Below are 72089 nucleotides of genomic sequence, written 5' to 3' on the forward strand. Positions count from 1 at the left end.
TTTGTATTGTACTTGCAGAGCCCCTGTATGAAAAATAAATTCCATTGGCACGTGGACATCTGGTGTCATCCTTGTGCACGTGCAACACGTGCGTTCGGTCGCGGGCCCGGGGGGTGCGTGCATGCGTGCGTGTGTGGGTGCATTGGAAACCATTTCACGGGCCAGATTGGACGGTTCGGCAGGCCACATGTGGCCCGCGGGCCGCTAATTGCCAACCCCTGCAGTACAGAATGTACATGGCTTAGAAGGACATTTTATATGAAAAAATGGTTAAAACTTCCATATTTAGTTTAATAAATGTATTTAAGTCATAAATGTCATTTTATTGTTGTTTTTTTATCGATAGTAAATGGGGACGTAACTGCGTGCAAAGCAAAGTAGTCTGTAAAAAAGCAGCGTGGCACAAGTGGTACTCAAAATATTTCACCAAGCTTGGCAGGTCTGGGAATCTTCTGGCTTTATTATTGATACGTCCAAGTAAAAAAAGAGGTTTTCAACAGTCCATCCACGTCCAGCATGTCACTGGTACTGAGGCCATGCTGGACACCTTTCTTATAGTTCTGAGCTTAAAGTTAAGCCATTTAATTTAATTAACTAAATGGCACTCACTAAAATATGTGTGAAATTTAAGACATGATATCAATGTGTTGTGGAGGACATTTCATACTTAAAAATGCAACATCAGAATCAGAATGTCTTTATTGTCATTACATGAAACAAGAAAGTTAAATGTGCAGTCCACCAAAATGCATAAGTAGATAAATAAGATAATGTAAAATCACGCTCCACATGTGACATCAATACAAAAACATTTGTACAAAAAAAGAAAAAAAATCATATAATCATCCCATCCGATCCATCAAACACTCATGATTTATGTCCTGATGTCCTGAGTTAAGTGCGTAAGACTAATACAGAACTTATTAAACAAGGTCACTTACCCCATAAAATAACTTTCCTGGAAGGGAAACAAAGGGTTGGACCTTGTTCTCTGTGTGTAAAACGTGACCAGATCAGATCATTTTTATGATTCTATTTCTGTTAACATCAAGATAAGTCATTGACTGTTCCTCTGAAGTGTGTAATTGCTGAGGCCAAAATATCATAAACACCTCTTGGTAAGAAGCTCAAGGCCTTTGCAAGCGATTAGAATTTAGTTAAAGCCCAAACCTTTATAAAGATGTCAAGAAAAGGAAGAGTGTAGAGCACTTTCACATTCATGAAAAACAACACAAAGTGTTAAACAGTAAAATCAGTTATAAAAACAAAACTGTGCCTTCAACCAGGGTCGTGGACACACACACACACACACACACACACACACACACACACACACACACACACACACACACTTCCAGTTTGTTTCATCCAATAGAGAGACATGGCACTGAGCACCATGGGAAACACCACGTGTTGGGCCTCCCACACCGGGACAAGTCACAGGTCAAGACTGCTGGGGTACCGGCCCCCAACCCCCAACCCCGCTAGACCAAGGGAACCCCCACACCAAGGTGGGGGCCACCTTGGTGTGGGGTTCCCTTGGTCTACCCTTGGTCGTACTTGTTCGATGACAATAAACGTTGTACATGTATAATGACAATAAACACTTTCTATTCTATTCAGTATACTAGGGGTATGCAACTAAAATTCAGAAAGGTCCAGTCAGGGATATTTTGTGAAAGCAAAGGTCCGGAACATCATAATGTCTAACTGAATTAGTGTGATATATGCTGATGTAACCTAGTAGTTCTATGAATGTCTGCATGTCATCAATAGCTGACTATCAAATCAAATGAATTCATGCACTCCTCGACAACCTCCCCATCACTAAATGTTTTTTTGTGGTGCCCCAAAATCTAAGCAACTCTGAGGGAACATTAATTTGCACGTTGCTGGGCAGTGAGTAACTGTCAGGATCCTGGTGGACTGATCATACTGGGCTCCATTGCCACTCTACCGAAGACACGACTCAGGATAACATTTAACGTGACAGCAGCTCCAGGACGAAACAAAGAAAGACAAAGACAGCCGTGGTGTGACTGCGCTGGAAACGGGGCTCGAACAGGGCAAGACCTAAAATAAAAAGGGTTTGTTACAGCCTGCACACCTGTTGATTAACGTAAAGTTACACAACAACATACCGCTTCCTACTTCCGTTAGCGGGACAAATGCTCAGACCAGCACCGGACCATCGGGACCCACGCGCCCGACCTACAGCTGCTGCGGCATGCACTTGACGCGCTCCCCCCGGAGCCATCGCGACACTGCAGGGCATAACTTTCATCAGGACCAACACAATAGATTTCATAAAAGGGGAGTTAGCCTTTACCTGCTCTCATGGAACACCGCTATCAGCCAGCACCAAACCGGAAGTGCAAGAACCAGAGGACGACACAGACGTACGAGGGGTTTTTATAGCGCCCCCAGCCAATAGGCTGAGAACAACAATAAACACACCCATCCTGCCACATATACATCTAAAGAATGTTGATATTTCAATGTTGAATCCACAGTGAGTTTACAACACAACTTCAACCATTTGCTATCAACGTTGTTTTGATGTCCAAGGTTATTTTCCTATTACTTCATTTGAATCAATCACCAGCAGATGCTAACTCGAAATGCATAAAGACAGCATCCAAACTCCTGACAAGCCAAGGTACAGCAAAATTCACAGGTACAGGAAACTACGATCACAATCCAATTCTTTTTAAACAGATTTTATTGCAAAAACTTCACAGTACTCAAAATATCAGACCAGTGATGAATCTGCAGCTAACTCTTCCTCCACATCCGCTGTGCCAGCATGCTATGGTGCTGATTGCCCTCAAAAGGGACTGTGACCGGCCAGTCCGAGGTGGCTCCAGACTACCGTCGGTCCACAAAACAGGAATCAGGGTTCCCCGACACCCGCTGGACTAGCGATCAAGGGAAAAACACTTAATGAGCCCGATAGCAGCGTCTCCAGCGCCGTGGCTTTCACAGTAAAGCATTTGCATCTGACACACCTCCACTTCCGGGTTCGCTCAGTCAAGTTAATATACACTGGGGCTGTGTTCGAAACCGCATACTGCCTCCTACATCCTTCCATACTCATACTACCCATACTGCATCCTGCATACTCAGTATACTCAGTATACCTGCATACTCAGTCCATCAGACAGTATGCAAAGCGTGTACACTACAGCATACTACATAATGACCCACGATGCATTGCACTCCTCCCCAAGCCGAAATCGACCTGCTAAAGCTGATTTCACTTTAGCTCTAAACTCTTCAAATGTACAACTTGATCGAGATTTTTTTTTTAATTAGGCGACAAAGTGGTCGTTTAGAGTCCGAGTGTGTCATTTATTTGTCCGAATACCAACTGTTTCTGATTTTGTTCAGACGAATTTGGTGAAATGTAAGCCAGCTGCAGTGAGCGGCTCCAGCACGGAGGAGTCAGAGAAGCAGGAGAGAAGCAGAGCACACACGAACCCACGGGGGGCCCCCCCGGCACGGCGCCCAGCGCCGTGACCGCAACAGTGGGTTCCCCCGACCCAGCAGCCCAGTCTCCAGGCCCAGTCGGGCTTTGGCGGCGGGCGACCTCTGAGCACACCGCCGGCCGCCCCCGCCACTCCGACCGGCTCCCCGCCGACCCGCTCGGCAGCGGGACTGAGACGCGCGGTCTCACCCAGCGGTCCTACGGAGCGGGCCTGCCCCGGGCATCGCACTGAGTCGGTTGCGGAGGTCTGGCGGCAGACCCCCGGGCCCCCCGGTGCGGCGCACCACCCCAGTGGCGGGCCCGCCGGCGAGCGCAGAATTTCTCACACCCTCCGGGGCCGGACCCAGATTGCGGGGCCAGGGCCCGCCCCCCTACCCGAGCCCCCCCCCCAACACCTGCCAGCCGCCAGGCGGCGCAAGCTCTGTCTGGCGCAACTGCTGTCCGTCGCATTGCATCTTGGGTAATTTCAGTATGAGTAGTGAACACACGATGTCTACTCAACATTTCTGGCAAATGCAGTATGCATCCGGGAACTTCTCGCATACTCAAAACCGCATACTGCCAGAGTAGACGTACTGGATACTCAATAAGTTAGTATGAGTAGTAGGTAAGTATGTGGTTTCAAACACAGCCTATGGCAGCCAATAAGTGAACACAGACACAGAACTTCCTGTCTGTCGCCCTTCAAAATAAAACAAAAATAAAATACATCAAAACCCATTTCATACATAATACGTCATCTCATCTCTTTCAGATGGTAAACATTTTTAATCAAGGAACATAAAGTTTCCCTGACTTTCGAATGTTCAACCGCATGTAGACGTTGAAATTGGGTAATAATAAGATGTCCAAATACCGCACCTATTTTGGACGTCCAAAATAGGTCTATAATTGGTCTTGGACGGACGGACGCAATATAGACATGATCTGGACGTCCATACGACGTCCAGTGTTTAAGGGGCTCACTCTCCGGACTTTTTCATACAAGTCTTGTTTTAAGATTAAACTAGAATTTGGTACTCAGAGAGCGCAGACCTCCGCCACAGCTCAAATCAGTCACCAACAACAATAAGAACACCATATATAATCAAACAATGTGATCGGGATGTGATTGGAGCGGAGCGCTGCAGCGTGCGGTGCCTCTGTCTGTCGCCCTGTCGCCCTCTCTCCCTGTGTGAGTGGGTTTATCTGAAAAGGCAAACCGAAAAGCAACATAATTTATGTTATTTTACTTCATTTAAATTTGAAAATTGACCAGATTCTCTCGTATTTTCCGTTCCCGACTTCCTGTGTGGTGCGATCTGCTCTGTCCAGCTTTACAACTGGCGGTGCGCGGCTCGTGGAGAAAATAGAGAGGAGTGGAGCGGCCGCGCTCCACGGCGTGAGCCGCTACGCATGCGGCGCTGTCCCACACCTCTTGTATGAACCGTCACATTCATTAACAGGGGCGCCGTTCTGACAGTCGGTGCGCGGGGCTTCCCACTTCCGTGTCGGAAGCGGCGCGTCCTGTGTGAGCCAGGCGTTTGTCCCCCCCTGTCGGGGGGCCTACCCAACTATGTGAAAGACTCCCTATCTGTCAATGATAAAGAATCCTTTAAAAAATTCCTAGATTCAGACAGTGATCCGGATCTTCACCAAAATTTAATCAACTCTAAGTTAGCCCAAGACCCACCTTTTCACAAAGTTTCATTGCAATCTGTCCATTACTTTTTCCAGGATCTTGCTAACAAACCAACCAACAAACCAACAAACCGACATGATTACATAACCTCCTGGCGGAGGTAAACATACATTTTCGCCAAATGGCAAGCACGTTGCAGCTATCATCAAGAAAAATTGTCTCAAGTCTACAGGTGAAAAGTTGTTGATAGCGGCAGCAGAGCCTAGCATGGGTGGAGCGGGGTGGAGCGCGTAGGGGAGGGGGGTACGAAAAGGGCGTAGGAGCATGACAGTTACGCTGCAAATGTAGAGAGGTTGATTGACACGTTAGAAAACCAATAGATAACGAGGCTACCTCGTTATTGATTGGCTAAAGTAATGTTGGTTTTACAACGTCTGGAGTTGATTGATGTTTATGATTTTTTTTTATTACAATAAAAACAAGGCTGCTACAGCTTAATAACACCATTTTTTAGCTTTAATTCATTTTTGTTAGTAATAAAGATCTTCTATACAACCTTAAAGACTTTTTTTTAACTCCAGGTTAAGATTTATTATTATGAGTAACACAGAACAAAGATAGTAAAAAAGTGACAGAAAAAATATAAGAAAAGTAAATAAAAAAGCACATGATTGAACTGTATTGTGAGTAATTAATGACTCTAGAACAATCTGTCTAAACCAAAAATTTTTGAAGCTCCTCTGAATCTAAATTTGAAAATATGAAACACAACATTGCAACAGAAATTGCTGGTAATTAAAGGGATACTTCAACATTTCTGCAAATTGTCCCATTTAGCGCAATTCCTTAGTCATTTCGAACAGCATACTCACTTTTCTTGTGAGGGCAAGCTGTTGTCCACCAAAGTGTTTTGGGGTTGTTGGATTGTGTATTTGATGAGGTTGACAAGGGGAAGCAAAAATACCATTCACTTTCATTGTGTCCGTCCCGAAAACCTTCCCCGACTCACCTCTGAATAAACAGCAGCTCGCCCTCACAAAAAAAAATAAGTATGTTGTTCAAAATTACTAAGGAATTGCAATAAATGGGCCAATTTGCCAAAATGTTGAAGTATTCCTTTAAGAGGCACCTTTGTTGGATTGCACGCCCACAGAAATCTCTATATTTAATCCATTATGACCTAAAAGATCAATACACCTGTGAATTTTGACGACAAATAAGATATGAGGACAAATTAATGGACCATTTGTTGTTGAGATAGATCATCAGTTTCATATAAACTGCTCCAGTCTGTCAGAGGAAAACTGCTGGATTGTTGGATTGTTAATGTCATTCAAGAATTTGCAGTCATTTACATGTTTCCGGATTTCTTCACAGCAACACACACACATACACATTTAGCTTGTTTAAAGGTGCTGTAGGCAGGATTCCGCATCCAAATAATTCTGGCAGGAAATTTGCCAAACTCACCTTTCAGATAGTTTTATCCAAATTAGTAAAACTTGTTGCAATGTGTAAAAAATGCTGCAAACAGGGAAAACAATTTTAATGTTAAAGTCATAGAAATACATTTTTATATTCTATATAAGTTTTGTACTTTGATATTGATTTTTTGGTTATGATTGCAAAATAATCCCTGGAAAATGTAGAATCAATCAGAAATTCCAGGCATTTTCATTCAAAGAAATTATTTGATTACCTGTTCATGTACCACAGACTATGATTATTAAATTCAACATTGTACAACAAAAACAACAGTCCATTCATAAAAGAGTTCCAACTATTTCTGGAACGGTCAATACCCTGCAGTCAGTGATGGCTGATGGAGGCTTTGAAGCTTGAAATGAAATCAAGACTACTAAACTTCTTCCTTCAGACTGTCCGCCTGATGAACCTGGAACAACAGACTCAATACATAAACTGAGTTGAGTTGCACTTTGATTTATTTGATCCATCGACTTTACTCATTCTATGTGAACACACACTCACACACACACACACACACACACACACACACACACACACACACACACACACACACACGCGCAGTCTCGTATTTCTATCCTTGTGGGGACCGTCCATTGACTCCCATTCATGTCTAGCCCCTAACCCTAACCCTTACCCTAACCCTAACCCACACCACAACAAAGCCTAACCCTAAAGAAATGTTTTTGCACTTTTACTTTTTTCAGTAACAACAACATGGTCAAGAAAACACTGTTTCTCCTACTTAGGACCAGAAAAAGGTCTCCACAAGGCACGTCGTTCCACGTTTTGCTATCCTTGTGGGGACATTTGGCCCCGACAAGGATAGAAATACAAGAACACACACACACACACACACACACACACACACACACACACACACACTGGCTACTCCTCACTTGGAAGCTTCTCTACAGGAAGCTGAAGGAAACATCACAGAAGAATCTAATAAAAAGAGCATCAGAACTCTTGATGTAATGAGATAAATTATTTGATTTTGTGACAATAAATGGAAACAAGAGTGGGTCCATCGATAAGCAAAGCTGTTTATTATTTGTTTATTGCTGGATGATAAAAGCTAGGTAAAGTAGCTAGAAATATTTGTCTGAATTAGTGGTGTTCAAAGGGTGGGACTCCCTATGAGGAGACTGAGTGTCTCTAATGACCATAGATGTGAATGAGTGTGTTTGTTTGTCTCCTTTGTTTCCTCTGTGATGGACAGATGACCTGTTCAGGGTGAAACCTAAATTCACTGATTGTTATCTGGGATCGGCTCCGATGCCTCATGACTTTCAGTTGACTGAAGGGATATTGAGGATGGATAGAAACAGGAAACAACACATTAAGACTTTTTAACCCCGAATTAAGTTATTTTGTTTTTATTTTTTTTTTTATGAGTAACACAGAAAAATGTTGCTGAGAAAATATGGGACTTTAACTTTATATGCCAGCAAATTTAGAAGGAAAAAAGAAAACCTTCCATAACCTTTGATTTGAAATGTTAATAAAATTACCATTATGTCAGTTATAGGTATAATCATAAGTAAAAGTAATAAGTACAAACGTTAAAAAAAAAACCCACATGATTGTAGTATTGTGTGAATCCAGAATGATTGAAATGAATCAAGAGCTCATAAAGTTCCTCTGTGTCAAAATATGTAGTGCTGACAATACAAATACAAAACAGAATATTGCAATATAAATGGTTGGAAATGAAGAGGCATTTTAATTGGCTTACATATCTACAGAATTCTCCTTGTTTAATCCATCATGATAAAAGCTGTGTACCTGTGAATTCAAAAGTATCATATGAGGAAACATTTATGAACCATTTATCATTGAAAAAAAACAGTTTTATATAAACTGCTCCAGTCTGTCTGAGGAACACTGCTGGGTGGTTCCAGCCATCATACTGCAAAAAAAATTAGACACTGTAGTTTACATGGTGAAAATCAGATGACCGCTGAAGGTGGTGGGGTGATTTTGATTATCATAAATTATGGCATTCTGCCAAAGACGCACAAACAGCACGTCTCCAATCTCTAATTGCAATGTGACACCATTAGAAGTGCTCACAGCGCCAGAAGTCTGACCTTCCCATGCAATGAAAATACGAGGGGGGACCCAAAAGTTTCCGGACTGATTCTATTAATAAAAAAATACAATGAATTTCCAACTTTGGCCGCTAGATGTCGCTACAGGATAGCCTCATGCATAACTGTGCCAGGTTTGGTCTTCCCCCGTGATGCGGTCAGCTGACAATCATTGTGTATGTTGACAGAGTGACACCCCGCTCTTCGATTTTTCAAGATGGCGGATATCCACTGATATGAGCTCTGTCAAAACATTTTGTTTTTTATTGGGAAAACCAGCGGCAGAAACACTCACCATGTTGCAGACATTCTTTAAGAAGGATTCTTAGGGTGTCTGAGTGGTTTGGGCCCTTTAAGAGTGATCAGATTACATCACAAAGACCAGGCACGCAGAGGACAACAATCCACTTCCAGAACAGAGGAAAACGTCACAAAAACTGAAGAAGACATCATGGTAGATCCACGCAGGACTTTTGATGACATTACAGAACTGATGGGAGTATTGTAGAGATCCAGACAGATGATCCTCAGGCGGTTATTAGAAGCAGTGAGACGAAGGCACCCGGAAATGGCCGCATCATAGCAGACAGCAGACCACAGGACGCCCCGTTACGCACAGAAATAGCACCAAATGTTGTGCGTAAAGCATATTTTTGGACTAAAACCGTGACCAGCCAGCCTCCCCACCGCCATATTCCCCTGGTCTGGCCCCAGGCGACTGCTTTTTGTTGTCAAAGATGAAACTGGAGCGGCAGCGGAAAGGTAAGACAGGCATACAGGCGGGGGAGGGAAAATCGAAGTTCTATCTTTCCGGCACAGTTACGCACGGTCATGGCGACTCTTCTGAACAGTGAAAATCTCGGGTGCAGCGCTGTATTCAAGCCAAAGGAGAGTATTTTGAAGGTGACAGTTTCAAATAATTGCGAAGATTAAAAAATAAAAAGTTATAACTACAGTCCGGGAACTTTTGGGTCCACCCTCGTATGTTGGCCGTTCTTCACCAGAACAGCACTTGAACCATGTGATGGTCCATGAATATGTATCTCAAAGTGGTAGACTCCTCTTACTGGTGCGATGAAAAAACCTGCAACACACACATTTACACGTTACACAGTGTTTCCACCGGACACATTGAACACGACTGCATTCGCGCGACAACTGAAATCGCGCCGCTCTAGTAGCTCGAATTTATCGTTGCAAAAAACCCTCGCTGCTTCACTCCAACCCGTCACGTCCATGACGACCTCCACGCTGATAGGCTGTCCTGGCGCAAATTCGCTTGAAGTTCAATTAATTTCAACACGAGCGATGAAGCGGCAAGCAGAGAGCGAATTTTTGCTGGAAACGCTCGCCGCTTGTCGCTTTGTCGTTGCGCCGCCCGCCACTCAAGATTGAGTGACAATCACATAATTGCATTGACTTTGGATGTAATGTCATCATGCGAAAAATTTGTGTCACGTCCGGTGGAAACACGGGCTTATCATCAGGTGTGGTCTTTGAACATTTGGTGAAAATAATGAACAACTGTAAATCATGTTTAGGAAAAAAAAAAAAAAAACAACGTGAGCAAACGGAGTTTGCATCCCAATTGAAAGTGAGCGAGACAGCGGTGAAACGCGGTCCCTCCGTGCTCTGACAGCGGTACCCAGCATGTCACCGGATATATTTCCAGTCCAAGAAAAGACAACTGTTGCCTCAGAACAAGACAGCTTTTCTGATGGTTCACTGAAAAGCCTAGTGCAGGGGTCGGCAATTACATTTGGCGGCGGGCCACTTTTTTGGGGGGCACTTGAATTGCGGGCCAAGGGGTCTCCAGCTAGCGGACTGGAGAGCGCGGGGGGGGGGGGGGGGGGGGGGGGGGGGGGGGGGGCGTCCAGCAGACTGCATTCGCACAGACGCGTCACGCTGGTACAAATATGCCACACAAAACATCCTGCACATACATCACAGCTCCTCATCACCGTCTCCTGCACAGTGGGCAGGATTTTTCTGATGTTTGTCCCACAGTCCTGTGTGCACCCGGCTTTCTGTGTGTATGTGTGTGTGCGCGAGCAGCGAGCGCGTACTGATCGATGGTGCGGGTTTTGTTCTTTTTTGTTTTTATGACTGTTTTTACTGTTCAGCACTTTTATGAATATGATAAGTGCTTTTACAAATAAAGATTGAGATCGAGATGCTCTGCCTGCCACCGTCGCTGCTCTGTATCTGACATGAGGAAGTCAGCTCCTCCGGCTGCAGCGAGGCGGCGGCGTCGCCTCTGGCTGCCTGCTGCGCTCCGGAGGCGGTCAGAGCTCGGTGAGTTCCACCGTCTTCTGCAGGAGCTGCGCCTGGACAGCCGGTTCCAGCGCTACTTCAGGCTGACCCGGTTTCCACCAGAAGCGGTGAACAAGTGAGATCGCGCACGCTGCTCGCCTTGGCATCATGCCAACTGTTCTGCGTGGTCGGAGCCCTCTGCCCTCCGTCAGCACGTCCGTGAAGACCTCCACGCTCCAGGCTGTCCTGGCGCGAATTCACTATTTCAACCAACTCGAGCGACGAGCAATGGAGCGGCGGGCGGCAGCGAGTGGCAGTGCAAGTCGACGGGCGCGCTGATTTTTCCCTGGAGACGCTCGCCGCCGGCCGCTCGCCACGCACTCACTTGCGCTCTATGTTCACCAGACGAGGTGCCACTCCTCTTTATTTTTCAGTGACAAACCGGAAACCACAACTAAACAACACATCCTTCAAAGATTGTCTATTGCAACACAATGACAGATATCGCACTCCAACAGGGGTGCGTGCGTCCGTGCGCGCACGTGTTGGAATCCTCTCGCGGGCCGGATTGAACGGTTCGGCGGGCCACATTTGGCCCGCGGGCCGCTAATTGCCGACCCCTGGCCTAGTGGCTGAATGTGAGGCAGTCGCAGCAACTGCTGTGCCTCCGCCTGCTCTCTGGAGCTGGCCACAAGAGCCCAGTTGTCCAGATACGCCAAAACGCACACGCCTCTCTCCCTGAGGGGAGATAACGCCGCCTCTACACACTTGCTGAAAGTGCGTGGGGCGAGTGACAAACCGAACGGCAGAACCAGGTATTCGTAAGCCGTGCCTTCGAATGCAAATCTCAGGTACTGCCTGTGGTCGGGATGAATCGCGACGTGAAAGTATGCATCTGTTAAGTCCACAGATGCAAACCAGTCCCCTGGGCTGACAGCAGTAAGAAGCTGTCTGAGAGTTAAAATCCTGAACTTGTAAGTTCTTAAACGCCTGTTTAACACTCTCAAGTCCATAATAGAACAAAGCCCGCCCCCCTTTTTTGGAATCACAAAATACCGGCTGTACCAACCTTTGTTTTCCTCTGAGGCGGGGACAACTCGAATCGCTCCTTTGAGCAGGAGCCCACACCAGCCCACACCATGGTTATGAGACGGGGCCAGGTAGGCAGCCAGGGACTGCTCCATGGGCAGTGGGTTAACCAAACCCGCTTTCTCCACACCGTCCAAGTACAAGTACTGTCCATAGCCGGGCACTGTCATGCGAGTGGACAGTGGTTTGTCCCATGACGATGTTAGCTCAGCCACAAAGTCTGGTAACATCGGCAGGCTGTTCTTCACCACCGCCGGCTCGGAGGGTAGAAAAAACCCCCCCAAAACAATGACGGTTTCTGGGTCGTCGCAGTTAGCCGAAGCTGCAGCTACGGCTAACTGCTCCAACGCCAAGCCCTTGTCCTCCGACAGCTCGGAGGACTTGGGGTCGAACTCGGCGGCTTCCTCCACTTGCTCCATATGGTCCACCCAGCTAGCCGCGGGGACTTCGACCTGGAGCTCCTCGTCGCCGGAGCCAGATGAAGCTGGGTCCTTGGACTGGGAGAGGAGGGGAACATGCTGAGCTGCTGCAGAGCCCAGCACTTTTTCCAGGAACTTGACCGGTCTCTCGAGGGTCGACCTCCGAAGCTGGAGACAGAACTCACACGCTTCGGGGTCCGCCAACGCCCTCCTGGCATGGACGATACCCAGACAGACGGGACAAGCCTTGTGCTGGTCCTTCTCGTGCAGGGAGAAGCCGCCTCCCTGAGGACAGGGACGGACGGCAGACTTCTTCCCCTTCGGCTTTGCGCTCATGTCGAGATACAAAGCCTTTTAGCAGTCTGAAAATTACCACTCCGCAGGCAGTCACTCCTGCTACATCAGTAGCAGAGGCTAACTCCAACAGCAAGCTGTTAAGCTAATTCCAGCACCAGTGAAAACAAGCTAACTAGCAGTAGCCAGCTAGCTCATCAGTGAGGTGTTCTCACGCAGTGAAGAGCGTAAGAACTAAAGGATGACTGTGATAACTGGCGCTTATATGCGGAGGGCGGGCCATTCATGTCATCACAGATCATCTACCGTAAAGGTGTGAATAGAGGTGTCTTAAGCAGGCCGTAAGGAGGCGTGATATCCCATATAATATGTGTTGTACCGAGTGAATCGACTGAAAGGGAACAACATATTAATTTTTTTTTCTCTCCACGTTAAAATTTATTAACAGGAAAAAGACAGAATAATGTGTGTAATATGAGACATGCCAGTAAAGAAAAAAAAACCTTTAATAAAATTTGATTATTAATAGTAACAGACTTGCAATTGTCTCAGTGATATAAATAATCACAAAAAGTAAAAAAACAAAACAAAACAAAACAAAACCCATGATTGTACCATATTATGAATAATTAATTTTAAATAATTAATAATTAATTATGTATCCAGAACAATCCACATAAATTAACAGATCGTAAACTTCATCTGACTCAAAATGTGACACTAACAACACATATATAAAACATTGAATTGCAATATAAATTGCTGGGAATGAAAAGGTCCTTCTATTGGTTTGTATACCTGGAATCCTCTATATTTATTCCATTGTGACTAAATATAACATGATTAAACATTTGTGGATCTTTCGTGGTTGAAAAATATCATTAGTTTCATATAAACTGCTATCGTCTGTCTAAGCAACACTGCTGGGTGGTTCCAGCCATCACTGTGCAAAAAACACAAAACACTGTCTGTAGTTTACATGGTGAAAATCAGATGACCACTGAAGGTGCTGTGGTGATTTCCATTATCAAAAATTCTGCCACTCTGATAAAGACGCACAAACACAACATCTCCGACCTCCAATAACAATGTGACACCGTTGGAAGATTTCATAAGACCAGACGTCTGATGTTCATGTGCCATGAATACATTCTGTCCGTTCTTCACCAAGTGAGCGCCTGAAGGATGTGATGGATGTCCAAAACCAAAAATATGGATCTCAAAGTGGTAGACTCCTCTCACCGGAGCTGAGAAGAACCCTGCAAAACACAGATTTGGATGTTGACATTTTGTTGAACATTTGATGAAAAATATCATCAAATCATGTGAAAAAATATTGTGATATGTGTTCAATATGTAGTGTGAACATGAAAAAGAATAAATAGATTCCCCTCACATTCATCTAACTGACTACAGTTAAAGGGATACTTCAACATTCTGGCAAATTGGCCCATTTAGCGCGAGTATTTAGTCATTTCGAACAGCATACTTACTTTTTTTGTGAGGGTGAGCTGTTGTTTATTCAGAGGTGAGTCGGGGAAGGTTTTCGGGACGGACACAATGGAAGTGGATGGTATTTTGGTTCCCCCTCGTCAAACTCATCAAATACACAATCCAACAACCCCAAAACACTTTGGTGGGCAAATTATAATCCGCACATTCACTACGCTGTGGAACACCAACAAATAATATTGTAGCGTTACGACACTGAAGCAAATACTGGGAACTACTTTTTCTTTTGAAATCACTACGCCCAGACAAGTAGTTCCGTCTTAGCAATCTTCGCATAAACAACTCAATCTCGTAATTTTGCATTAATATTTCACAGCGTAGTGAATGTGCGGATTATAATTTGCCCACCAAAGTGTTTTGGGGTTGTTGGATTGTGTATTTGATGAGTTTGACGAGGAGGAACCAAAATACCATCCACTTCCATTGTGTCCATCCTGAAAACCTTCCCCGACTCAACTCTGAATAAACAACAGCTCGCCCTCACAAAAAAAGGAAGTATACTGTTCGAAATGACTAATGAATTGCGCTAAATGGGCCAATTTTCCAAAATGTTGAAGTATCGCTTTAAGCTGATTCTGGTTTCCAGTCACAGTGTAATCCATCTGGCCTTTCCTTCTGGAAAGATGAGGACTGACACTGAGTAACACAGATCACTTTCTACTAGATCTGTTTCAACAATGAGTCAAAAAAACAATTAATGATTTAAACATATAAACTTGGTTACCTGAATTAGGGTTATAGGCATTTCCAATATTTGTAACAACATATTTGAAGACCAGAGGTGTTTGAGTGTTAAATGGTCCGAGAGTTATTTCGCCTGAAGCCACCAGGGAGGCTGAAAACGCCACTTTGCTTGCTGTGAGAGAGAAAAACATCTTTCTGTTAAAGTATGAAACTAAAAGACAGACATATTGCAGTGAAGATGAGCTTGTTTCGACAATCACAAACCTTCCCCCTCTCTCCTTAGAGCCTCCACATGGTTTTCTGTGATGTTTGCTCTGGATTTAATACTTATATTTTTTTTCGATTGCTAAAACACGTTTTTCAAAAGTAACCCATTTTTTTTTTAAAACTGCACACACAAAACTCCAAACATCACACACAAATTGCTAAACCCTTTCATCCCGTTGCAAAACAACTCTGCCATCAAATGTCTTAACATGTTCACAAAATGGAACTTGTGTTTTCATTTGGTAAATACAGCCATATTTTCACATTAGACACACATACCGTTCATTGAATAAACACAACTAAGCTTTTGGCTGAACACTACGAGGCATGTACAGAACACCGTGGAGCAAAACTGAAAGCACAATTATAGAAATGGAACACAGTGAATTAATGACAATGGTCCCTTCTCTCATAGACAAACAAAACATCTCAAATTTTCAGATTAAACATTTCATTTTTAACCCCCCCCCCCAACCCCCCCTTCAAGCACAAGCATCATGGGGCATCATGCCTCCGGTTTCGGTCTGGACAGAGGGCCTCATCAACATCGCAGGCGACAGGCGATGTCCTCAAGGTCCAAGCACACACACACACACACACACACACACACACACACACACACACACACACACACACACACACACACACACACACACACACACACACACATACACACACACAAACTGAATGGGGGTGCTCATCTCGGGCTCGACTGGGGTGCAAAACAAGCCCGGGCCAGCTCTGCCTCAAAGGCCACACCTCCACAAGCCTCCTTCATTGATTGAAGCAGTGGGATGAAAGTTTAGAAATTTGCATATTTGTGTGTTGTGGATTGATGCTTTGAGATTTTATGTGAGTAGTGTGTGCAAACCTGAAAAATTGTGTGTTGTGTTTTGACAACAAGGTGATGTGAAACTGACATTAGAACGTAAAGAATGAAAGTTGGAGTTCTAATATGATAAGGAAATCTAAAGTAGTAACAAATTGAGTCAAGCGATTGGGGACAGAAGTAAAGGTTGTGAAAATTGTGCCTAATTTTTGCTTCTATTTCATCCTGTCAGCATAAAGCACTGAATGATCATCTTTGTGCACTCACAGGTCGAGAATGTATACAAACAAAGTCGCCTGTGACCTCCCGGTGACCTATGTGCACCTATATAAGTCACGTGACACCGGAAGCCAGTCCCTTTTTCTTTTCTCGCATCGCAGTGGTTCGAGATCAGGACTGGTGAGCGTATACTCGTACATCAGTGTTTTTCTACCACTTGTTGCTGGGAGCCATGTGACTTCGGTTGGAGTTGCAACATTGTTGCCCTTCAGAGGCTGCTCAAGCGGCTCAGCCGGCCGGCGTGTCTTCGCGCAGGTGCGGGCACCGACGGCTGGTTTCATTTTCATCTGGTTTCTTCTTCTTCCCAGAAGTGGTGAGTATTGTGTTTTCCAGCAGCTGTGTTCGACTTGCGTGGCTTAATTGTTGGCTCCAGTACAGCGCGTGTTCGTGTTTGTCTGTGACGCCAGTGTGTGGCTACTTGCCTTTCCTTTTTCACTTTCTCCATGAGCGGCCGTTTTTGTTTTGAGGGTGTACGGCAGTGCCCCGTGGGTCCCAAGTCACGAGTGGCGTCTTCTGCCCGACCTGATTCGGCGTGCTGCCTGTCGGCTCTGGTTGTGGGTGGCGTTCTCTGCCCGACCCGACTGGATTGCGGCTTCGGGTGGGACACCAGGATGGACACCCTAGCCTGTAGAGCCTGTCTGGCGCCTCTCCGGCAGGACGATGGTCATGACCTTTGCCCATCCTGTTTGGGCATTGAGCGTCTGCGCCAAGGACTTATGGAACAGGCTTGCCCTAACTGCTTTATTATGCCCTGAGCAGTGCGCATTTCCCGGCCTTGCCACTTTGGAGCCGCCGACTGATGCGCTGTCTGATTTCATGCCAATTGCTCAGCCGAAACGCCTGGCTATGGGGACCCTAGTGGGGGCTACCCGGAAGAGACGCAAAAAGGGTGAGTCCAACCCGACACTGGTTAATAGGGTGGAGGTTCTGTCTGCTCAGTTGGCGCAGATGAAAGCTTTCCTCCTTAATATTCAGCCGCGGTCAAGCGGTGGTGATGCAGGTGTTGAGTCGGCGCAGGACACTGTGTCCTTGTGTGACGAGGACACGGTGTCTGTGGCGGCATCTGATTCTCTGTTTTGAACGGATGCTGAGGAGCTGGAGTCTAGGGCCTCGGAGTCTGGGTCTCAAATCTCTGTTGGTCTCCAGGAGTGTGACGAGGCCCTTGGCCCCTTGGTGGTCTATGCTGCTCTTACCCACCTGCATCTGGACGTTCCGCAGGTCCTGGAAGTGTTGGATTGCGCTTTCTTCAGGCACCAGAGGGTGTGGCGGGCTTGTGCTGTCCCTCCGTCCTCGGAGTATGTCAAGAAGCTGCATGCCTGTTGGACTGATACCAAGGCGCTGTTGCAGTTTCGTCTGACGGCAAGGCTCTGGCATCCATGCAGGGTGCACCTCAATATGGCCTGGGCCACATGCCCCCTGTGGAGCCGGCCATTGCTTCTTTGATTGTGTCTCCTGAGGAGGCCCTTCGGTCTGACCCTCGCTGTCCTAACTCACAGTGTCGGCTGACTGACGAGCTCCTGTGTAGGGCCTATGACGAGGGTGCACGTATGGGACGGATGGGTAATTCCCTGTCCCATTTCATGTTGGGTCTCTTGGCCTCGCTGGAGTCCTCAGCGGTTGGGGACCAGACACTGGGTCTGCTGGATGCATCGCTGCAGACGTTCGCATTAATGTCGCGTGAGCTGGATCACCTTCTCTCCACGCTTACGCTTACACACGGACAGGTTTGGCTGGCTCAGTCCCCACTGTCGGAGGAATGTCGGAGGACCCTTAGAAGCGTTCCAGTTGTTCCTGGTGAACTTTTTGGTGCGGCTGCCACTGAGGCACTTAAACGCACTGCCCAGGCCACTCAGACGAGGCACTGGCTTGTGGGCCTCCATAGGCACCCTGCGCCGGCCCGTGGTGCCTCGACGGCACGTCAGGAATCTGCTAGGCGATCGGGGGTGTCACCTGCTGTGGGAGCCCCCCCCCCCCGACAGCGTGCTGCATTTGCCCAGGAGCCGCGGAGGTCTGAGAGGGTGCAGTCCTCACGGTCTCCTCGGCCTGCGCCATCCGGCCAGCATCCCCCCGGACCCTCCCAGCGTCGGCGGTCGCGTAGCTGAGGCCATGCAGCCGATGATGGGATTGTTTACCCGGGGGCAGATGGACTACTGGACCCGCAGCACTCTGGACACCTGGGTGCTGGCCACACTGTCCCGGGGTTACCACCTCCAATTCCACCGTCGGCCACCCGTACCCGGTCGGGTCGCATGGACGGTAATCCACGAACCCCGCAAGAGCACGGGCGCTGGATGCCGAAATCGCGACCTTACTGGACAAGGGCACTATTGTGCCCGTCGACCCCCGGCGGGATCCGGGGGGCTTTTACTCTCATTATTTTCTGGTGCCAAAGAAGACCGGCGATCTGTGCCCAGTTTTGGATTTGAGGGGTCTCAATGTTTTTCTGAAACAGCTTCCTTTTCGCATGCTGTGCACACAAGAGATGCTGCAGGTGTTTTCCCAAGGCGATTGGTTCACATACATCGACCTGACGGACGCATACTTTCATGTGCCGGTTGCGGCACAGCATCACCGGTTCCTGCGGTTTGCGTTCAGGGGTTCCCACTACCAGTTTCGCTTCCTTCCATCTCTCCCTGTCACCCAGGGTGTTTTCCTGTTGTGTAGCTGCTGCGCTGGCTCTGCTGCATGTGACCGGGCTGAAGATCCTCCCGTACATAGACGATTGGCTGATGTGCGCCTCTTCTGGGGCTCAGGCTGTACGAGACACCCAGGCTGTCTTAGATCATACCGCACGGCTGGGAGTGTGGGTGAACCTGGCCAAGAGCAATCTCATTCACGCGCAATGCACGGTGTTTCTGGGGGTGGAGTTGGATTCAGTAACCATGCTCGCTCGGCCCTCTGCCCCGAAAGTAGACGGTATCATGGACATGCTGGGTGTCTTCCACGCCGGCAGACTCCTGCCTTTCATCCTGTACCTGCGTCTTCTGGGGAAGCTCACTGCTGCCTCCACGGTCATTCTGTTGGTTCTGCTTTCCCTGCGGCCGATGCAAATTGGCTCAGCGGGTTTTGCCTGGATCCCTCCAGGTTTGTGCACAGGTACAGACGGATCTGCGTGTCGACCCCCTGCCTCAAATCCCTGTCCCAATGGAGGGACAGGGCGTGGACTGTGGCGGGTGTTCCACTGGGCTCCCTTCTGTCTCAGAGGGAGGTGGTCCACACCGACGCGTCTCTCACAGGGTGGGGCGTGAAGTGGCCGGGGCGTTCGGCTCAGGGGATGTGGGCCCCGACGTTGCGCCGGGACCACATCTGCGCGCTGGAGCTATTGGCAGTGCAGTTTGCGTTGGAACATTTTTTACCGGTACTGCGGCACAGACATGTGTTGGTGCATTCCGACAGCACCACTGTGGTTTACCATATCAACCACATGGGTGGGACGCATTCTCGGAGGTTGGTGTCACTGACGCGGCAGCTTCTGTCCTGGGCTGCCCCTCGGTTTCTCATCTTGAGGGCTGCACACATTCCGGGCATGCAGAACTTGGTGACAGATCTTCTGTCTCGCCAGCGGACCGGGGCTGGCGAGTAGTGGCTCCAGTGTGGGTGGTCGACCGCATTTGGGCATTGTTCGGCAGGGCTGTGGCAGATTTGTTCTCGGCCAGGGACAACGCCCATTTTCCCCTGTGGTTTTCCCTCGGGGACGGCGGTGGTCCACTGGGGCAGGATGCGCTGGCGCACAACTGGCCCCACTCTCCCCTGTATGCCTTCCCTCCCATTCCCCTGTTTCGTTCCAACTCTGATCAGGGTCCTTCACGGGGGTCACCGTCTCCTCCTGCTGGCTCTGTTTAGGCCGGGGAGGGGTTGGTTCCTGTTGCTGCACAGGCTCTGTTGCAGGTCTCCCGTTTCTCTGCCCTCCAGGTGGGATCTGCTGTCACAACTGGGGGGGGCGGTTGGTGCATCCCAGTCCGGAGCGCCTGCAGCTGTGGGTGTGGCCACTGCAGGGCCCGGAGTCTCCTTCTCCGTGTTTGTGGGGGCAGTAGGATGCACTGTTTCCAGTGCTTGTACCCCTGCTACACGGCGCTTGTACTCGAATCGGTGGAAACTGTTTGAGGCCTGGTGCCGGGGACGGGGACTTGAGGCCGTTCTTTGCCTGGTCGCCTCTATCTTGGACTTCCTACAGGGCCTGTTGGATCGGGGTCGCTCGTCATCCACCCTGAAGGTATATGTGGCGGCGATTTCCTGCTGGCATCAAGGGTTCCACGGTTGCTCGGTGGGCTCTGACAGGAATGTGTCTCTGTTTTTGAAGGGCGCCAGGCAGCTCCATCCCCCGGCACGTCCCATGGCGCCATCGTGGGACCTGACAGTGGTGTTGGAGGCCCTGCGGGCTGCTCCGTTTGAGCCATTGGGACAGGCGGATCTGAAATGGCTTTCTATTAAGACGGCCTTCCTTCTGGCCATGGCATCGGGTAAGCGTGTTGGGGAACTGCATGCGTGGTCTGTTCATGAGTCTTGCTTTAAGTGGAATGCTGAGGGCTCTGGTGTTACACTATGGCCTGATGCCACTTTCCTTCCCAAGGGGGCTACGGCCGGGGGCGAGATTCACCCCCTCGAGCTGGCACGATTGAGGTCACCAACAGCGGACGAGCCGTTGTGCCCAGTTCGTGCCTTGGATGTGTATATCCGGGCCACGGCTTCAATGCGCCGGTCTGATTGCCTATTTGTATGTTATGGCGGTCCTCGCAAGGGCCTGGCGCTGTCCAAACAGCGACTCGCTCAGTGGGGGGTGGACCCTATTCAACAGGCTTATGTTTCGCAGGGCCATCCCCCGCCGAATAGTGTGCGGTGTCATTTGACCAGGGGGCTTTCCACCTCGTGGGCTGTGATGGCGGGGGTTCCCCTCCACATCATCTGTGTGTCTGCCTCATGGATGTCGCCGTCTATGTTTTCCCAGTTCTACTGCGTGAATGTGGCGGTGCCTCATCCGCTTCAGGGGATCCTGGGGCGACAGTCGTCATCTTGAGGTGAGCACTTGTTCTGCGGGGGTTGCTTTCGATTCCTCGGGACTTTGTTGGTATGTGTCATCCAAGAAAAAAATGAATAGCGTTAGCATCACGTTACCTCGACCTGTCCTCCTCCTGCAGCCGCTGGAATAGCATTCTTTTTGAGGTTCATTCTCTGGATCTTCTGGCCTTCATTTCTTTCCTGAACTGGGAAGAAGTCCTCAGATGTGAAGTGGGCACTACACACCCGATAATCCAAATGTGGTAAAGTTGGAACTTTGATGCTGGGGTCCGTGTTGAGCGCTATTAGCCATAGCTTCAATAAATCCCGGTCACGAAGTGGGAGCCTGTGAGCTCAGTGACGTCCAGCTGGTCATTTCACTTTCACAGCCAGGATATATGCACACTGGAACCATTGTACCAAAGTTACAACCAGCTGAAAATAAACTCTGACTGCCTAAAAAAGCCGATCGAGATGCCGTGGTCTGAGCAGAGCAGAGACGCTACTTCCATGTAAACAAACAGAATGAATGTGCGCCACGGCGCAGTGTGATGACATCATCGCTTCAGAGTTCCCGGAGAGTTGCTCAATCTAGACGCTTTACAGACTTCCCAATAGCGCTAAGTGATGCTGACTTAATAAATTTACATGTATCTACCACCCCACAACAAACATAAGAGAAAAGAGCGTCTGTAACGGCTGCATGTCGGTGCCCCGCCCGCTGCCGTTATATGGATATGGGAGCATCTAATTATCTTCGAACCAACTGCAAATCACACGAAAGTCAAACGGGTGAGTAAATGTTGTTGTTACGAATGTGAAATAAGGTCCAGATTGTAAAAACGACTGTTCCCCTTTAATCTTTCTGCTCCTTTTTGTATGTATTATTTTCTTTTATGTATATTTTTTGTGTCCTCTTTTGAATGAAAATAAAAAAGAATAATTTGAAGGAAACAACTTTGCAGTGTCTAATTGTACACATATTTCAACCCAGTTGATTAAATACTGTAATTGGAAAAAATATACCTTGTTGTTGTGTCTTCAGTTTTTCCAGCTCAGCTTTTTGTAACTCCAGTTCTCTGTCCTTTGCTGTTTGTATCAAACAAAACAAAAACAAAACCCACACAGAGAAAACAATCCATGTTGTTAAACATCCCTCAGGCCAGTTTTTACTGCAGATTTCAAGAGAAATTTGGAGAAAACAACATCCAGTGTCTAATTGTACATATATTTCAACCCAGTAGATAAAAGACTTGAAATAATAAACATACCTTGCTGTTGTGTCTTCAGTTTTTCCAACTCAGCTGTTTGTAATTCCAGCTCAGCTTTTTGTAACTCCAGTTCTCTGTCCTTTACTGCTTGTACCAAACAAAACAAAAACAAAACCCACAAACAGAGAAAACAATCCATGTTGTTAAACGGTACATCAGAGGTTTGAGGTAGTGTCATTACTTCTCTCACTGTTTTACCTTCGTTCTCTCTATGTAGATCTCTTATTTCATACTTCAGTTCAGCCAGTGTTACACTCATCTCCCTCAGCACAGCATGGATGTCAGGTGTGCAGCTTTGTTGGTTCCTCAAAGTTTCTGCTGGTTCCTCTCCTTTTGATTCAGTTTGCAGCATAATTTCATTGTCAGACTCTGTAGTGAGCTGAGCTGCAGAGACAGAGCAAATCAGGAGCAACAAAGAAAGAAAGGTCTCCATCTCTTCTCTCAGAAATTGGTCTGTGTCGGTCAGACTGAAGGTCCTAGATGTCAGTGCAGCCTTAAATAGTGTCCTGGATGTCAGAAGCTGATCAGTAACTAGCAGGTGGTTGTATTTATCACATCATCTGGGAGATAAAACTTCTACTTTGGACTTGACATGAAATTAAAAAAAGTGTGTCACAGGAGACTTTGCATGAAAACATTTACATTCATACTTTATTACCAAGGAAGAAAATGCAAGACGTCTGGTGTTAACATGCTGTTTATTAGATCTACCTTTTTTTTCCAAACAAATGTTGTTGGTTTTCAACATATGCATGTAACATAATAAAAAAAAACAATCTGCCATCATCTAAGTCAAAAAAAGTGATCAAAGACAACCAGAAATAAACATAATACAACAGGATAATATATGATCTATTTTATGATCTACCACATGACAGTTGTAGGATCACCTGAAGGATTTTCGTTTGTGTCAACTGTGCAAGAATGACCTTTTAAAACACAAAATAAATAAAAGCCTGGTGGTCACCCTCTCAATGTCAAAGAATCAATCCTCTGGAGACAAGCCAACAGTGGGTGCGTTTACATGCAGTCAATAACCCTTTCTTAACCAGAATATTCGAAATAACCCGGTTGCGCACAGCCATGTAAACACGTGCAAAAACCTAAATATGCTCATATTCCGGTTTTTAAAAAACCTGAATATTACCCCTGGGTTACTCCTTTTCTAACCTGAATTTCTGGTCATATAAACGCGCATCGGAATATCCCGGTCGAAACGGACATGAAATACTGCTCTGCGCATGTTCTACCCGCAAGGAATCTCGGTCATTTGAGTCCAGGAACTACTTGTGACACAGTTTAACTGCTACTAAGAAAATAAAATGTGCCAAAACGATCGTTCACTTCTTCTCTTTTACTGAAAAAAAACGGTGCATCGCATTCTAACAACATGCAGAGAGAGCCTGCAGCGCCCTTCTTTTTCTGTGGTGTCTGCATGCGTCTGCAAAGCACACATTTCTTGATGATCTTTCTGGACAGGGAGTTGGCATGGGGAAGGCAACATTTTTGTCCCAGTCTTGAGAGCATGTGGTTTCTTCCTGAGTGTCCAACTTGATAATGGATATGTTGTAGGATAAGGTTTGATATGTGGGAAGCTTTTGGAAGGATAACTGAATTCTTCTGGCTGCACATTTGTTGATCTGACCTCCCACTCTCAAGATGCTCTGGTCAATCTTTGGATCCAGTTTGTAGATGGTGCTTCTTGAACTGAGCATTTTTCCATTTTGCAAACAGGCAAATTCATCATGGAAGTAGTGTCTTTGAAACAAATTCTCTGCTTCTTGCATATCTTCCACTGAAAGACTTTGAATTCCAGTCTTATCTTTGATCTTTTTTTTTCTTCATCTCTGGAGATACTTGAGAGGTTCTGCAGGTTTTTCTAAACTTACAGAGAAGTTGTAGCAGCTTTTTCACTTTCAGTATCCAGGATACAGCACGCAGAAGCCGGTTCCGTGATGAGTGATACTCGATTAGTGTACAGATCGGGTCTTGGTTTTCGACACTGACACTATTAACTGTGATGTCCTTTTTTATTTCAGGGTCATTTTCTCTTATACTATCTCCCAGAACCTGTGAAGTCATTAGTCATTTTGTTTTCTTCTTTCCCAAGTATTCAGGACCTTTTAGCCATTGTGATCTCTAGATGCAGCCCATGCGATGCATCATCTGCTGGATTGTCCCTTGAACTTACATATCTCCACTGACTTATACGAGAAAGGTCATGGATCACTGCAACTCTGTTGGATACAAATGTATGAAATCTTTTTGTCTGATTCCAAATGTATTTCAATACAGTTGTACTGTCTGCCCAGAAATTGAAACTTCAAGTGGTAGATTTAACTCCTTCTTCACCATCCAATCCATTTTGAAAGCTAATGTTGCTGCTGTCAGTTAAAGCCTTGGGACGGTGATTGCTTGAGAAGTGAGACTCTGGCTTTTCCAAATACAAAGGCAACGTGAGTGTTTCCTTGTTGATCCATGAGTCTGAGGTAGTTGGCTGTGCCGTAACCTGATTCACGAGCATCACAAAAGGGATGGAGCTCAGCCTTCATTGCTGAGTCGATGATTTCAGGCTTCATACATCTTGCTATCTGAAATCCACTCATTTGAGTTACCGCTCCAACCTATCTCTGCCACAACCTCACATATTCCTGAGGAATGATTTGATCTCATCCAAGATTCAACTTGCAAAGTTCTTTAAGAATTTGTTTTGCTTTGTGGATGAAGGGAGACAGAAAACCCTGTGGATCATAAATGGAGCTGACTGTGAACATTGGAAAGAAAGAGTCACCGTATCATTTGCATACTTAAGAAATTTAAATTTATAAAAATGCAACATCAGAATCAGAATGTCTTTATTGTCATGTAGCCGCATAGAGGTGTCTGCTCTATGTCCCTCATATGTAGCACCATATTCGCTGGCCACCTCATTAGCAATTAGAGCAATAATCATCCTTCCTTTGATCTAGGTGCTCCTGTGATCTGTTCCTGACGTCATTCCTGCCTTGTCTCCAGTGTGCTTTGTCTCCAAGCCTGCTAGTCTGGAGCCACTCATCCCAAGCTCCTCTGTATCACGGCAGCAGCTGTGTGGCTACTGTGGGCCAGCGGCTCCTCTATCTACTGGGTGGAACTAACCTCCAATTTTGAGCATTTGGCTGGGACAGCTGGCTGGGCACGCTCTTCATTTGGGGGTTGCCCCCCCCCCCCCCCAACCCCCCACACTCCCCCAGCATGAATGAATGAGTGAATGCGTGAGAGTGTGTGTGTGTAAAGGTGCGGGTTGCATTTTATTGTATCATTGGTGTGTTTATTTCTATTTCTTTTGTTCATTTGGTTTGTTTCACTTGTCAACACATACGTGTTTTTTCCTTTCCCCTTCAGCGGCTGGAGGTCAGTGGTGGCGTGCTGGTGTCCGGAAGGTGGCATTCTTCCTTGTTTGCTGTGTGCGGTGGTGGTTTGGTTCACTGGGTGTGGTTTGATTTGCTTTACTTTTGTTTAATGGATCGCTCCCCTCCGCATGAGCTCAAGCCCATCCACGAGGCCTTAGCAGAGAATCAATTCCCCCCTCCTTCCCTGGGTTCTGTGTGAGTTTTTAAAGTATGTATTAGGTACTTTTCAACACTTATTGTTGGAATAAAAACTGTTTTTAGTTGGAACCACATCTGTTTCAATGAGCAACGAACCTGTTTGCTTTCAGTTCAATTCCCTGGATGAAAGTCCCAGGGAGGCATTGTTGGGTCTTACACAACAATTGACACTTCTCTTCCCACAATAACTGAGCCAATATTCCTCCTCCTCTCTCTTCTTCCTCCTCCTCTTATATGAAACAAGAAAATTAAAAGTGCACTCCACCAAAATGGATAAGTACATAAATAAGATAATGTAAAATCACACTCAACATGTGACATCAATACAAAAACGCAAAAAAAAACCCAACATAAAATCATCCAATGAGATCCATGAAACACTAATGATTTAATGTGTTCTGAGTTCAGTGCGTAAGAGTAAATAAATACAGAAGTTATCAAACAAGGTCACTTACCCCATAAAATAACTTTCCTGGAAGAGAAACAAAGGGTTGGACCTTGTTCTCTGTGCGTAAAATGTGACTAGATAAGAACATTTTAATGATTTTATTTCTAGAATATCTAGATTAGTCATTGACCGTTCCTCTGAAGTGTGTCATTGATGAGGCCAAACTATAATAAACACTTCTTGATATGACGCTCAAGGCCTTTGCAAGCTATCAGAATTTAGTTGAAGCCCAAACCTTTATAAAAATGTCAAGAAAAGCTGTGATCAAAATCAAATCGAACTTAATTTGTAGAGCACTTTCATATTCATAAAAAAACACACAGTGCTAAACAGCAAAATCAGTTATAAAAATAAAATCGCACCTTCAATCAGGGTCATATGCATGCACACACACACACACACATGCGCGCGCACACACACACACACATGCGCGCGCGCGCACACACACACACACACAAACACACACACACACACACACACACACACACACACACCGAGGTGTACATGCACACACACACATACAAACACACACTTCCAGTTTGTTTCATACAGAAAGAAGACATGGCACTGAGCATCATGGGGAACACCACCATTTGGGCAGCCCACACCAGAAGAAGTCATAAGTCAGGACTGCTGGGATTCCGGTGCCCAACACCCCACTTTGCCAGACCAAGGGAAACCCCACACCCAGGTGGAGTAAATATAGCTCAGTGTCAAAAATCATGTGCTGCCTTGGGGAGCCCCACACCTAATTTCATGGGTTCCTGAGGAACATGTATCCATACTTACATAAAAACATCAATGTGCAATTCTACAATTCTACGATTTCATTTAGTAGATACTTTTGTCCAAAGTGACGTAAAGAATTCAGACGTAAGAAAGAAACCTTTAGTAAGTGCTTCAACTGCTTCAAGTGCGAATGGTCAAAGGAGTTGCCATCAAGTTGCAGAAGAAGTGCTAACTATGCCCCCACCATTTTTTGTTTTTTTTGTCAACTTAGTCAGTGCTAAGTAAGTGCTGGGTTTTGGACCACCTGACCTATTCTACCCCTAAGGTGGAGTCGGATTAAATGCCTAGGTGTTCTCTGAACAATTTAGTCTTCAATTATCTCTTGAAAGTAGAAAGGGACTCAGCAGAACGCACAGAGTTTGGTAGTTTGTTCCACCATTTGGGAACAACAGAGGAGAAAAGGCTGGAAGCACCAGGCGTCTCTCACATGCAGACAATGGCGGCGCCAGAGTATTTTTTCTGGTTCAACTAAAGTGGGGCTGACCCATATTGTGGCAGGGCTCCAAAAAATGCCAGAACTTAAATGTGAACGTATATTTAATAAAACAACACTCTCACACCATAGCTAGAAATAGGTACAGAGAGATGCTTTGCGTTAATAGTACAACAGGTGATTCGGAGTGAGAATACAGCATAGATAAGAGGTGATGAGACCATCAGAGGGCAATCAGAGGGTTCATAAGGTCAACTTTAACACACACAGATCACCCGATTCAACACCACACATTTTCTAGTTGACCTATAAAACCGTATACTGTGTTCCATAGAACACCCAAGAATCTAAACACAGCTCCAACAAATTAAGAATGCAGACTGCAAGAGCGCATCGAGGAGGCAAACCACACGCAGCAGTCAGGAAAATAATATACAATATTAAACTCACCAGGCTGATTTTCACAGAAGTACAATCCTTTGGTTTTTCTGACTGGAGGCCTAAAACCACAGGTGCACAGGTCCGCTGCTCTGTCCCGAATCTCACTCCACGACTCTTCTGCACGTTTGTCTGATAATGTCGGTATGACTGACCAAGACTAAGGCTATTATGGATGAAAGCATGCTGGATGAGTGGTTAACGCTCTTGGCTCACAGCAACAAGGTCATGGGTTTGACCCCCGGCCCGTGCGGGCCTTTCTGTGTGAAGTTTGCATGTTCCTCCGGGATCTCCGGTTTCCCCCATCAACTGATAACATGCACTCCATTCAATCCTCCAGTCAGCTGATCTGACCATTAGCCTGGCTCTCCATCTGGAGATGGGTCCCTGGGTGCTCACCGCAGCTGCCCACTGCTCCTACGGAATGCTTCAGCAGCATCGATGGATGGGAAAAATGCAGAGGACAAATTTTGTTGTACATTCACTGTATAATGACCAATAAAGTACCTTACCTAAGAGAGGGAGACTGGAGCTGGTCAGACATGAATTTTGTGACCCGGAAAAGCTCCTTGAAAAGTGCGAGAAGCAGGACAAACTGTTCATCAATAAGACGGACCGTCCGGCGACGTTTAAAAACAAATTTGTCCATGTTTTGATCAGCTTCCTACCGTGAACTTAATCATGAGTGACTATGAGCCGCCAACACAAATAACAGCCAGGTTAACTAAAGCGCACTCACATGAGTGATGTACTACGTAGCAGGACCCCATTCATCCCATGACCCTGTTGAGTGACAGCTCAGCTTTCATCACAGATGCCTGTCTGAATGCCGCGACATGTGCCGCAGTGGCGCTGTTGGATTTAAAACTATTATTTGTCCTTGGGTGGCTTATGCTAGGGCTAATACAATTCTTGGTGGGGCTTCAGTCAACCAATCCCCACCCTGACGCCGCTTATGTATGCAGAGCGAAGTGGGTGTGAAGGAGAGTAGACCTGGATCAGGGAATCCAGGGAGGCTAGAGTCGTTCTTGTAAATGTTTTGTAAGCCAGGAGGAGAGTTTTGAATTTGATTCTGGCTGCAACTGGAAGCCAGTAAAGGGAGATGAACAGGGGAGTGACATGAGCTCTTTTGGGCTGGTTGAAGACCAGACATGCTGCTGCATTCTGGATCATCTGTAGAGGTTTGACTGTACATGCAGGGAGACCTGCCAGAAGAGAGTTGCAGTAGCCAATGCGTGATATCACGAGAGCCTGAACCAGAAGTTGTGTGGCCTGTTGGGTCAGGAAGGGTTTGATCTTCCTGATGTTGAAGAGGTCATAGAAACTGAGGCCACATGAACCTTGAAGGTCAGCTGGTCATCAATCATGACACCCAGGTTTCTGGCTGAGTTTGTGGGCACAAGAAGGCTCGAGTGAAGTTGGACACTGATCTGAGGCTGGACGGATGGACAGATGTTTTTCCAGCTTGGAAAGACCATGAATTCAGTCTTAGACAGATGTAGCTGAAGGTGCCATTCCTTCATCCATGTGGAGATATCAGCCAGACATGCTGATGTCCGAGCTGAGACCGTCGTGTCGTCAGGTGGAACAGAGAGGAAGAGCTGAGTGTCGGCAGCATAACAGTGGTAGAAGAAGCCATGGGAGCGAATCACTGCACCAAGTGAGGTGGTGTACAGAGAGAAGAGTAAGGGACCAAGCACAGACCCCTGAGGGACCCCTGTTGATAGGCCATGTGACCTTGACATCTCCCCTCGCCATGACACACTGAAGGATCTGCCATTGAGGTAGGACTTGAACCACAACAGGACGGAACCTGAGATGCCGAGGTCAGAGAGTGTGGAGAAGAGGATTTGATGGTTCACGGTGTCAAAGGCAGCAGACAAGTCCAGTGGCAGTAGGACAGAGGGCTGACCAGCAGCTCTCGCTGGCCGCAGAGATTCTGTGACTGATAGGAGTGCAGTCTCGGTGGAGGGGTTGCAGCTGAAGCCTGACTGTAAAAAGTCCAGTAGGTTGTTGTTCTGGAGATGTTCAGAGACTTGGTTAGATACTGAGCGCTCCAGTATTTTCGACAACAATGACAGAAGTGAGACTGGCCTGTAGTTTTCAACCTGGGCTGGGTTCAGATGAGGCTTTTTGAGCAGTGGGGTGATGCAGGTTTGTTTAAAAGTAGCAGGAAAAATGCCGGTTTCCAGGGAGGAATTGACAATGTGCGTGACTGCAGGTTTGATTGTGTTCAAGATGGTCTGCAGGATGCTGATGGGTATTGGATCGAGAGGACATGTTGTAGGTTTTGAGCTCAGAAGAAGTCTGGAGACCTCATCTTTGGTCAGAGGAGCAAAAGAGCTGAGTGAAGGAGCAGTCGTGGGTTTGAGGTGACTGGACTGGTCAGGCTCAGAGAACTGGTTGCTCAGTGGACGTCTGAGCAGCTGGAGGAGAAGGCAAGGAGTTGAACACCATAAATAGTTTTCTGGAATCAGAAGCTGCACAGATCTTGCTCTGATAAAATGTTTTCTTTGCGGACTGCAAGCAGGAGGTAAAGGAAGCAATTTCTGTTTGTATGAGGACAAATCAGCGGGTTCTTGGGATTTACACCACTTTCTTTCTGCTGCCCTGAGTCCAGCTCTTTGTTCTCTAAGAACTTCTGAGAGGTTGTTTTTTCTTGGCTGGTTTCGACACCCGGGGGCAGGGTTTGTCCAAAGAGGACACCAGAGAGGAACAGAGTGTCTCTGTAACCTCATTAACAGGAAGTGATGAGAAGTGTGAATGGTCGGGCAGGACAGAGCTCACCTCCTCAGACAGCTGAGCTGCTGTGAGGGACTTCAGGTTTCTGCGGAAGGAGACCATCTGTGTTGGTGTCTGCAATGGTGGAAAGGCAGCTGCAAATTTTACCAAGAAATAATCTGACAGGTGTAGTGGAGTTACTGTCACCTCTGCTATGGAGCAGTTACGAGTCAGCACCAAGTCAAGGACTTTACCAGCTTTGTGGGTGGGAGGAGACGGAGCCAGTACAAGTGCAAAAAAAGAGATCTGTGCCAAAAAGTCCTGTGCTTGAGGTTTGTCAAGAATGTTCATGTCGCCCATAACAATCAGTGGTGTTCCATCATCAGGTGTATAAAAGGCTGGGTTGGGGAGTGTCCGGGTTGGTTCTCAGCAGGCGGAAGTAACGTGAGGCGTCAGCTGTCGTTCACCGGCGGTGTGAGTTTGTGGACTAGCCGACCTGCGGGTTGGACCAGACCGGCCATTGAGTCTGGTACTTGCCTTACCTCACAGACACGTACGTTGTTGTTGATGCCCGGATCCCAGTAAATGACAGAACGTGAGTGCCATTCATCCGCCGTGTGAGTTTGTTCCCGTGATCTGTGCGTCTGTGCAAGCCGTGCCGGCCTCCGCACCGCAGGAAGATGTTGTTTGTTCCCGTTCCTGTCGCTGTGAAGGTGCCGGGGCACTTGTTTAATACTTTGATACATGTTATTTCCTGAGCGAGAGACCGGTGGAGTGTCGGGTTCTGTGCCGTCGGGAGTGCTCGTTCTCCTCCCCCTGTGCAGTCCAGGCGGGCGGTGATAAACTCCTAATACGTTTCCTCGTTGTTCAGTGGTGTTGTTTCCGCCCCGGTGGGGCGGGAGCCTTTGTTTCCACACTGGCTCATGTCATGCAGGCAGCGGTGAGCTCCTTAGGTTTCTATTACGCGTGATTTATCTGTATTGTTTCCACCCTGCATATAGGTTAGAGCGCTCGTCTCCTTCACCTGTGTGTCCGGGCGGGCGGTGTTTATTCTTCAGCTCCACTTAGTTATTTTCCTTCGATGAGATGATTCTTTGTTCTGGTGCCTATTGGATAGTAGACTTAGATAATTTACGTTTATCCATGAGTATGACTATTTATAATTTATATTAATGTGAGTGGAATATAGAGGCTGAAGTTGATTTTTCTTTATTATTGTTTATTGCAGAACTGCTTGTGGATCAGGATTCATCAACTAATAAACACATCTGAAGAGCAATAAACCTCCCTCCGTGTGTTCTTACCGACACTCCTCTTGGATGCTGGATCCACTTAATGAACTGTGCCTATTCCAATTTACCTCATTTACATTGGTCCTTCGAGCCGGATTCAGCATTCCAGATGGATTCAGATGAGGAGCTCTTCCCGGATGTGCGACCCAAGCGGCAGAGACAACGGCCGGCCAGGTTCCAGGACTTCGAGGTGGACTACATGGGTCGTCGTCCTCCCAGGGGAAGACAGCAGGGGCCGCCTCTCTCTGAACCTCCGCCAAAGCAGCATGCGGCTCTCTCCCCTTACGTTCCAACCCCTCTGAGTCCCCGTTATGCCCTCCGTCCTCCTTCCGGTGGATCCCCCAGGGATGCTGCTCATCCGGAGACATATCAGCTAGCCCAGGACCACCTGCGAAGGAGAAGCGCATTGAAAGAGCCCGTACCTGACGCCCCCCCTGCCGATCCATGGAGTTCTTATGGAGGCCCCCCCTATCCCGATCCTCGAGTCCTCCATGAGGAGAACGCCAAGCTGCTCCAGTCTCAGCAGGCAGTTCGGGCCACATTAGAGGAACTGCATGAAGCTCGCACAGAAATGAGGGAGCTGCTCCATGTGGTCCGCGAACTCAGGAACGACATGGACCGGTCTGCCAGTTCAACCCCCAGCCATAGCAGTTCCAGACCTCGGGGGGCCAGTGCCGCCATGTCCCAGCAGAACCCCGTTCCACCACCGCCTGAGAAGGAGGATGAGGAGGACTGGCCCCCTCCCCCTCCACCACCCTGGCCTGAACCTGAAGATGACCTGCCAGCAAGTATGGGTGGTCTCAACCTGGGCCAGCGAATCTTCCAGCATAACCCCCCACCACATGCCTACGGATACTCGGCTCAAACACCCACTGTGTTTGCCTCACCACCACCACAGTTTGTGCCTCCTGCACCCACCAGTGGGATCATGCAGTATCCTCCAGTGCGGCCTCCTCAACCACCTTATAACCCTGCTAACATCTCCTCAGGCTTCAGACCTCCAGGACAGCAGCAGGCCTTTCCCCCTCCGATAGCCACCAGGGCTACACCTAGCCTCCCTGTACAGCTCCCTGGGGCTGAAAGAGTGTATAGAGGGCCTACACCAACGATTCCCAAGTTCACCCGGCCAGACCCAAGCGAGTTCACTCGACTCCGTATCGCCTTGGAGAATCTCCTACCCCCAGACTCCACAGAGCTCTTCAAATACCAGATACTCACAGATCATCTAAGGCTGGAGGAGGCCCAGCTCATCGCTGATGCCTATCTGCACTCCCCTAACCCGTACACGGATACCATGAGAGCTCTGTATGACAGATATGGCCAACCTCATCAGATCGCTCTGAGAAAAATAGCTGGTGTTCTGGAAGCTCCTGAGATCAGACGTGGGGATTCGGCAGGCTTCCAGCGGTTTTCACTTCAGGTTCAGTCCTTAGTGGGCTTACTCAAGACCCTGGGCCCCGCGGGAGAGGTTGAACTCAAGTGCGGTTCACATGTAGCGCGCCTTCTGACTAAGCTCCCAGCAGACCAGAGAGCTGACTTCCGCCGCCATCAGTTCAGGCAGCCTGGTGCCGTTCATACCCTGCGTGATCTATCGGAGTGGCTCAGCTACGAGTCCTGGTGCCTGAGCTTCGACAGCCAAGATGGCGCCAGACCGAACAGGGAGCAGCAGCTTCCTAAAATGAACCCTCGCACCAAGCAAACTGTGGCAGTCCTACATGGCCGAGAAAAACCTTCTGGGGCTGGGTATGCACCAGAACCTGGGAAGAAGAGACCAGTGGGGAATGCTCATTGTCCCTACTGTCAAGGCGATGACCACTACCTGAGTCAGTGCAATGAGGTAGCCAAGCTCAGCCAAGAGCAACTTAAAGGGTGGATCAAGGCCAACAAGCGATGCTGGTGCTGCGCACACAACCATCATGCGGCTCAATGTACCTTAAAGAAACCGTGCCACATCTGCCAGGGGAAACACCTCCTCGCTCTCCATGAGATAAACCTTAGGCCTGGGAGAAGTGACAAGGAGTCTGCCTCTAAGGAAGAGAGCTGTCTAACTAACTCCGCCTCAGGCTCCCTCTACCTCAACAGGCCCGAAACCAGTGATCGGGTCATGCTGAAGGTGGTCCCAGTATTTCTGCATTACCGGGGGAGAACCATAAGCTCCTTCGCCCTGCTGGATGATGGTTCGGAGAGGTCCATGCTGTTACCTGATGCAGCTGAGTCCCTCGGTATAACAGGTGTTCCGGAAGACCTCCCACTACGGACAGTCCGGCACACAATAGAAGGTGTGACCCGCGTCGACTGCCTTACTATTGTTGCAGAGAGGAACCGAAACTCCCATGCTAAGCACCTAACACCCTCCCCCGATTCTCCGGGGGCTGTGAATCAAGCCTCCCCCCGCTGGCCTTGCGATTCAAGTGATGCCAAAAAGAGTGGCCTGACGCCAAATATGGTTGCTGACCCCTCCTTTACAGGGACACACTATGATGACTAAATGGAGGGCATGTTGACAATAAGAGAGTTGGAGCTCATTGCTGAAAATGAACAGTGAAAAATACCATGAAATAAGCTGCTCAGTAACTACAGGAAGAGTTTGATTGCTGTGTTAACGAATGGAGGTTTTTCTATTGATTATTGAGAAGTGTCTGCATAATTCTGGGCAGGCCACTTATTTAAATGTAAATAAAAGAGAGATATTTTTTCCACATTGGGGTTTCTGGTACATCATCTCATTAAAGCTAGGGTTGGCAATCTTGGAAAACTAGCGTTACCATGTAGCATCTCCCCAGGGCTCTGCCTGGCTAGCTCCGCCCAGCTCCCACCCCATTGGAGGAGCTCCCGTTGGGAGCGGAGACGTTCACGGCGCGCGCGGCACTTCCGCGTCCAGTGCGTTCCTGGCGTAACCTGTCCTCAGCGCTTCGTTTCTTCGTTTTTCTTTATTTGCACTACACCAAGGTATGGCGCACTCAACGGTAAGTAATCCCCCAAACATTCTTCTCCGCCATTCTGCAACGACGCTCCGTCCTTCTACGCACGCACTGAGCCAGGGTCAGTGCACGCGTACATGTACGAGCAGGGGGCAGGTCGAGCGGTGAAGGGATTTGATTGGTTTAAAAAAAGGTGTCCCGTCAACACTATTGGTTGCTGTTTTTCGCCTTTTACTCCTGCTGTAGATAGCAGATATTTTCCAGACTACTTTAAAAACACGCTATGAATTGCTTCCCATCGGGTCATAAAGATCATTTTAACCAGTATTTAAAAAAAATTGTCTCATTCAAATCGCCAACCCTAACTTTAACTTTTGGAAGAATCCTTTATAATTTCTGGTCAAAACCTTTGTGGATGAATAAATGTAACTAAATTATCCTGGAATGTGAATAATTTTTGGTGTGTCTGCATCCACAGGACTTCATGTAAACAACTCAAAAAGATGTAGTTCATATGCCAGGCCTTTAGGTGGCATATGAACCACATCATATGGTGGTGTAACTCTGTAACTCTACCAGAAATACACCACAGCAGACGACACTGAGCACTGTGCTCCGTAAACAACCACAAAGCAAGAAGATGTCACCTTTTAAACAACAACAACATCAACAACAACAACAAAAAAGCCCCTCGAAGCCCCCCACATTTACCATGGGGAAGAGGTATGTGGACGACATCCTGCAGAAAATAAAAAAAGGACACACACAAGAATTAACAAAACATCTCAACACAATCGACACCACCAGAAAAATTCAGTTCACACATGAGGAAGAAGAGAACCATGCAATAAATTTTCTGGACATTAACATTTCCCACAAAGATGATGGCAGTAAAGTAATCCTTAAAACCAGTCTCTTTTTTGGAGAAAGGAACTGTATTCAGAATACACCAAATTAAAACTGTAACTGTGATGGAATACAGTTACTCTTATTTTGTTTTCTAAACATGATACGTAATGTAATCCGTTACTTCCCGACCCTGATTATGAATCATCTACACTGCTCATTCCTGTAGTATGACTGAAGGATTGATTGGGAATAGGTAACTGTTACCCCACACTTCAACACAATATGTGAAGTTTGTTAGTATGAGGGAACAGTATAATGTACTGCATTTCCATCAAGGTATGATCTTACTTTATTTCAAATTGAAAGGCTTTCAGTGGTCCTTGTTTTCATGTGTCTGGCGTGGGCTGTCTCTGATTATTTACCGTCAGTTGTTACGCCTAGAAATTTCTTCTCCTCAAAAGCAGTGTGGACGACAATCCCGAAATTTTGAGACCAGTGAGACCAGGCCATTCTGCTCACCTGTGCGTGCACGTCACTGTTTACAGCTCTCAGCATCGCTCAAACTTTCCATCGCAGGCTTCCCTAAAGGTTTCTACAATGTCAGACTTGAAAGCGGAGCTCACAGGGTAATTCAATATTCGTACACATGCGCAGCCAGCTGACCTAGCCAGGTGCAGCACATTGAATGCCTTCACCAGATTGATTGACCGGAAAGCCACAGAAGGAAAAACTCTCCATGCCACCTTTAACATAGTCAATTTGGACTCTGTTTATTGTTATCTGTGGTTCTGAGTTGTCTTCAACATTTCCAAACATCTTTGCTTTAGTCTTATAAGAAATAAAAAGGTGTGGCTTTGATGATAAGCACGGCCTTTCTTTTTTTTCTTTCAGAATTGTTTATTGTGGGATGATAAATACTAAAAGGCAAAATATCCAAATATATTTGTCTGAATCAGTGGTGTTCAAAGGGAGGGATTACCTATGAGGAGACTTAGTGTCTCTAAATGACCATAAATGTGACCGATTGTGTTTGTTTGTCTCTTTGTTTCCTCTGTGATGGACAGATGACCTGTTCAGGGTCAAACCTGACTTCACTGATTGTGATCTGTGATGATCTCCAATGCCTCATGACTTTCAGTTGAACACAGTGAAACTGAGGATGGATGAAAACAGGAAAACAATACATAAAGGCTTTTTTAACTCAAGATTAAAGGATAAGTATGGTTAATACAGTTTTCACATTGTTTATAGAATGAAGTACAATACACTCACCCAGAAGGCTTTTCTGATCCGAACAGTGCTGGGGAGGCTGTGGTTCAGTGGGGACAGCAGTTGTCTTGCAATTGAGAGGTTCTTAGTTCGATTCCTGTCTCTGCATGCCAAAGTGTCCTTGGGCAAAACACTGAACCCCAAATTGCCCCCAGTGGATGGACTGAGCGCCTTGCATGGCAGCCGCCTCCACTGGTGTGTGAATGTGTGTGTGAATGGGTGAATGTGATAATGCAGTGTAAAGTGCTTTGGCCTCTGTCAATGCAGTGTAAAAGTGCTATATAAGTGTAGACCATTTACCATTTCTGGAGAAATTTAGATCCAAAATGGAGCGGCGCACATCCGTATACTGTTAGCAGATGAGGCGCCGCAGCCAGAACGGCTTTAATCGTCCAAAAACTCATTAGTTTCACCAATATTTCATCATGGTTCGTTCACACCTCTCTTCCACGACAGCCCAGTGTCGTGAGATGTGTCATATATGCAGATATATGTTCGATTTGAATTTACTACTTGGCGTGCACGCGTATCTAGACACCTACATCTAGATATCTACGTCTATATGTCTGGGCGTTAATGTGACGTCAGCGGGAGCTACGGAAACCGCGGTGTTGTTGTGTGTGTTATTTCGACTGCCAATGCTAACGATGCAACTTGAGGCTACACACTGTGCTTTTGCGAAAGAGAAAATCATTCAAAGTTCTCGTCCACAACATCTTCATCCGACAGATATTCGCCCATTTTACACTTTACTGGAAAAAAAGCACTGTGTGTAGCCTCAGGTTGCCCCAGAAACAATGAGCCGTACTGCGCATGCGTGTAGCAGCCATAAACAAAGCTTTCAGGTCAGAGGTCAACAAAACAACCAAAACATTTATCTCTGCAATATGCTTGAAAGAAGTCCAGAGGCATTTGGCAGCGTGAGGATGTTTATTCCAAGAGTAGGTATCAGAAACATGTGTTAATTTTGACTAATTAATGAATCCAGAACAATCAGTCTCAATCAAAAATTCATGAAGTTCCTCTGAATCTAAATATGAAAATATGAAACAAAACATTGCAATAGAAACTGCTGATGATTAAGAGGCAAATTCATTGGGTTCCATATCTATAGAATTTTCAATATTTAATCAATTATGATTTAAAAAGCAAAGTACCTGTGAATTTTGACAACAAATAAGACATGAGGAAAAAATAATGGATGATTTCTAGTTGAAAAAGATCATCAGTTTCATATAAACTGCTCCAGTCTGTCTGAGAAACACTGCTGTTTGGTTCCAGCTATCATACGGCAAATAACATAAACCAATGTCTGTAGTTTACATGGTGAAAATCAGGTGACCACTGAAGGTGTTGTGGTGATTTACATTATCGTAAATTCTGGCATTCTTCCCAAGACGCACAAACACAACGTCTCTGACCTCTAATAACAACGTGACTCCGGTAGCAGAACTCCCATAACCAGAAGGCTGAAGTTCGTATGCCATGAAAACTTGCTGCCCGTTCTTCACAATATGAGCACCTGAAGCATGTGATGCATGTCCAAATGCACCAACATGTATCTCAAAGTGGTAGACTCCTCTCACTGGTGCTATGAAAAAACCTGCAAAACACAATTAGATGTTGACAACACGTGGGGTCTTTGAACATTTGGTGAAAATAATCAACAAGAAATGATAAATTCAGATAATATTTCTCATATGCAGTGTTACATAATTAAATCTATAACATTAAAAAGAAATGAAAAAGAATCAAACTCACATCTATCTAATTGACTACAGATAAGCTGATTCTGGTTTTCATTCACAGTGTAATTCTTCTGGCCTTTCTTTTCTGAAAGATGAGGACTGACACTGTGGAACATGGAGCATTTTCTGCTAGATCTGTTTCAACAATGACTTCAAAAAGTTAGTGTTGCACTGATGCCGATACTAGTATTGGGAGGGGCCCCGATATGACACTAAAGCGCTGGCATCAGTATCGGTGATTATGAACAAATAACGCATGGATTTCAAAAAAACTCTTGAGCTTTTCTACAATGAATAGAATAGAATATAATGTCTTTATTGTCGTTGTAACAAGTTTTTAGACATTTAACTGACAGAGAAATAAAAGTTCAGATATATATTTTCATACCGTATTTTTCAGGATATAAAACTTACTTAAAGGGGCTGTATCATGCTTTTTTAGCTAGTCCAAACCCTAGAAATGGCATTAACATGGTAATAGTTTATTTTTGGCGCTAAGGAAAAGTCATTTTGTGTGAAATAAAAGATTTTCTGGGGCTAATTCTGAAACCAGGAAGAGAAAACGCTCCGTTTCACTGAAAATCCCGCCTCTCCCCCTGTGGACTTTGACTGACAGCTACTTCAACCAATCAGCACTTCAAAACAAATACGCTGGCTCGCTTTAGCTCTTTAGCTCTAGCTTCTCCGCACGCAAAAACATCTTTTCCTGTGAGAAACTCACCAAGCGCAGACCCTTCAGACCCTTTAGACTCTAGCTCTTGCTTGACTGTTGCTTTCAGATGATGGTCAAAGTTTATCCTCGAAATCGGAGTTACAAAAAGCAGCAACGCTGATTGCCGAGGGCCTGCGGGAGGGGGGCTCAGGGGAGCCATCTTCACAGTGTGACGTGAATGTGGGAAAACAGAGCGTTTTCACGGGTGCGGGAGGGGCTGCCTCTCTGAGCAGCACAAACACTAGAAAAGCTTAAACACGCGGGCACAAAGGAAAAAAACGCTTTGGGGGTGTTTTAGGTGAGTACATAACTATATAACAAGGTTAAAACATACAAAAAGTGAATTTTGCATGATACAGCCCCTTTAAAATCCTATATTTTCTCAACAATTGACAGCGTGCCTTATAATCCGGTGCGCTTCATGCATAAAACGCGCTGCCACCGTAGTCAGGAACCTCTCAGTGTGGTGTGTACTGGTTGACGGTGACACCAGGTGAGGTGGTGGTAGTACAACCATTAGGAAGAAGATGCTGAAGCTGCAGAACTTGTAAGTGTGTGTGGGAGAAGTGGAGAGAGAGCAGCCTCTCAGCTGTTTTTTTTTTTTTTTTTTTTTTTTTGGCTAGACCAATATTTGCTATAGTGTTGCCATGGTTACATCCACAGTAAGTTCTGAAGCTTAATAAACCAGCATTATGACAGCCAAGTGTCTTCCTTTCAGCCGGACAGCTGGACGTTACTTTATTTTTGCCCAGTGCGCCTTATAGTCTGATACATCAATTCTATGAACACAGAGCCAATATTGACACGTTCATTGGTATTACGCCTGATAATCCGGTGAACCTTATGGCCCCAAAAACATGATATGTAGCAAATAGGGAGAAAATGAGCTGGTAGTGCAGCAGCAATGAGTAAAGGCACATCAAGAGGCCCCCATGTGGTGGCCAAGATGGAGGATGCGACAGTTCTTAAGAAAGAAAGAAAGAAAGAAAGAGAAAAAAAATACTCTTTTGTTTTTTTCAAGCGGCGTGGTATCGGTACGGTATCAACATTGGCCGATACTGCAGAGCTGGGTATTGGAATCAGTATCGGGGACTAAAATGGTATTGTAACACACAACACAACATAGTTATCGGAGTTCTCTGTTTCAGTGTGTAAACTTGGTTACCTGTATTAGGGTTGTAGGCATTTCCAATATTTGTCACAACATATCTGAAGACCAGAGTTGTTTGAGTGTTAAATGGTCCGATGTATTTTTCTCCTGAAGCCACCACGGAGGCTGAAAACGCCACTTTCTTTACTATGAGAGAGAAAAAATAATCCTTCTGTTAAAGTATGTAACTTAAAAGCAGAGACATTGCAGTGAAGATGAGCTTGTTTCTACAGTCACAAACCTTCCCCGTCTCTCCTCAGAGCCTCCACATGGTTTTCTGTGATGTTTGCTCTGGATTTAATGGTCACCAGTTCTCCAGTTAGAGCTGAAAGTCAACACAAGAACACAGGTCGCATGTTGGAAACTGCAGCTATAAAGTCCCATTTGGAGGAAATACCTTTCAGTGTCTATTTGTACATATATTCCTCATTTAAAATAAAATTCTGATTAATAATTGTAACTTGCTGTTGCTATTTGCAACTCCAGTTGTCTGTCCTTTGCTGCAAGTGCTAAAAAAAAATCAAAAACTCACTAACGCAGAAAACAATCAATGGCCCAGTTTACATGGGTATTTTTTCAATCCAATTGAAAACAATTGTCTTAAATGCATTTGTGATCCACATTTAATCCTCGTTTACAAGAACCCCGGGTGAAGCGGATTATACGGCGTCCTCCCAAATGAACGACAAAACTGTGACATGAGCAGAAAGTCTCTCACGGAATATACAGTTTCTCATCTTTAGCTTTGCTGCCAGCAGTCCTCATCGCCAAGCAATGTGTTTGTATCTGTTGGATATCTGCTCAAATAGTGTTTCAACATCTTCATGATCAGCTGCCCAAAGAGGAAGCGCTTCCCCAGCCGGAATTCCAGTGTTGAGCCCCGGTCAGCTGCGAGGCTCCGCTCCGCCTGCCAATGTTTTGGAATAACTGGTTTCCCTGTTAACTTGTGACCAACAGATGATGAAAACCCAAATGAAACTTGTAGTCGTTCCAGCAAATGTCGGCTATCAACAGTTCCAGTAAATTTATAAGTTTAGTTCCTTTTGTGAGTCTTATTTTAACATCTGCTGTTTCCAGAATGTGTTCACAGAAATCCGTCACTCGTTAACATGGGAACTGTTGTGGAATTTTTGGTGAATCAAAGCCAAAGATGACGAGTCAAGGTGTTGACGCTGCACAAGGAGGATTTATTTATGTTTATGGTAAACACTGATATTGAAGTGTGACAAAAATGAAAAGGGGTTTTACTTTGTCTGGCTTTACTGTCTCCGACAGTGAGTTAGATTGTTGTTGAAATTCAAATTTATTTTGTGTCTGGTTTTCTTTAAATTGAAATTCCACAACAGTTTGGCAGCTTGTCCGGGATCTAAATACAACATAAACGAGGTAAGTGCAAATGTTTCCTCTGTTAAATATTTAACTCAGGAAGTAATGCCTTACCTGTGGGAATGTTTGACTAGATAAAAGAACTATTTCAGAGTTGATTGGAAATGTAAAAGCAAATTGCAAAACAAAAGAGCCAAGGATGTCCCCAAATTTTTGATTGATTCTTATCAATCAATTGCTAATCATTGATTAGTAACATTTGGTTTGTAATAATAATTTTATTATATTTGGAACTGTGACAGAGAGTTTTGGAAGAGTTTTCTAGACTTGGAGTCTCGACGGCCCTCAGGGCCATTGGCACTGAGGGTTCAGCCCTGAAGCGACCTGGTTTTCACTCGGATTGGATCCGAGATTGACACACCGGAGAGCTTGGGGGGTATCTTCATATAGCCTCTTCACCAGGACGGGCCTGGTGCCTGTGACAGAAGCAGTGGCGTATTTACCTAGCACTGGGCCCTCATGCAGAATTCTTATATGTGCCCCCAATGCCAGAAATTTTACATTTTTCAGACAAAAAAAAAAAAACACTGTGACGGTCCCCATCCTGTGGTCCTCCTCCTCCTGTCTGGGTCCCGCCTCGCTCCTCCTCCTCCTTCAGCTATTTAAGCTGACGAGTCTCACCTGTGGACGCTGCCTGCACTGCCACCTCTCCTTGGCTCCCTCGTCTCTCTGCAGCCTCCTCGTCCAAGGCCTTTTTATTTTGCATTAATAAATTTGCGTTAAATCATTCATCGGCGTTTCCTCGTCCTTTTCCTGTCGGGGCTCCAGAGCAAAGCCCTGACAACACACTCTCAGATCAAGGTAAAAAAAAAAAAAAAAAAAAAAAAAAAAAAAACACCCATGAAAGTCAAATATCTGTCAGTCATTAGAAATGCTCTTGTGTGGAAAAAAAAAAAGAAGAAATTAAAGCCGCAAGCGGCATTGGTCGGGACCGAGCCTCCCCGCCGGCCAGCGACTGAGACGTCCACCCACGAACATGCAAGTTGTTAGCATCTCCCTTCGTCTAAGATGTAGCTGTTAGCGTCTGTCATCCACTAACATGTAGCTGTTAGCATCTCCCATCCACTAACATGTAGCTGTTAGCATCTACCACCCACTAACATGGAGCTGTTAGCATCTTCTATCCACTAACATGGAGTAGTTAGCATCTCCCATCTACCAACATGGAGTAGTTACCATGTCCCATCCACTAACATGGAGCTGTTAGCATCTCCCATCCACTAACATGGAGCTGTTAGCATCTCCCATCCACTAACATGGAGTAGTTAGCATGTCCCATCCACTAACCTGGTGTAGTTAGCATCTCCCATCCACTAACATGGAGTAGTTAGCATCTCCCATCCACTAACATGGAGAAGTTGGCATCTCCCATCCACTAACATGGAATTGTTAGCATCTCCCATCCACTAACATGGAGTAGTTAGCATCTCCCATCCACTAACATGGAGCTGTTAGCATCTGTCATCCACTAAGATGGAGTTGTTAGCATGTCCCGTCCACTAACATGGAGCTGTTAGCATCTCCCATCCACTAACATGGAGTAGTTAGCATCTCCCATCCACTAACATGGAGTTCTTAGCATGTCCCGTCCACTAACATGGAGTAGTTAGCATCTCCCATCCACTAAGATGGAGTAGTTAGCATCTATCATCCACTAACATGGAGTGGTTTGCTTCTCCCATCTGCTTTTGAGAGTCACTGAATGGAGGCAATCAGTGGCAGAGTTTGATTGACAGCTGCTGTCAGCTGTGTAACTGCAATGCATGCCCATATATGGTAATGTGAGTTAGAGTGGAAAGAGGACAAAATTAAAGGTTTTTTTTGGGAAACAACTGCTCCTTGTTCCTTTCCTGTTTGGCAAAACTGAACGAAAAATATCACGTTTGATAGGAAATTTAGTTGTCTTTCAGTTGGTGAGGCTTTCAGAGCAGTCAGATTTTTAGTTTGGACTGTAGAGGCCTCAGTTTGTGAGAAGCGCGAGATTTTTCCCCATCCGGCTCCATTATAACTGAGAGCAAAAAAAATGCAGAGCACACACCTTTTCTTATCTGTGAATACATACATATAACATGATATTTTCCCCACTTATGTTACATCATCTTGTTCAGGAGAACCTGGTGACGCTTTACGTGTGCTCGGTTTGTTGATAGGAGTCACGCTTTAGCCGCAGTCGCCACTTGTTCGAGGTGCTGAAAAAAGGCGACTTTTTTCCTTTTTTCCCCATTATAAAGGATGAGGGCCGGAGCAAGGCAGGATTTCAGACTTCCAACTTTGAACGCTAATAAAATCCACACCGTTAGACTTTTGACAAAGTTGTTCACAACTTTTGTAGAGAAAATTGTCCTCTTTCACGTCGCATGACTCTTATGTCTGTGCGACAAATGGTCTCGGAGGAGAAAATTTTTTCGTGAGGAGTGATTTTGAGCAAAATTTGACTTTGAAAGGGAAATCACAGACTTCCTGTTGTATTTAGGTCAGGGGTATCAGCGCGTGAATTTTAGATCTCGATGAGACGAACGCGTCAACGTTGGTTTGATATCTCTACGACATTCCTACGGACCGCAGCCTCAATTTTACTGTTTCTAGGTGGCGCTAGAGAGCAGATGGGGTCAATTTTTCCATTTTATCAAATGTTTTGCCGGTCATGATGTGTGTGCCAAATTTGGTGAGTTTTCGTGCATGTTCAGGGGGTCAAATTGGGGTTTGTTTCCGCGTCGGAATAATAATACAGAAACAAACGGACGAAAAACAATAGAGACCTTGCCCTACGGGCAAGGTCCCTAAAAAGAAAAGAGGATGAGCATTACAGCTCAGCTTCCTAACACAATCTGGTGACGGCGCACCAGAACAACAGATGAAAAGCTCTTGATCATTTAAATACACAACAGCTCTGCCTGTCTCTGCTTACCTTACAGCTGCACCTTCCTGGCTTTTCTCTCTGCAAATTCGTCTATCAGGTCCTTGATCTCTTCCTCATCTTCTTGTACCCCCGTGGCCCCCGCGGCCCCCTCGGCAGCGTTGAAACTGTTAGCGTCTTTCTTTATAAAGAAACCAGTTATTTTGGGGAGCTTTGTTCTTTTTTCTTGTTTGGCGTCACTTATTTTTCGCTTCTGAAAGCCACTTTTCTGTCTCTGCTTCTCCATTGTTTTGTCTGTGACCTGTCTTTCTTCCTGTATCCTTGCCCACTCAGGGCACACCGGGAGGTACCTGCTCCCACCACCCCTCCCATAAAATTAGCACAGGATAATTGATCACAGAAAATTTAAAATATTTTGTTGTGACAAAAAATCAACCTTGGTTAACCATACATTTGCCCCACTGGCAACAATTGTTGCCAAAGTTTATCACTGTTATTTTTGACTCGCAATAAAAAATCTCAAAGGTACTAATGCAACTTTTCCCACTTAAATGCTTGTAGACCACTTAGACAAAGGTTTTCATTTTTAAAAAATCATTTCCAAGTGCTTCCTATCGCATGACATCATCTGCTTCCCGCTCCTTCCGGCTGAAGACAAGGCGGACGCAAATCTTCCTGGAAAGAGGTAATTTTCAAACATTTCTTATGATTTTCCAACAACCATATTTATAATTATTTAATCATTCGAGTCTCTAGAGTAATCCTGAACCCAAAAATTGTACCTAGGATAAATATTTTTTTGTTCATGGGCTTATTATTCTGAGCGGCAACAAAAGTTGCCAGTGGGCACATAGCTTGTCACTAACTAAAGGGAAACACTGTCTGCAGGATTGCTCCTAATTTACTTATTTAAATTTGTAGAATGATGTACAGTGTCTCATTTTAGTCCTCTTAGAATACCCTTCATAGCTAAATAAGTTCACAGGTTTTCAAGGCCTGTGTGTTTAGAATTTTTATATGTTATCATATATCATTTTATTGCTAGCTAACATTAGCTTGTGTTTCACTGAAGTAAAAAATGTTGCTGTGCAATTGGAGGTGTACTTCTCTTTGCACACAAGTACTTTTCATAACCAATGCCCCCCCCCCCACCCCCACCCACCCCACCCCCCACCCCTGGGGGTAGGATGGATGTTATTTAGCAGTATCACAGTCGAGTTTGTGATGTTTGACTACAGGTCATCATCGCTACTGCTCTTCAGTCAACCAGAGCAACTGTGATGATATCCAGACCAACATCAAAAACTAAACTGTGATATTGCTTTTCCAGAATATTCTACATATGATGCTTTAGAAAGAATGATATTGATGATTCATCAATAAAATCATATGTGAACAAAAACATGGCGCATTCTTAGATCTGTCATGCTTGCTTTGTCATTCATATAGGTCCTGGAAAAACGGGCAGGAGGATCTCCTCTGCTTCCAGAGGCTGGTAGCCCAGACCCTCCTCCATGGAACAAAGCCAATTAGGCAGGGCAGAAGATCTTCAAAGGCATTGCTGATAACTGGTTTGATAGTTTCAACCACTGGACCTTCAACAGTAGCAGGTGCAAAACGTGAGAGGCAAACGAGGCCTCATGAACCACTGTTCGGATTGTCTGAAGCCACTAGATGGTGCTTTCTGTTCAAGAAATGTGTGAAAGTACACTTCATTGTCAGTCCTTCAGCCTCCACTTAAAAACCAAGAGACTCGTGGCCTCAGAAAATGGGAACCACGGAAAGTGGTTCAAGAGGCCTCATTTACCCATCACTAGGTAGAAACGATGCAAGAACTGTGGCGGCGCACATCGTTAGCACGTGGAAAGTGTGATATTCCACCACATGTGGAGTGCTTCGAGAAGTACCACAATGAGTAGAACATGCATGAAAGATGATGGAATTTAGGGGAAGAAATGTTATGTAGTGTGTGTTTTTAGACGTTCTAAGAAAAAACTGTTTGCTGAGGTTTTGAGTATAAAAAAATGAGAATAAAAAACATTTCAAATTGTTTGTTGTTTTGAAATTTATTCAGGGAGAACCTGTAGCTCCATCTTTTTGTTATTGTTTATTCTGACTATATTATTATTTTGTTATTATTGTCATTCCTGTGATATAGGTGACATTTGACCTATGTGCCCACTGGCAACAATTGTTGCCAGTCATAAAAATGCAATTTTTCCAAAAAAAAGTACAAAATGGAAATAATAAATGCATAACTTGATTCAACTCGACTCAACTGATAAAATGACATGCCTTACAACTCTGAAAAAAATTTGGGCACAAATGGGTTAAGGGCCCATTCGCACTTTTTTTTCCCTCCCTCTTTTTTTTAATTTTTTCTCTTTTTTTTTTTCACGACCTGGGAGTGCCCCTCGACGTCATGTGCCCCCATGCAACTGCGTGCCATGCGTCATGCGAGTGACGCGTCTGGACAGAAGGGTTGATGATCTCCCTAACGGGCTGACCTATACTGTCTCAGCTGTGGGTGGCGTCGCGTGTGGAAGTTTCTACTGGTGAAACTTGTTGAAAACCCTGTGAGTATGATTCTGCAGGTCAACTCACGACTCTGACTCTCTCTTTCACGATAAAAAAGGGGTAAAGAAAGAAGAAGATCATGATGCTGGGAGGTTGTTTAGGTTTGTAGAGGACATGTGTTGCTGTTTTGTGTGCAGTTATTGTTTGTGCTAATCTGTTTGGTAAACACCAAAGTGTTAAACATAGGAAATGAAGCGACAAGTAGAACAGAGCGGTGTGGTCTGATCCTGTTGAAAGTTTTCAGAAACTATTCGATGAGTTCACACCGGTCGGGGTGGTTGACAGGACCAAGATATTGGAGTGTTTAGAAGAGTCACCATCGAGCGATGATTTTTGGCCGGTTACACAGTTACAACCGAGTGATCCGAGAACTCCGAGAGAATTAAAGTTTACTTTAATGCATGCTGGTTTTGCATTTGCTGGTTCTGTGTTAAACGCTGATTGTTACTCCTCACTTGTGCCACAAAACTGGTTGTGAAAGGGAGGCAGAGAGAGAGACAGGCAGAGAGAGAGAGAAAGAGAGCGAGAGACAGAACAGAGAGACAGAGAGAGGTGGAGTGAAGGGTTTGATGATGCGGAGGAAGAACACGGAGTTAACAAAAATAAGCAGGGTTTTTAACTAAAGGGAAAGGTTTTCAACCTGTTTGTTTTTTCCATGTTTTTTCCATGTTTAAAATAAAGAATCCATCAATGAGTCAACAAAGTTGCTTGTTGAGCGGGAAATGTGCAGGGATGGAAGTAACAAATTATAAATACTCATGTGAATGTTATGAAGTGAGTTTTGGCTACTTGTACCTTTATTTTTACAAGTTCGTGATTTTACTCACACTTGCATACAATTTATGTTTGCATACAAACATACTTTGCACTCCTAATTATTTTTCTGACACTGGTACTTTTACGTGTAATTGAGCATTAATCAGTGTAGCAGTATTTGTACATGAGTACTAAATTTTCAAAAACCTCCACCTCTGGAAAGCCCCGCCCAAAGCCATTTGATCAACAGCTCAGTCCATCATGAAAAGCAAAACCAAAATTGAAAGAGACAAGGAAAAAACACAGAGATAGAAAAGGAAAAACATCAAAGCAAAAGGGAAAAAAACCAGGGCAAAAACAAAGACAAAAATACTTTCTTTCTCTTTATATTTACACATTTATTTCCTTATTTCTAAACAGGTTTATTTGTACTTATTAATTTCTTCATTTCTCTTTATATTGAAAGATTCATTCCCTTATTTTTAAGAGCTTGATTTGTTTATGAATTTATTCCTACTTATATTTAAACAATTATTTCTTATTTTTTAGTAGATTTATATTTTATTTTGGCACTCCTGTGACTCCAAACTCACGGGCTGGTTTTGGCCCATGAGCCACAGGTTGGACACTGCAGCTATCAAGTCATACTTGTAGAAAATAATTGAATTGTCCACACGTACATATATGTTTCACTTAAAATAAATCTCTCAGCTTGATAAATTTACCTTGCTGCTTTGTCTTCAGTTTGTCCAGCTCAATTTTTTGCAACTCCAGTTCGCTGTCCTTTGCTGCTTGTACCCAAAAAACAAAACAAAAAAACACAATAAACAGAGAAAACAATCCATGTTGTTAAACGGTACATCAGTGGTTTAAGGTAGTGTCATTACTTCTCTCACTGTTTTACCTTCGTTCTCTCTTTGTAGATCTCTTATTTCATACTTCAGTACAGCCAGTGTTGCGCTCATCTCCCTCAGCACAGCATGGATGTCAGGTGTGCAGCTTTGTTGGTTGTTTGAAGTTTTTGCTGTTTCCTCTCCTTTTGTTTCAGTTTTCAGCAAATGTGCCTTAATGTCACTGTCAGGCTCTGTAGTGAGCTGAGCTGCAGAGACAGAGCAAATCAGGAGCAACAAAGAAAGAAAGGTCTCCATCTCTTCTCTCAGAAGTTGGTCTGTGTCGGTCAGACTGAAGGTCCTCGATGTCAGTGCAGCCTTAAATAGTGTCCTGGGGTCTGTTTGACTCGAATCTGGTAGGAAGCAGGTTTTTCTCAGTCAAGCCTGAAGTTTCTCTCTGGCTCCGCCCCCTTTCAGCAACAAGGCTGTTCCATTTCCTCATTCATTCCGTCAGCTGGCGAGTTTTTGTGTAGCTGAAATTGGAAATTGAGATACTGCAGCACAAGTTGCAGGTGGGTTCATGGTCACAGGTGAATTATGTTCACCATTGGAACATGAACCCGTTTTTTTTTTTTTTTGCAGGAAATAAAGAAGACAAAATGAAATGTGCGTCATGTCTGTAAATAATCTCCCGACGAATATTCAAATCACGCTGCAGTAATGCCGCTCCTTTATCTGCAGGATCGCTGATAAAAGGACATGACATTTTGACAGCTACACAAAAACTTGCCAGCTGACTGAAAGAATGAGGAAATGGAACAGCCTTGTTGCTGAAAGGGGGCGGAGCCAGAGAGAAACTTCAGGGTTGACTGAGAAAAACCTGCTTCCGACCAGGTTAGAGTCACGGAGTGTGTTACTGCGGTAAGTGAGCGACAGTTTAAGTTACCTCTCCTAGTGGAACAGGCTGGAGTTACTCCTCTGTCTCTGGTTTGAGTTATCTCCCTTTGTGTAATGGAAATCTGAGTTTCCCTCATTTCCGGATTATTGAAAACAGAGTTTTCTTAAAACCTGTTTGGTGAAATAGACCTCAGGGGGGTATTGCACAAAACCAGGATAAGGGATTAAGCCGGCAAACTGTTGTTATCCTGTGGCGATCTTGTGGTTATCCTGGACGAAGTTAGCCTCAAGTCGATTGCACAAAAGCTGGCCAAGTTTATCCCGGGCAAGTCACCATGGTGATTTATTCTCTGCAGCTCGCTGCTCCACAGCAGGCTAACTACCAGGATAAGATTAAACTGCTGTCAACAATGTGAGAAATGTGCGTGGTTTTCAGCATTTCCTTGATTTTTACACACATTACATCATTTAATCATCCTGCAGCCAAGTCTTACAGCTGTAGTCATTGCATTTGCAGAGTCTGGTTGACTTTAGTATTATTTTGTTGCACAGATTATATGAAGACCAAAATAACTTTCAACACAGACATTTCAGAATCCTGTCCTTATTCATGCAAGTCCTACAATAAAAGGTTCACAATTATTGTAAAGACAATGGAAAAAAAAAACTTAATGAAATTGGTACTAAATCACACTGATTTAAAAAAAAAAAAAGAGTAAGAAATAAAATAAAACAACCCTGAAGCCACACAATGAGTAAAATGAAAAACAAAGGAAAAATAAATGTATCACACCACTGAAATGGACTACACAATAACAGACAGCATATCATTTTGTCTTAACTGTCTCCTGAAAATAGGAAAATCGTCCTATTTCAGGGCTCCACCTTTAGGAGTGAAAGGGTCCCCCAACATTCTGACTCCACTTTTTTAACAGCTAAAATCAAACAGAAATTCATTCTCAGAAGACAACAAATTTATCACTTCATTTGATAATTACTCTTTGGGTTACACTTAAGTAACTTACCAGAATGCAGAATATTTTTACGTTTGGTTTTCACCTGCTGCAGGTTCTTTTCTGGCCGGACAGGTTTGTTCTTCCTGACAGATGAGAGATGAAGCAGAGCACAGCATGAGGATAATTGATTCAATAGATAACACGGACACAGAGTTGAAATTTTCTTTGAAATTAATTGTACTTCACATAACCTGAGTAACATGCTTCTCTGGGCCACATTAAAGAAAAACACCAGTATTTATTAGTGGACTTGTCATCAGCTCCGCATCCTTGAACTGTAACGACAGTGTCTGTGGAGGAGTTTATTAACTGTACATGTTGGCGCTACTTACACATTAAGCCGGTCATTATTAACTGCCAGGCTTTTTCCCTCTCCTTTTTTACAACACTCATGTTGTTTTTCTTGTGGATTATCTTTTAATTCTTCATATAGTTGAAGAAGCATTGCCTGCTCATCGGGGTGCGAACTACGGGGGGGTCTCAGCCCCGGTTTGAGACATAAGACCCCCAGATAACATGATTTGTGGTTTTTTTACTTTTTTTTTTTTTTTTTTTGGGGGGGGGATCTAAATATTGGCAAAATGCCATTTTCCCCGTGTGTTTCCTGTATTTAATCATTATTATTTTGTATGATCATAATCATGGATCATATGCAGAATTAGGCATCACTGTTTCACTTTAATAAAGATGCCGGGCTGCATGCAGTACTTGTCCTCACCATTGAAGCATGGGGGCGCTATGCCTTAAACGTCACTTAAAGCAGATGTACAGGCTTGTAATAATAATGGACGTGTTTTGTGTAAAGTCCTCGCTCTGGGGCACCCCCCTTTATAAGTGAGCCCCCCCGACAGTCGCGATATAGTCCGCACACCGCTGCTCATCCCGCGTGAAGTAAGATGCACATCCTTGTTCCATTTTCAATCTGTCATTCTGTGATCGATCTCATGGTCTTCTGAAGAATGCTGTGAACGCGCACTTATCCTGATGCTCCACACCAGGGGTCTATTTCACCAAGCAAGTTGAAAAAAACACTGAGTGAAATCCTGAACTCTGTGTTGATCTACTCTGTAAGGGAAAACACTGGGTTTTCAGCTGATTTGAGTTGGATTACTCAACTTCAAGTAGTTTCACCTGGAGTTTAGCACGTGCACGACAACGATAAAAAGCCAGACTAATGGAGCACCGATTCGACGAGTCACCATGGCAACAGAGAAGCGGAAAGCGACATATGGCAAGCTGGAACACAATTTTTGAAAAAATGCAACACTGCTTCAGCAGCGAAGGAGAGGGAGAGGCTGTGGCAGAAAATTGCTGCCTGTGTCAATGAGTAAGTTTAAATGTAGTCCTTTATATCAGAATATTATTGAATATTAAATATTATTACAGGGAAACTGTTTGAATGGTCACCAGTTAAGGTATTTCGTTTAGTTGTAATTCCGTGGGGATGAAGCGCACATGGCAGCAGCTAAAGATGAAATATAAAAACATTGTTAAAAAGACCTCGGCATAATCTCATTGATGTACATCATTTTAAGCATGTTTAACATTGTAAAGTAGCATAAATACCAAGTGGCTGACGGACTGTGCAGTTGTTTTATGTCACACATCATGTTATGTTAAATAATTAATCCTGTTTAATCTAATATTATTATCTATTATTTGAGTATAATATTTTAAAAATGTTATTGATACAAATATTTATTTTGTCTTTCATGTCCTTTTCTTCTTTTGGCCCAGATTGTGAAGGTTCTCTCTGCCTGCTGGAGCCCCTTCATGCAACAACCAACCTGAAACTGTCAGGAGGAAATACTCAGAATATTTTTTACCAAAGGTTAGTCTGGAAAAATATACGCAAAGATACTGAAAGATGTTATTTATCCACGATGAGGAGGATGAAACCGTGTCTGCTGCCTTCACAGAGGATCCAGAAAGTCATATGGAGGTACGTTACTGATTGTTCTCTTCCCATTAAAATTCTGAATACTCCTGTGGAACATCGAGCTTGACATTTAGCCGACACTGAAATATTCAGTGACACTCATACCACTTCCTCAGAAGTGACACTTCCTCAGAAGTGACACTTCTGAGGAAGGCTGTGTAACAGGTTTGGGTGTATTGAAGTGCTTGCTCTGTTGCACACAGTTAAAAGGTGAAGTTGATTATAGTTGTTTTCATGGTTGATTGGTATGCACTGCAAAAAGTATAAATACGTGTTGTGTGGTCACACAGTGATGACGTGTTGACTTCCGAATAAAGCAACATGGAGTGAAGACGCCGGCTGCGCCTCTCTTTCTGTCAAGCTGAAAGGAAATCACGTACCTCGCCCGATCTGCTGAAGTGGAGTGAAAGGGTCCCCCAACATTCTGACTCCACTTTTTTAACAGCTAAAATCATACAGAAATTCATTCTCAGAAGACAACAAATTTATCACTTCATTTGATAATTACTCTTTGGGTTACACTTAAGTAACTTACCAGAATGCAGAATATTTTTACGTTTGGTTTTCACCTGCTGCAGGTTCTTTTCTGGCCGGACAGGTTTGTTCTTCCTGACCGATGAGGGATGAAGCAGAGCACAGCATGAGGACAATTGATTCAATAGATAACACGGACACAGAGTTGAAATTTTCTTTGAAATTAATTATACTTCACATAACCTGAGTAACATGCTTCTCTGGGCCACATTAAAGAAAAACACCAGTATTTATTAGTGGACTTGTCATCAGCTCCGCATCCTTGAACTGTAACGACAGTGTCTGTGGAGGAGTTTATTAACTGTACATGTTGGCGCTACTTACACATTAAGCCGGTCATTATTAACTGCCAGGCTTTTTCCCTCTCCTTTTTTACAACACTCGTGTTGTTTTTCTCGTGGATTATCTTTTAATTCTTCATATAGTTGAAGAAGCATTGCCTGCTCATCGGGATGCGAACTACGGGGGGGTCTCAGCCCCGGTTTGAGACATAAGACCCCCAGATAACATGATTTGTGGTTTTTTTACTTTTTTTTTTTTTTTTTTTTTTGGGGGGGGGATCTAAATATTGGCAAAATGCCATTTTCCCCGTGTGTTTCCTGTATTTAATCATTATTATTTTGTATGATCATAATCATGGATCATATGCAGAATTAGGCATCACTGTTTCACTTTAATAAAGATGCCGGGCTGCATGCAGTACTTGTCCTCACCATTGAAGCATGGGGGCGCTATGCCTTAAACGTCACTTAAAGCAGATGTACAGGCTTGTAATAATAATGGACGTGTTTTGTGTAAAGTCCTCGCTCTGGGGCACCCCCCTTTATAAGTGAGCCCCCCCGACAGTCGCGATATAGTCCGCACACCGCTGCTCATCCCGCGTGAAGTAAGATGCACATCCTTGTTCCATTTTCAATCTGTCATTCTGTGATCGATCTCATGGTCTTCTGAAGAACGCCGTGAACGCGCACTTATCCTGATGCTCCACACCAGGGGTCTATTTCACCAAGCAAGTTGAAAAAAACACTGAGTGAAATCCTGAACTCTGTGTTGATCTACTCTGTAAGGGAAAACACTGGGTTTTCAGCTGATTTGAGTTGGATTACTCAACTTCAAGTAGTTTCACCTGGAGTTTAGCACGTGCACGACAACGATAAAAAGCCAGACTAATGGAGCACCGATTCGACGAGTCACCATGGCAACAGAGAAGCGGAAAGCGACATATGGCAAGCTGGAACACAATTTTTGAAAAAATGCAACACTGCTTCAGCAGCGAAGGAGAGGGAGAGGCTGTGGCAGAAAATTGCTGCCTGTGTCAGTGAGTAAGTTTAAATGTAGTCCTTTATATCAGAATAATATTGAATATTAAATATTATTACAGGGAAACTGTTTGAATGGTCACCAGTTAAGGTATTTCGTTTAGTTGTAATTCCGTGGGGATGAAGCGCACATGGCAGCAGCTAAAGATGAAATATAAAAACATTGTTAAAAAGACCTCGGCATAATCTCATTGATGTACATCATTTTAAGCATGTTTAACATTGTAAAGTAGCATAAATACCAAGTGGCTGACGGACTGTGCAGTTGTTTTATGTCACACATCATGTTATGTTAAATAATTAATCCTGTTTAATCTAATATTATTATCTATTATTTGAGTATAATATTTTAAAAATGTTATTGATACAAATATTTATTTTGTCTTTCATGTCCTTTTCTTCTTTTGGCCCAGATTGTGAAGGTTCTCTCTGCCTGCTGGAGCCCCTTCATGCAACAACCAACCTGAAACTGTCAGGAGGAAATACTCAGAATATTTTTTACCAAAGGTTAGTCTGGAAAAATATACGCAAAGATACTGAAAGATGTTATTTATCCACGATGAGGAGGATGAAACCGTGTCTGCTGCCTTCACAGAGGATCCAGAAAGTCATATGGAGGTACGTTACTGATTGTTCTCTTCCCATTAAAATTCTGAATACTCCTGTGGAACATCGAGCTTGACATTTAGCCGACACTGAAATATTCAGTGACACTCATACCACTTCCTCAGAAGTGACACTTCTGAGGAAGTGACACTTCTGAGGAAGGCTGTGTAACAGGTTTGGGTGTATTGAAGTGCTTGCTCTGTTGCACACAGTTAAAAGGTGAAGTTGATTATAGTTGTTTTCATGGTTGATTGGTATGCACTGCAAAAAGTATAAATACGTGTTGTGTGGTCACACAGTGATGACGTGTTGACTTCCGAATAAAGCAACATGGAGTGAAGACGCCGGCTGCGCCTCTCTTTCTGTCAAGCTGAAAGGAAATCACGTACCTCGCCCGATCTGCTGAAGTGGAGTGAAAGGGTCCCCCAACATTCTGACTCCACTTTTTTAACAGCTAAAATCATACAGAAATTCATTCTCAGAAGACAACAAATTTATCACTTCATTTGATAATTACTCTTTGGGTTACACTTAAGTAACTTACCAGAATGCAGAATATTTTTACGTTTGGTTTTCACCTGCTGCAGGTTCTTTTCTGGCCGGACAGGTTTGTTCTTCCTGACCGATGAGGGATGAAGCAGAGCACAGCATGAGGACAATTGATTCAATAGATAACACGGACACAGAGTTGAAATTTTCTTTGAAATTAATTATACTTCACATAACCTGAGTAACATGCTTCTCTGGGCCACATTAAAGAAAAACACCAGTATTTATTAGTGGACTTGTCATCAGCTCCGCATCCTTGAACTGTAACGACAGTGTCTGTGGAGGAGTTTATTAACTGTACATGTTGGCGCTACTTACACATTAAGCCGGTCATTATTAACTGCCAGGCTTTTTCCCTCTCCTTTTTTACAACACTCGTGTTGTTTTTCTCGTGGATTATCTTTTAATTCTTCATATAGTTGAAGAAGCATTGCCTGCTCATCGGGATGCGAACTACGGGGGGGTCTCAGCCCCGGTTTGAGACATAAGACCCCCAGATAACATGATTTGTGGTTTTTTTACTTTTTTTTTTTTTTTTTTTTTGGGGGGGGGGATCTAAATATTGGCAAAATGCCATTTTCCCCGTGTGTTTCCTGTATTTAATCATTATTATTTTGTATGATCATAATCATGGATCATATGCAGAATTAGGCATCACTGTTTCACTTTAATAAAGATGCCGGGCTGCATGCAGTACTTGTCCTCACCATTGAAGCATGGGGGCGCTATGCCTTAAACGTCACTTAAAGCAGATGTACAGGCTTGTAATAATAATGGACGTGTTTTGTGTAAAGTCCTCGCTCTGGGGCACCCCCCTTTATAAGTGAGCCCCCCCGACAGTCGCGATATAGTCCGCACACTGCTGCTCATCCCGCGTGAAGTAAGATGCACATCCTTGTTCCATTTTCAATCTGTCATTCTGTGATCGATCTCATGGTCTTCTGAAGAACGCCGTGAACGCGCACTTATCCTGATGCTCCACACCAGGGGTCTATTTCACCAAGCAAGTTGAAAAAAACACTGAGTGAAATCCTGAACTCTGTGTTGATCTACTCTGTAAGGGAAAACACTGGGTTTTCAGCTGATTTGAGTTGGATTACTCAACTTCAAGTAGTTTCACCTGGAGTTTAGCACGTGCACGACAACGATAAAAAGCCAGACTAATGGAGCACCGATTCGACGAGTCACCATGGCAACAGAGAAGCGGAAAGCGACATATGGCAAGCTGGAACACAATTTTTGAAAAAATGCAACACTGCTTCAGCAGCGAAGGAGAGGGAGAGGCTGTGGCAGAAAATTGCTGCCTGTGTCAGTGAGTAAGTTTAAATGTAGTCCTTTATATCAGAATAATATTGAATATTAAATATTATTACAGGGAAACTGTTTGAATGGTCACCAGTTAAGGTATTTCGTTTAGTTGTAATTCCGTGGGGATGAAGCGCACATGGCAGCAGCTAAAGATGAAATATAAAAACATTGTTAAAAAGACCTCGGCATAATCTCATTGATGTACATCATTTTAAGCATGTTTAACATTGTAAAGTAGCATAAATACCAAGTGGCTGACGGACTGTGCAGTTGTTTTATGTCACACATCATGTTATGTTAAATAATTAATCCTGTTTAATCTAATATTATTATCTATTATTTGAGTATAATATTTTAAAAATGTTATTGATACAAATATTTATTTTGTCTTTCATGTCCTTTTCTTCTTTTGGCCCAGATTGTGAAGGTTCTCTCTGCCTGCTGGAGCCCCTTCATGCAACAACCAACCTGAAACTGTCAGGAGGAAATACTCAGAATATTTTTTACCAAAGGTTAGTCTGGAAAAATATACGCAAAGATACTGAAAGATGTTATTTATCCACGATGAGGAGGATGAAACCGTGTCTGCTGCCTTCACAGAGGATCCAGAAAGTCATATGGAGGTACGTTACTGATTGTTCTCTTCCCATTAAAATTCTGAATACTCCTGTGGAACATCGAGCTTGACATTTAGCCGACACTGAAATATTCAGTGACACTCATACCACTTCCTCAGAAGTGACACTTCCTCAGAAGTGACACTTCTGAGGAAGGCTGTGTAACAGGTTTGGGTGTATTGAAGTGCTTGCTCTGTTGCACACAGTTAAAAGGTGAAGTTGATTATAGTTGTTTTCATGGTTGATTGGTATGCACTGCAAAAAGTATAAATACGTGTTGTGTGGTCACACAGTGATGACGTGTTGACTTCCGAATAAAGCAACATGGAGTGAAGACGCCGGCTGCGCCTCTCTTTCTGTCAAGCTGAAAGGAAATCACGTACCTCGCCCGATCTGCTGAAGTGGAGTGAAAGGGTCCCCCAACATTCTGACTCCACTTTTTTAACAGCTAAAATCATACAGAAATTCATTCTCAGAAGACAACAAATTTATCACTTCATTTGATAATTACTCTTTGGGTTACACTTAAGTAACTTACCAGAATGCAGAATATTTTTACGTTTGGTTTTCACCTGCTGCAGGTTCTTTTCTGGCCGGACAGGTTTGTTCTTCCTGACCGATGAGGGATGAAGCAGAGCACAGCATGAGGACAATTGATTCAATAGATAACACGGACACAGAGTTGAAATTTTCTTTGAAATTAATTATACTTCACATAACCTGAGTAACATGCTTCTCTGGGCCACATTAAAGAAAAACACCAGTATTTATTAGTGGACTTGTCATCAGCTCCGCATCCTTGAACTGTAACGACAGTGTCTGTGGAGGAGTTTATTAACTGTACATGTTGGCGCTACTTACACATTAAGCCGGTCATTATTAACTGCCAGGCTTTTTCCCTCTCCTTTTTTACAACACTCGTGTTGTTTTTCTCGTGGATTATCTTTTAATTCTTCATATAGTTGAAGAAGCATTGCCTGCTCATCGGGATGCGAACTACGGGGGGGTCTCAGCCCCGGTTTGAGACATAAGACCCCCAGATAACATGATTTGTGGTTTTTTTACTTTTTTTTTTTTTTTTTTTTTTGGGGGGGGGATCTAAATATTGGCAAAATGCCATTTTCCCCGTGTGTTTCCTGTATTTAATCATTATTATTTTGTATGATCATAATCATGGATCATATGCAGAATTAGGCATCACTGTTTCACTTTAATAAAGATGCCGGGCTGCATGCAGTACTTGTCCTCACCATTGAAGCATGGGGGCGCTATGCCTTAAACGTCACTTAAAGCAGATGTACAGGCTTGTAATAATAATGGACGTGTTTTGTGTAAAGTCCTCGCTCTGGGGCACCCCCCTTTATAAGTGAGCCCCCCCAACAGTCGCGATATAGTCCGCACACTGCTGCTCATCCCGCGTGAAGTAAGATGCACATCCTTGTTCCATTTTCAATCTGTCATTCTGTGATCGATCTCATGGTCTTCTGAAGAACGCCGTGAACGCGCACTTATCCTGATGCTCCACACCAGGGGTCTATTTCACCAAGCAAGTTGAAAAAAACACTGAGTGAAATCCTGAACTCTGTGTTGATCTACTCTGTAAGGGAAAACACTGGGTTTTCAGCTGATTTGAGTTGGATTACTCAACTTCAAGTAGTTTCACCTGGAGTTTAGCACGTGCACGACAACGATAAAAAGCCAGACTAATGGAGCACCGATTCGACGAGTCACCATGGCAACAGAGAAGCGGAAAGCGACATATGGCAAGCTGGAACACAATTTTTGAAAAAATGCAACACTGCTTCAGCAGCGAAGGAGAGGGAGAGGCTGTGGCAGAAAATTGCTGCCTGTGTCAGTGAGTAAGTTTAAATGTAGTCCTTTATATCAGAATATTATTGAATATTAAATATTATTACAGGGAAACTGTTTGAATGGTCACCAGTTAAGGTATTTCGTTTAGTTGTAATTCCGTGGGGATGAAGCGCACATGGCAGCAGCTAAAGATGAAATATAAAAACATTGTTAAAAAGACCTCGGCATAATCTCATTGATGTACATCATTTTAAGCATGTTTAACATTGTAAAGTAGCATAAATACCAAGTGGCTGACGGACTGTGCAGTTGTTTTATGTCACACATCATGTTATGTTAAATAATTAATCCTGTTTAATCTAATATTATTATCTATTATTTGAGTATAATATTTTAAAAATGTTATTGATACAAATATTTATTTTGTCTTTCATGTCCTTTTCTTCTTTTGGCCCAGATTGTGAAGGTTCTATCTGCCTGCTGGAGCTCCTTCATGCTACAACCAACCTGAAACTGTCAGGAGGAAATACTCAGAATATTTTTTTACCAAAGGTTAGTTTGGAAAAATATACGCAAATATACTGAAAGATGTTATTTATCCAGGATGAGGAGGATGAAACCGTGTCTGCTGCCCTCACAGAGGATCCAGAAAGTCATATGGAGGTACATTACTGATTGTTCTCTTCCCATTAAAATTCTGAATACTCCTGTGGAACATAGAGCTTGACATTTAGCCAACACTGAAATATTCAGTGACACTCATACCACTTCCTCAGAAGTGACACTTCCTCAGAAGTGACACTTCTGAGGAAGGCTGCAGCTTGGCAGCCGAAACATGTCAAGGTAGGCAAAATAACCTCTGGCCTGTGTATATGAATCCAAACCATGAACTGAAATATTCAACATTGTCATCCTTTTTAACAGATCATGGCTGGTCAGCAGCAGGATGGTTCCTCAACTTCCACATCACAGATCAACACTGTGAGATGGATGTTCAGTAAACACCAGAGGTTCATTTCATTCAATTCATGTGCAGCTGTATAATTTAATGTCCTCTATGTATTCCCAGTTACCAGTCAGAGAAATTTACAAAATCCACTTACTTAACAAGATAGAGAAATCCCTTAAAGAACAGCAGTATCTGGACCTCCAGATGAAGAAGACAAAATTGGAAATTGAGATACTGGAGCACAAGTTGCAGGTGGGTTCATGGTCACAGGTGAATTATGTTCACTATTGGAACATGAACTAAACCCTTTATTTTTTTTTTTGCAGGAAATAAAGAAGACAAAATGAAATGTGTGTCATGTCTTTTATTTGCTGTGGTGGTAATGATGGTGGCGATTTAAACTTACAAGTGCTCTGCATCTCCAGTGTTATATAAAAAACTGAGAATGAGGAAATGGAACAGAGCCTATGGCTGAAAGGGGGCGGAGCCAGAGAGAAACTTAAAGGTTGACTGAGAAAAACCTGCTCTGGTTTGAGTTCTCTCCCTTTGTGTAATGGAAATCTCAGAGTTTCCCTCATTTCCGGGTTATTGAACACAGAGTTTTCTTGAAACCTGCTTGGTGAAATAGACCCCTGGAAATCAGAGACCAGCGACTATTAGTGCCTTTCTGAATGATGTACATGCGCCCGACTTTCCTCCTGCTCCAGAAAAAATGCCTATCAAATGCTGGGAGCGAGCGTGCATGAGCTCATTCTGCTCACCTGTGTGTGCACGTCACCATTTACAGCTCTCAGCATCAGGCAAACTTTCCATTGCAGACATTTCCAGAGATTTTCACGATGTCAGACTGGACAGTGAAGCCACAGTGTAATTCAATACTCGTACACATGCACAGCCAGCTGAGCTAGCCACGTGCAGCGCGCTGAACGTCTTCGTGTAAGCACCTTCACCAGATTGATTGACACGGCGGTGAGATGATCCACCCGGAAAGCCACAGAAAGAAAAATCATTCATACAACCTTCATCTCTGTTAGTTGAGAAGGAAGAGTAAATAGACACAGAAGTTATCAAGTGAGGTCACTTGACCCATAAAATAATTTTCCCAGAAGGCAAACAACAGGTAGGACCTTGTTCTCTGTGTGTAAAATGTGACCAGATCATATCATTTTTATTATTTTATTTCTATAATACCAAGATTAGTTATCAGACTGTTCCTCTGAAGCATGTCATTGCGGAGGCCAAAATATCATAAACACCTATTAGTAAGAAGTTCAAGGCCTTTGATAGCTATTAGAATTTAGTTTTAGCCCAAACCTTGATGAAGATGTCAAGAAAAGCTGTGATCAAAATAATGTTGTGGTGTTCATGATATGCTGATGGGCATCGTTTGCTAAAAGACAAGATAAAAGTACCTTTACTAGTTATGAGTTGGGGGAGGGGTGGGTGCTTGATCAAACCTATTGACGTTCAGGTTCAACAGACATGTTTTAATCAATGAGATGTGAGGAAGAACATGAGTTCCTTTCTCCTTGGCCAAGATGTCCGTTCCAGAAGAGCAACATTAAACTTTCTCAAAACATTCAGAGGGGCCAATTCAGCAGCCACTACAGCAAGTGGAGTTCCTCTCAGCACTAAGGCCGCCTTTCCACCGGACGCGATGAATGCGACAGCATTCGTGGAACAAATGAGATCGTGCTAGTGTGATTGCTGGTACAAATATGCAAATAAAGACTGAGATTGAGATGGCTCCGACTGCCACCATTGCTGCTCAGTATTTGGCATGAAGAAGTCAGCTCCGGCTGCGGCCGAGGTGCCGGCGTCGCTTCTGGCTGCATGCTGCCCTACGGAGGCGGTCTGAACTCGGTGAGTTCCACTGTCTTCTGCAGGAGCTGCGCCGGTTCCAGCGCCACTTCAGGCTGACTCCCGGTTTCCACCTGAAGCAGTGAACAAATGAAATCGGGCACACCGCACGCCGCACACCTTGGCATCACGCCAACTGTTCTGCTTGGTCGGAGCCCTGCATGCCCTACATCAGCACGTCTGTGAAGACCTCCATGCTGATAGGCTGTATTGAATTCACTTGAAAAGTTCAATTATTTCAACTCGAGTGACAAGCGTCGAGCAATGAAGTGGCGGCCGGCGGCCGGCATTCGTCGAGCGGCGGCAAGTGGCAGTACAAGTCGATGGGCGTGCCAATTTTTCATTGGAAACGCTCGCGCCGGCCGCCCGCCACGTCATCGGTTGCCACCTGTCGCCCGCCGCTCAAGCTTGACCGAAAATCGCGTCATTGCATTGACTTTGTATGTGTTGTAACCTCAGGAATGAAGCACGCACATTCGGTTGCAGTTTAACTCAGTTTTAGTGAACTTTTAAAGAATGAATGAAACCGCCGGAGATCAAACTGGCGCGCCGCCATCATCGTGTGACATCAAAGTCCCGTCCGGAAACAAGTATCACGTACAAAAGGTTCCGGGGCGCAGCCCGAACAATTACACAGTGACAATATCACACTATAACCCTTCTCCCCCCTAAAGTTCAAACATAAATCTTTTCACAGAGTGCAAAAACATAATGCAGTTTAGTCACTGCTTCAAAAGTGCAAAATAAAACTGTAGCTCGTAGTCACTCTTCAAACATTTGCAAGACGTCATTTGAGAATACACATATCACATAACACAATTTTTTTTTTTTATCCAGCATACATGTTATTGCTTCCAAACTTTTTTCTTACGCTCTCTCTTTTTTTTTAATAAACACAGATCAACAGTTTCCTTTCGTTCTTGTTTCTCCTTTTTAACCTTGCATATCACCACCATTTACAAAATTTACAAGTTCAGTCTTTGAGGAGGCTTGTGCAGCCTCATGAACCTTCTCAGACCTGCTGCAGTTTCAGGAGCAGGCTGAGCTCCTTGAGAAGGATGTGGGGCAGGGGAGAGTGGACCAGTTTGCTCAGACAGATTGTCATTGTTTTCATGTGCAACTGGCACCACTACACAGTCCATCGAACTGTCCACACTGTCTTCGCATGGAGCCCTCTGAGGCCCCTCATATGATCGGATAAAAGGCAGCTCCCGGGCTGAATTTCAACCCCACCCCACCCCACCCCTGCCCATCACACAAGTCCACCACAACCGACACAGGACCAGAATAATGATGAATAACACCTGGCAGCCATGATGAGCCACCGCCAAAGTTTTTCACATAAACTCTGTCCTCTGGCTGAAACACACACTCCTTAGCATGCAGGTCTTGTCTTGCTTTCTGCTGCTCATGTGAGCGGGTCACTCTGGCTCCCACATCTGGACGAAGGAGGTCAAGGTGAGATTTGGGTTTTCTCCCCATGAGCATCTCAGCAGGAGCCAAGCCAGTGGTTGAGTGAGGAGTGAGTCGGTACTGAAAAAGGAAGCGTGACAGCTTCACGTCCAGTGAGTGTCCTGACATCTTTCGTAGACCAGCTTTTAGAGTTTCAACTGCACGCTCTGCTAAGCCATTGGAGGCTGGGTGATAAGGTGCAGTGCGAACGTGACGGATCCCATTTTTCTCCATGAACTCTTTAAACACCTCACTGGTGAAAGTGGGCCCATTGTCAGTGACAATCGTGTCTGGCAGACCATGTGTGGCAAAAATGCTTCTGAGTGTATCAGTGGTAACTGAAGCTGTGATGTTTGACATGATGTGTGCTTCTAGCCACTTAGAATGTAATCCCACTAGCACTAGAAACATATGGGACACTCACCAGTGTATTGTCTCAGCTTGATGTTCATCTCTTTGAGTGCAGGCGCCCCTCCTGAGCGCCACAATCTGTGGTAGGTGTCTTGACGTATCACTGAAGCTGAAGCTCCAGTGTCCACCTCCATCTTCAACTCAGCATCATTCACTTGTACGGTTGCATAGATGGGCTCTGCTCGTGGTTCATTGAGGTTGAACATGTTGAAGGCACACTCCTCTTCCTCCTCCTCCTGCTCATTGCTCTGCAGGTGATGCGCATTCCATTTGGGCTTGGATTTCCACTCCTTTTTCTGTTTATCTGTAGCCCCACCTCTGCACTTCTTGGCTATGTGTCCTTTCTTTTTACAGTTATGGCACACACCGTTTTTGAAACCAAAGTCATTTGCAAAATGTGCTCCTCCACACCGGTAACAGTTGACTGACTTTTGTGGCTTGCCTTTCTTCTACTTGGACACGTGATGCACCGTGCTTGGCTGCACACTGGCGGTACTGTTCTGGATGTCCTTTGTGTTGTTAGCTGCTGTTTCCATGGCCTGAGCGATATCCAGCGCCTTTTTGAAACTCAGTGAGGTTTCTCCCAATAAGCGGCGCTGCATGGCGTCGTCATTAATGCCGCAGATCAGCCTGTCACGCAGCATATCATCCAGCACATTCCCAAACTCACAGTGCTCGGATAATAGTCTGAGCTCAGCCACGAAAGCAGCCACTGAAACTCCCATCTTCCTTGAATGAGTGTGGAATTTAAAACGCTGAACAATCACGGAGGGCTTCGGGCAGTGATGATTCTGAACCAACGTTACCAGTTCTTTGAAACTCAGATCTACGGGCTTCCGAGGCGTCGCCAAGTTGCGTATTAGCTTGTACGTCTTTGCTCCGCACACACTGAGGAGAATGGACCTCTTCTTCCCCTCGTCATCAATGTCATTCGCCAGGAAAAAAAGTGCTCCAGCCTTTCGACATATTCAATCCAGTCGCCTTCTCTGTCAGCGAATTCCGTGAGCGAGCCGACTGTAGCCATGATGCTAGCCACGCAGGACCTTCTTCTGCGACCTAACTACGCAGAAAAAGGAAAAAAGAAAAACTTCCAGTCTTTAATCCTCGTCGCCAAAAAGGTGTTGTAACCTCAGGAATGAAGCACGCACTCTCGGTTGTAGTTTAATTCAGTTTTAGTGAACTTTTAAAGAATGAATGAAACCGCCGGAGATCAAACTGGCACGCTGCCATCATCGTGTGACATCAAAGTTCCGTCCGGAAACAAGTATCACGTACAAAAGGTTCCGGGGCGCAGCCCGAACAATTACACAGTGACAATATCACACTATAACAGTATGTATTCTCATCACATGAACAATTTGCGTCGCATCCGGTGGAAACGCGGGTTAACAGAGAGCTTTGACACTTTCTGAACCTGGTTGTTCCTCAACACACTGCAGTCAAAATTATTTACTGTTGGTGAATTGTTGTATGAAAAACCTGATAGCCACACAACTATTTTCATCTTTTCTTCTCCATCTTTTTTTAACAGACTCTTGTTTCTTGGGTCCAATGAATCACAATCTCACATCTGTCTTATAGCTTTCATTTAACTCTCCAGAGTCTTGGGGTAAAATTGCCATTTTTGGCTGCTTTTCATTTTACCATTGTGTTTCACATTAAAAAAGAAGTTTAGCTTGTCTTTCTTGTTGTTTTTTAATTAGTTACAATCTCACCTATGTGATTCCCCTGTATGTATTCATTTTGACAGAATAGAATAGAATAGAATAGAACTTTATTTGTCATTGTAACAGGTACAATGAAATTGCGAAGCCCTTCAGTCAGTGCAAAGACAGACATAGATAAGTGAAAAAAGAATAGAGTAGATAAAAAAGATCTATATCAGGGGTCGGCAATTAGATTTGGTGGCGGCCCACTTTTTTTGGGGGCACTTCAATCGCGGGCCAAGGGATCTCCGGCTCGCGCGCGCGTCCATCCGCGGAGTGGAGAGCGGGGGGGGGGGGGGGGGGGGGGGGGGGGGGGGGGGGGGGGGGCACTGGATGTATTTAACGCGACTGCATTTGCGCAACAAATGACACCGCGCTGCGCTACATGCAAAACTTTTCGCTGGTGTGTGAATTCATTCGCGGGACGCGTCACGCTGGTACAAATATATACTGTTCTGCGTGGCCGGAGCCCTGCTGCCTTCCGTCAGCACGTCTGTGAAGAGCTCCACGCTGATAGGCTGTCCTGGTGCAAATTCGCTTGAAAGGTTCAATTATTTCAACTCGAGCGACGAGCAATGGAGCGGCGGGCGGCAGCGAGTGGCAGTGCAAGTGGACGGGCGCGCGGATTTTTCCCTGGAAACGTTCACCGCTGGCCGCTCACCGCGTCATCGCTCACCGTCCGCCGCTCAATGTTGAGCGACAATCGCGTCATTACATTGACTTTGTGAAACACACACTCAAACTTACTGGAGAATAAACACACAGTGAGCTCGGTGCAGCGCACTCACTTGCGCTCTCTGTTCACCAGACGAGGTGCCACTCCTCTTTATTTTTCAGTGACAAACCGGCAACCACAACAAAACAACACATCCCTCGAAGATTGTCTATTGCAACACAATGACAAATATCGCACTCTCACAGGGGTGCGTGCGTCCACTCGAGGGCCCGGGGTAATGAGTGCGTTAATGCGTTTGTGCGCGCGCGTGTTGGGATCCTCTCGCGGGCCAGATTGGACGGTCCGGCGGGCCACATTTGGCCCGTGGGCCGCTAATTGTGATGTGTGGGAGGATTCTGCGCAGCCTGAGCGTCTGACGTCACTCCGGTGAGTGTTTTCCGTGTTGGTGAAGCTTGCTGAAGCCTGCGAGCGACTGAAGTGCTTGCTGTCTCTCTCTTGCTATTACTGTTAATTCACGAAGCAATCAAAAATCGGGGTTATTTACGCCCCCGGGGTTATTTCGCCCCCAATTGACCAAGCGATCTCTCGTGAATTACATTTCTTCTCCGCCGTTAGCGCCACCGGCGTGCTAACTAGCTTAGCGTGCTAACTAGCTTGGTCCGCCGGGACCGCTATGGCGTCCTCCCCTCTGTCTTCTTTTCTTTCCTGCTCAGTGTGCCGTATGTTGAGTCAGAACCCTGCCTCCCTTGACGATAGGGGTATTTGCGTAAAGTGCAGTGTATTGACAGCGCTGGAGGCCAGGGTAACCGAGTTAGAGGAGCGGCTGTGCAGATGTGAGGGGCAGGGCAGCGCTAGCTACAGCGAGGTAGCGGCAGGGCTCGCAGCCCGCTCCTGCAGTGAGAGGAGTGTTAGCAAGCCTAGCCCCGCAGCGTGTCCCGAGCAGCCGGGACAAGACCAGGACCGGTTTGTGACAGTCCGGAGGAAGGCTAGTGCTAAGCACCGCCACGTAGCACTCCAAGAACCGCTTCACGTCTGCAATAGGATCTCTCCCCTCAGCGACGACACGCCGGCTGAACTGGACACGCTGGTGATTGGCAGCTCTATAGTTAGAGACGTGAAGCTGCCAGCGGTGAAGGTTAGGTGTTACCCGGGGGCCAGAGTGGGGGACATCGAGGGGAACCTTAGGCTTTTAAAACAGGAAGGTAGGAGATTCCGTCGAGTCGTGATTCACGCAGGCGGTAATGATGCCCGGCGGAGACAATCAGAGGTGCTCAAATTACAAGTAGCCTCGGTGTGTGAATTGGCTAAGTCGATGTCTGATGCCGTAATATTCTCTGGTCCCCTGCCCAATTTGGTCAATGATGAAATGTATAGCCGACTTTCATCATTCAATCGCTGGTTGTCTAGATGGAGTGAGGAAAACGGAGTTATTTTTCTAAACAACTGGTGCACCTTCTGGGGAAAGCCTGGGCTCATTCGCAGGGACGGCATCCACCCAACTTTGGATGGTGCAGCCCTTTTAGCTCACAATATGGCTGATCGGCTTCGTACTCTAAATTGACAATCCAGCTATGAGCCCCGGGCGCAGAGCAGTCGTGTAGAACACTCCTCTGTTGATCTTGTCGATCCCGTCACTAATCCTGCTCCCGGATTTTTACAAGTCAAGCATGGAGGTTTACCTAGGCTAACAGAGACTGAGTCTGTCCAAAGTGCTCAAAGCATTAAAAAAAAGTCAATGGGTAAAAAGCTTAACATCTGTACAAGACAGAATAACTTTTCCAGTAGGAAATACATAAAATGTGGTCTACTAAACATTAGAGCAATCTCCACTAAATCTCTGTTAGTTAATGACCTTATCAGTGACAATAACATTGATCTCCTTGCTCTAACAGAAACTTGGCTCCAGCAAGATGATTATGTGAGGCTCAATGAATGTACCCCTCCAACCTATGTTAATTTCCAAACAGCTAGATCAACAGGTCGAGGTGGAGGTGTGGCAGTGATTTTCCACTCCAGTCTTCTTCTTAAACCCAAAACTAATGTTAAATTCAACTCTTTTGACAGCTTAATACTAACGCTTACTTGTCCAAATTGGAAGAATCAAAAAGCTGTGCTATTAATTATTGTGTATCGACCTCCTGGTCCTTACTCTGACTTTTTAACTGAGTTCTCAGAGTTTTTAAGCAATATAGTATTGACTCATAACAAGATCCTTATAATAGGTGACTTTAACATCCATGTGGATGATTCTGGTGATAGTTTGAGTAATGCGTTTATTGCAGTATTAGATAGTATCGGTTTCACTCAAAATGTTGATGAATCCACTCATAGTCACATGCACACCCTGGAGCTGGTCTTAACATATGGGATAGAAGTCAGTGACCTAAATGTTCTCCCTCAGAACCCTATACTCTCAGACCATTTTTTAATTACTTTTCAGGTTTTGATTGAAGACTACTGTGCTCAAAAAGATAAAATTCAGCTGATACGGACATTATCTGAAAAATCTGTGGCTCGGTACAAAGAATTGATCCAGCCTGCATTTGCTGCATTATCTTGTGAACTCACAGAAATGAGCTTATTGACCAGTGGTGATAATAGTGATCAGTTTGTTGACAGTGCTATGCACTCACTAAAATCTGCTTTTGATGTAGTGGCCCCGTTGCAGCTGAAAACCAATCGACCCAGGCGCGTTGCTCCATGGTTTAATTCTGAAACCCGTGTTCTCAAACAAAAAACTCGGCAATTAGAAAGACTGTGGCGTAAATCTAAATCAGAACAATCTCTGAAGGCCTGGAAATGTAGCTTGCTAAGCTATAAACAAATTCTTTTTAAAGCCAAGACATTATATTACTCTCGTTTAATAGAAATAAACAAAAATAACCCTCGGTTTCTATTCAACACTGTAGCCAGACTGACAAACAGTCATACTGTAGTGGAACCAGTAATCCCAGAATCTTTAAACTGCCATGACTTTCTTAAATTCTTTAATGATAAAATCATAACCATTAGAGGTAAAATCAGTGAAGCGCTTTCCTCAGATCAAGCTCAGGGAATCCAGCCACTGCCTCCACCTGAAATACCTGAAATACTAGATAGTTTCTCATTAGTAAATGGGGCTGAGATTACTTCGATTGTAATGTCTTCTAAAACCTCGACCTGTCTCCGAGATCCAATTCCAACTAAGCTTTTCAAAATTATTCTTCCAGTTATCTTAAATACGATCATAACTATAATAAATACCTCTCTAGAAAATGGCTATGTGCCACAGTCATTTAAATTCGCAGTAATCAAACCACTGCTGAAAAAACCTAATCTCGATCCTGATATTCTAGCTAACTACAGACCGATATCAAATCTGCCTTTTATTTCAAAAGTCCTGGAAAAAGTTGTGGTTAAACAGCTTTACCGCCACCTACAGGACAATAGTTTATTTGAGAAATTTCAGTCAGGATATAGAGCTTATCACAGCACTGAGACTGCGTTAGTTAAAGTCACTAATGACTTGCTATTGGCGGCTGACGCAGGTCTAGTCTCAATCCTGGTTCTCCTAGACCTCAGTGCAGCTTTTGATACAATCGACCACAATATTCTCCTGCAGAGGTTAGAATGTGAGGTTGGCATCAGAGGAAAAGCCCTCTGCTGGTTCAAATCCTATTTATCTAATAGGTACCAATTTGTTCACGTTAACCAACAGTCCTCACCGTGCTCCCAGGTCAGTTATGGGGTTCCTCAAGGGTCCGTGCTCGGGCCAATTTTATTTCTGTTGTATATGCTTCCTTTAGGGAACATAATTAGAAGTCACGATATTAATTTTCATTGCTATGCAGATGACACACAACTGTATTTATCTATGAAACCTGATCAAACTAATCAAATAGACAGACTCAGTGACTGTATCAGAGAAATTAAAACCTGGATGACTACGAACTATCTCCGTCTGAATCCTGGCAAAACAGAGGTCATTATACTAGGCCCCCATAAACTGAGAGAGTGTCTATCCAAACAGATTATCACCTTAGATAACGTCAGTGTATCCTCCTCCTCTACTGTGAGGAACCTCGGGGTCTTATTTGATCAGGATATCTCATTTAAAGCAGACATCAACCTGGCTTGTAAAACAGCATATTTCCACTTGCGCAACATAGCTAAAATAAGAAACATTCTACCTAGAAGCGATGCAGAAAAACTCATCCATGCATTTGTTTCTGCGAGATTGGACTACTGCAACTCCCTTCTCGCAGCCTGCCCAAAAAGTGTATTAAAAAACTTTCAGTTGGTTCAAAATGCGGCCGCCAGATTATTAACTGGAACTAGAAGACGTGAACACATTACTCCCGTTCTAAAATCTCTTCACTGGCTTCCAGTCGAGTTTAGAGTTAGATTCAAAATCCTTCTCCTCACTTACAAAATCCTAAATGGGATGGCTCCAACCTATCTCCAAGATGCTTTAACGCCTTATCAACCAATCAGAGCACTTCGCTCTCAAAATGCAGGGTTACTGGTGACTCCGAGAGTCTCTAAATGGACACTAGGTGGAAGAGCCTTTAGCTATCAGGCACCATTTTTATGGAACCAGCTTCCAAGTGGTGTCAAAGAGGCAGACACAGTCTCCACATTTAAGGTTAGGCTCAAGACGTTTCTCTTCGATGCAGCCTATGATCAGGTCAGCTAGGGATTCTAAACTAAACTAAACTAAACTAAACTAAACTAAAACAAACCAAACCAAACCAAACTAAAGTAAACCAAGCCAAACTACAGTAAACCAAACTAAACTAAACTAAACTAAACTAAACTAAACTAAACTAAACTAAACTAAAACAAACCAAACCAAACTAAAGTAAACCAAACCAAACTACAGTAAACCAAACTAAACTAAACCAAACTAAACCAAACTAAACTAAACTAAACTAAACCAAACCAAATTACACTAAACAAAATTAAACTAAACCAAACTAAATTAAACTAAACTAAACTATACTAACTAAATACTAGTTTAAACAGTTAAGTATCCACAAAGCTGCCCCAGGAGCTAGAATGCTGTGGGAAGTACGGTGCACTGAGCCCTGTCCTCTAATGTCTGAATGTTATTCCCTT

At 44.7% G+C, this 72089-nt stretch overlaps 1 protein-coding gene and 1 long non-coding RNA gene across 3 annotated transcripts; both read right to left on the reverse strand.

Moving 5' to 3' along the window:
* Positions 1-22952: 22952 nt before the first annotated feature.
* LOC115385617 (uncharacterized) lies at positions 22953-32272 on the reverse strand. Its single transcript, XR_003931155.1, has 3 exons — positions 32261-32272; positions 31249-31251; positions 22953-23084 (listed from the first exon to the last, which is right to left on the reverse strand). It is a non-coding gene; the product is annotated as an uncharacterized LOC115385617 (long non-coding RNA).
* Positions 32273-38236: 5964 nt separating this feature from the next.
* LOC115385623 (complement C1q-like protein 2) lies at positions 38237-49749 on the reverse strand. 2 transcript variants are annotated; one of them, XM_030087694.1, is made up of 5 exons: positions 49416-49749; positions 49237-49299; positions 41177-41260; positions 40949-41082; positions 38237-38941 (listed from the first exon to the last, which is right to left on the reverse strand). In XM_030087694.1, exons 1-5 carry the CDS (start codon positions 49657-49659, stop codon positions 38645-38647), a joined length of 822 nt encoding a protein of 273 aa, XP_029943554.1. In that variant the 5' UTR covers positions 49660-49749; the 3' UTR covers positions 38237-38644. The 2 variants fall into 2 exon arrangements, with proteins under 2 accessions (XP_029943554.1, XP_029943555.1); XM_030087695.1 differs by having other exon boundaries at positions 38237-38928; positions 40951-41082; positions 49416-49747.
* Between the last annotated feature and the right edge of the window lie 22340 nt (positions 49750-72089).

Source organism: Salarias fasciatus, unplaced genomic scaffold (assembly GCF_902148845.1).
Source record: "Salarias fasciatus unplaced genomic scaffold, fSalaFa1.1, whole genome shotgun sequence".
Lineage (NCBI taxonomy): Eukaryota > Metazoa > Chordata > Actinopteri > Blenniiformes > Blenniidae > Salarias > Salarias fasciatus.

Excerpts from the sequence above, each read along its gene's own strand:
- LOC115385623 (XM_030087694.1), bottom strand. The coding sequence starts at position 49,659 with ATGGAGACCTTTCTTTCTTTGTTGCTCCTGATTTGCTCTGTCTCTGCA. Across the intron at positions 49,300-49,415 it reads TCTACAAAGAGAGAACGAAG|CAAAGGACAGCGAACTGGAG; the intron begins GTAAAACAGTGA and ends GGGTACAAGCAG. Across the intron at positions 41,083-41,176 it reads TCTGAGGAGAGACGGGGAAG|TAAAGAAAGTGGCGTTTTCA; the intron begins GTTTGTGACTGT and ends TCTCTCTCATAG.